This window comes from Plecotus auritus (assembly GCF_963455305.1).
Source record: "Plecotus auritus genome assembly, chromosome: 3".
NCBI classification, from domain to species: domain Eukaryota; kingdom Metazoa; phylum Chordata; class Mammalia; order Chiroptera; family Vespertilionidae; genus Plecotus; species Plecotus auritus.
Window position 1 is genome coordinate 171,493,323 of NC_137772.1, and position 72,089 is coordinate 171,565,411.

Genomic DNA, 72,089 nt, shown 5'->3' on the forward strand with positions numbered 1-72,089 from the left:
TTGAATTCTATATCCAGTCGTTTGTTTTCCTCCATTTCTTTCGTTTGTGATCTGATTCTTTGACCCCGCATTTTCACTGATTCCCTGAGTTGGTAAGGTAGATATTTGTGCTAGGTTTCCAATATGGCCCAGTGGGTCTGCTTCCCCAGTTAACCTGAGGTGGACACTCTTGGTGCACCCCTTTGTGGACTGTGTGTATAGCCTTGTTGTAATTAAGTCTTTATTGTTGTTGGTATCACTGGGAAGAATTGACCTCCGGGCCAGTTGGCTGTAAGGATCAGCTGTGTCTATGCTGGGAGAAGTTCGGTGCTGGAGACAGCCTTATAGGATTAGACTTGCCAAATTGCAATAGCCTCTGTGCTCAGCTTGGATGGGGTGGAGTCTCAGTCTTGGCTTCCTGTCAGCCTTGCCCTTGCGCGCATGTGCGCTTTCAGTCCTCCGCCTTCCCCAGCTCGAGTCTCCGCCTGAGAGTCCAGACTCCCCCCACAAGAGTGTGGGTCCCCAGGGGCTCACCTGGAACCGGGGTTCACTGCAGTCAGAACTGGGGCTCAGTGCAGTCAGGATCCTCTGACTCCCTTCCACTAGGGAAAGCCTGTGGCAACCTCCGCAGCCTTTGTGCGCACTGGCCCGCGTGCGCCTTCAGACTTCTGCCTTTCCCAGCTCGAGTCTCCGCCCGAGAGTCCAGACTCCCCCCGTAAGAGCGTGGGTCCCCAGGGGTTCGCCCAGAACTGGGGTTCAGTTCAGTCAGAACTGGGGTTCAGTGCGGTCGGAGGCTTCCTTCCCCCTTCCGCCAGAGAAAGTCAGCCAGGCTCTCAGCCGCCCTTCCTCTCTGCGTGCACAAAGCCCCTTTGCCGTACCTCCAATTCTCTGTGAGCTTTTCTTTCCTTCTAGTTGTAGAATTTTCACTCAGCCAGCTTTCCTGTGGTTCTGGATGGTGTCCATTCTGTCTTTTAGTTGTAGTTTTGAAATTGTTGTGCGAGGCAGCAGTTTAGGTGTTTACCTATGCCGCCATCTTGGTTTCTCCTCAGTGTATTGGGTTTCTTAGGATATATTCCTAGAAGTGGGATCACTGACTCAAATGGCAATTGCATTTTTAAGTTTTTGAGGAAACTCCATACCATTGTCCATAATGGCTGCACCAGTCTGCATTCCCACCAGTAGTGAACTAGGGTTTACTTTTCCCCATAACCTGCAGCATTTTGTTGACTTGTTGATGGTAGCCATTCTGACAAGTGTGAGGTGATACCTCATTGTTGTTTTAATTTGCATCTATCTGATGATTAGTGATTTGAGCTTTTTTTCATGTTTCCTTGCCATCTGTATGTCTACATTGGGGAAGTGTCTATTTATATCCTTTGCTCATTTTTAAATTGGAATGTTTGTCTTCCTGATGTTAAGTTGTATGAGTTCCTTATACATTTTGGAAATTAACCCCTTACCAGATATATCATTGGCAAATATGTTCTCCCATGCAGTGGGCTCCCTTTTCATTTTGTTGTGGTTTCTATTGCTGTGTGGGAGCTTTTTGTTTGGATGTAGTCCTGTTTATTTTTTCCTCTGTTTCTCTTGCCTTGGACATATATCTGGAAACCTATTGCTAGGAGAGATTTCTGAGATTTTGCTGCCTATGGTTTCTTCCAGGATTTTTATGGTTTCATGTATTTCATTTAAGTCTTTTATCCATTTTGAGTTCATTCTTGTTTATGGTGGAAGTCGCATGTACCTGTCCAATTTTTCCAACACCATTTATTGAAGAGATTGTCTTTATTGTATATTCTTGCCTCCTTTGTCAAATATTAATTGAGCATAGTGGCTTGTGTGGACTTCTGGGTTCTCTGCTCTGTTCCATTGATCTATATGCCAGTTCTTGTGCCAGTACCAGGCTATTTTGAATATCACATCTTCGTGGTATAACATGATATTTGGTATTGTGATCCCCCTAACTTTGTTCTTCTCTCTTAAGCAGGCTGCAGCTATTTGGGGTCTTTTTTGGCTCCATATACATTTTTGGAGTATTTGTTCCAGATCTGTGAAATATGCCATTGATATTTTAATGGGGATTGTACTGAATGTATAGATTGATTTGGATATTATGGTCCTTTAATTAATTAATTTGTTTAAAATATTACATATGTCTTCTTTTTTTTAAAATCTGTAAATTTTTATTTTATTTTATTGATTAAGGTATTACATATGTGTCCTTATCTCCCTATTGCCCCCAATCCACCCACTCATGCCCTCACCTCCCGGTTGTCTGTTTCCATTGGTTAGGCTTATATGCATGCATACAAGTCCTTTGGTTGGTCTCTCCCTCTTACTGCCACCCTCCCTTAACTTCCCTCTGAGGTTTGATGGTCTGAAAGTTGCTTTTCTGTTTCTGGATCTGTTTGTGTTCATCAGTTTATATTGTTCATTATATTCCACAAATGAGTGAGATCATGTGATATTTATCTTTCTCTGACTGGCTTATTTCACTTAGCACAATGCTCCCCAGTTCCATCAATGCTGTTGCAAATGGTAAGAAGTCCTTCTTTTTTACAGCAGCATAGTATTCCATTGTGTAGATGTACCACAGTTTTTTAGTTCACTCATCTGCTGATGGGCACTTAGGCTGTTTCCAAACCTTAGCTATTGTAAATTGTGCTGCTATGAACATAGGGGTGCATATATCTTTTCTGATTGGTGTTTCTGATTTCTTGGGATATATTCCTAGAAGTGGGAGCACTGGATCAAATGGGAGTTCCATTTTTAGTTTTTTGAGGAAACTCCATAATGTTCTCCATAGTGGCTGCACCAGTCTGCATTCCCACCAGCAGTGCAAAAGAGTTCCTTTTTCTCCGCATCTTCGCCAACGCTTGTCATTTGTTCATTTGTTGATTATAGCCATTCTGACAGGTGTGAGATGGTACCTCATTGTTGTTTTGATATGCATCTCTCAGATGATCAGTGACTTTGAGCATATTTTCATATGTCTCTTGGCCTTCTTTATGTCCTCCTAATCTCTTTGAAAAGCAATGGGAATTAACAACAGAGGGGAATTAACAACAATAATAACAACAATTATTTGTCTTAATTTATTAAGGAATTTTAAACGAAATATCACCTCACCTTAGATTTCAGAAGCAAAACATCATTGTATAATTTATGTAGATAATAAACAACAAAGAAAATACTTACTTTTCTGACAATCATAGTCTCAGATAGTCACTTAATCCCAAAATCCCTCAGGGTGACAAAAACTGAGCTGAATGTGTCAGCGGAGTTAGGTAGGTGCATGGCCAGTCACATATTTTTTTGAAGCCTCACTCAACCTCACAGGCAGGATTTCTCTATCTCTAAAATATTTTAGAGACTCTCTCAACAAAATCTTGATCTCACTTTAAATCTAAGCAATATTTTCTTGTACTCCTTTAAGTAAAATGCTAAACAAAAAAGCAAACAAATAGTCTAATTATAAAATGGGCAGAGGTCCTGACAGACACGTCTCCTAAGAAGACATACAAATGGCCAACAGATATATGAAAAGATGCTCAACTTCACTAGTTATCAGGGAAATGCAAATCAAAACTACAATGAGATACCATCTCAAATAACAGCCATCTGTTAGAAAGGTTATTATCAACAAGGCAAGTAATAACAATGTTGGTGAGGTTGTGGAGAAAAAGGAACCTTTGCTCATTGCTAAATGTAAACTGGAATAGCCACAATGGAAAAACAGTGCATTTTCTCAAAAAATTAAGGGTAGAGTTACCATATGATCCAGAATTTCTTCTTCTGGATATCTACCCCAAAAACTTGAAAGCATTTGTTTGCAAAGACATATGCACCCCCATGTTCATTGCAGCATTATTCACGATGGCCAAGACATGGAAACAACCAAAGTATTTTTTGACAGATGATTGGATAAAGATGATGTGGTACATATACACAATGGATTACTACTCAGGCATAGGGAAAGATAAAATACTGCCATTTATGACAGACAACATGAATGGATCTTAAGAATATCTTGCTAAGCAAAATAAGTCAGATAGAGTCAAGTACCAAAATATTTCACTCATATGTGGGATATAAAACTGAAAGCAACAAATGAACAAACCAGAGAAACAAACAAAAACTCATAGACACAGACAACAGTATGGTGGTTGCCAGAGGGAAAGGAGTGCGGGTGGGGTAATACAGGGACAAATATATGGTGATGGAAGATGATTTGGTTTTGGGTGGTGGGCACACAATGCAACATACAGATCACATTTTATAGAAATGTGCACTTGAAACCTATACAATCTTATTAATCACTGTCACCCCAATAAATTTAAATAAAAAATGAAAAGAAAAAAGGGGTAAAAAAGCTAGTGTGTGTAGGACCTCTTTTTGGTTTTTAAGAGAATTTGAAGATATGGTGCCTTTGGCACACTAGAACATTTAAAAAAGATGTACGCAGTCTGTAAATAAGTAAATAAATACTCATATGCTTGCTGACTCTGATTCAAAAGTCACCAATACATCAAATTTCTAAATAACTGTGGGCGTAAGAAATGTCCTAAAGGCAGCAGTGGGGACTGTATTCTTGGGGACAGATGTAGACTTGAGCATCAGAAACAGAAGATATGCAATCAATATCACCATAGGTCTTTTAAAATTAATAGTGAGTGATTTTCCTTATGTATCAATTTTTATAAATACATATTTTTAATTGTTAAAAATAAATCTGATAATAAAAAATAAAATACATGTAAAATCATACATAGTATAGAGCAGTGGTCGGCGATCCACATGCTGCTCTTTGGCCCCTTGAGTGTGACTCTTCCACAAAATATCACGTGCGGGTGCGCACGTACAGTGCGATTGAAACTTTGTGGCCCATGAGCAGAAGTCGGTTTTCAGCTCTCAAAAGAAATTTCAATCGTTTTACTGTTGATATTTGGCTCTGTTGAATAATGAGTTTGCCAACCACTGGTATAGTGATAGCTCTTGCTAGTATTTTTTAAAAATAAATCTTTATTGTTCAGATTATTACAGTTATTCCTCTTCCCCCCCCCCCCATAGATCCCCTCCACCCGGTTCCCACCCCACCCTCTGTCCTACCCCTCCCCCACTGTCCTCATCCATAGGTGTATGATTTTTGTCCAGTCTCTACCTGCACCCCCCACATCCCTTTCTCCCGAGAATTGTCAGTCCACTTCCTTTCTATGCTCCTGATTCTATTATATTCACCAGTTTATTCTGCCCATCATATTTTTTATTCACTCGATTTTTAGATTCACTTATTGATAGATACGTATTTGTTGTCACTTTGTTGTTCATAATTTTTATCTTTACCTTTTTCTTCTTCTTCCTCTTCTTAAAGAATACCCTTCAGCATTTCGTTTAATACTGGTTTGGCGTGATGAACTCCTTTAACTTTTTCTTATCTGTGAAGCTCTTTATCTGACCTTCAATTCTAAATGATAGCTTTTCTGGGTAGAGTAATCTTGGTTGTAGGTTCTTGCTATTCATCACTTTGAATATTTCTTGCCACTCCCATCTGGCCTGCATAGTTTCTGTTGAGAAATCAGCTGACAGTCATATGGGTACTCCCTTATAGGCAACTAACTGTTTTTCTCTTGCTGCTTTTAATATTCTCTCTTTGTCTTTTGCCCTTGGCATTTTAATTATGATGTGTCTTGGTGTGGACCTCTTTGGATTCCTTTTGTTTTGGGTTCTCTGTGCTTCCTGGACTTGTAAGTCTGTTTCTTTCACCAGGTAGGGGAAGTTTTCTGTCATTATTTCTTCAAATAGGTTTTCAGTATCTTGCTCTCTCTCTTCTTCTGGCACCCCCATAATCCAGATGTTGGTACACTTGAGGTTTGCTCAGTGGCTCCTTACGCTATCTTCATATTTTTGGATTCTTTTTTCTTTTTGCTTTTCTGCTTGGGTGTTTTTTGCTTCTTCATATTTCAAATCTTTGACTTGATTCTTGTGATCCTCTAGTCTGCTGTTGGATCTCTGTATATTATTCTTTATTTCAGTCAGTGTATGCTTAATTTCTAGTTGGTCCTTTTTCATATCCTCGAGTGTCTCACTAAATTTATCAGCTGTTTCTAGAATATTCTTGAAAAACCTTATAGCCGTGGTTTTGAACTCTATATCCAGTCATTTGCTTTCCTCCATTTCTGTCATTTGTGACCTGTTTCTTTGTCTCCACATTTTGGCTGCTTCCCTGTGTTGATAGAGTGGCTTTGTGTGCTAGGTGTCCTATAGGGCACATTGGCTCAGCCTTCCCAATTACCTGAGGTGGACACTCTTGGTGCACCCCTTTGTGGGCTGTGTGCACAGTCTTGTTGTAGTTAAGCCTTGATTGCTATTGGTATCACTGGGAGGAATTGACCTCCAGGCCAATTGGCTTGTGAGGATCTGTTGTTTGTGCTGGGAGAACTTCTGTGGTGGAGACACCTTTATGGGGCAAACTTGCTTCAGTGGGGCTTTGGTGCTCACTGAATATGCCCCTTGACTGTGTCCCCATGGATCTGAGGAGTTGTAATCTGGATGGTCCTACTTTGACCCCTGGGTACACTGGCTCTTGGATCTCCAAGGAGGTGCAAATTTAGCCTCTGCCTGAGGCCACCCAGCAGGAGCTACATTGAGATCGGCAGATTCTTCTTCTTTGTTTGGGGTTTGAGATGCCCAGATGAGGCCCAGCTGTGAAGCAGTGCAAGCTGCTGTGGGGCCTTGGGCCTTCTTTTGGAAGTTCTGGCGCTCTCTGACCCAGCTGCAATTTGTTAGGTAATTTTAGATTGCAAAGGCTAGGCCAGTGGTCAGAAAATCGTGACTCGTGAGCCACATGCGGCTCTTTGGCCCCTTGAGTGTTCTAACATCACTTCTCCAAAATAGACTCGCCCGGGCCGAATACCTACTTCTTCGCATGGGCCAGGAAGTTTCAATCGCACTGTACATGCAGGCCCGCATGTGGTATTTTGTGGAAGAGCCACACTCAAGGGGCCAAAGAACCGCATGTGGCTTGAGAGCTGCAGTTTGCTGACCACTGGGCTAGGCCATTCATATGCAAAAGCCTCTGTGCACAGCTTGGGTGGGGCGGGGTCTCAGTGCAGAGCAAACAGCTATGGCTGATCCTCAGCACTGCCCTAAGAGGCCCCCGGGTCTCAATGTCCCTCAGTAATCGCTGCAAGCACCTCTGAGAGAACGCCACCCTCAAGTTTTGCCCGAAGCCAGACAGTCCAGTTTCTCCCCGTATGAGTCTGGGTCCCCAGAGTCTCGCCCGGAACTGTAGTTCAGAGCAGTCGGGAGCTTGTGTCTCCCTCCCGATTGAAAAATACAACCGTGTACTCAGTTGCCAGCCCTTTCTGGTGCGCCCGCCTCTTTACCTCTGCACTCTACTTCTGCACCTCCTCTGAGTCTCAGTGTGCTTTTCTCTTTCCTTCTAATTGTAGACTTTCCACTCAGCCAGCCTTCCTGTGATTCTGGATGATGTCCGTTTTGGCTTTTAGTTGTAGTTTTGAAGTGGTTGTGCAAGGGAGCAAGTTTAGGTGTTTACCTATGCTGCCATCTTGGTTTCTCTCTTCTCTTGCTAGTATTTTGAATATGTACATCCACACATTTTGTATATCCATGAGCATATTCATTAAGCATATTTAATATCTAGGATCAATTTAAAAAAGTAAAACATAAAATTCTATATTTTAGCTTTATAAACACAAGGAACTAAACATAAGCTTTAGCATAAAATTCCTGGGTATAGTTCTTAATTTATGAATGCTTCATTACTTTTTAAAATAATTTATGTTTTTGCACATTTTAAAAACTCTTCATTAAAATTGCTGCAAAGTATTTATTTGAAGTTTTGTATTTGAAGGACTTCCACAGAAACACACTTGTTAAGAATAATATGAAAATAGATTATTTATTAGGATGTCACCAAAGATTTAATAGTGAAATATCAATTTTTGGGTGTGAGAAAGCTACTTTTGCTCCACATACACATTTTCAGATTTATTCCATTTATCCCAGTCTATAAGCATTCAGATGTATTGGTTATTGTGCTATAAAATAGGAAATATTTGTACATGGGAGCTAAATTTACTCCCTGAGTTAAGCTCATGGAATCTGAAAGAGATTGACAGCGGGAACAATATTTTATGAACAAACCTTTGTGGGGTATCTTCAATATACTTCTTCTGATAAAGTCACATCCTTTACTTCTACCAATGTACATAAAAGGTCAAGAAAAACAAAATATTACATAGCCATTCCCCCCACCCCCATAATGTTCTCAAAGTGATAAACTCATCAGAAAGTGAAAAGGGTAATGTAAACACTGGTTATTTTAAACAGTGCTTGAAAAATATTAAATAGCTAGCCCTAGCTGGTTTGGCTCAGTGGATAGAACATTGGCTTGCTGACTGAAGGATCCCAGTTTCAATTCTGCTCAAGGGTACTTGCCCGGTTTGGACTCGATCCCCAGTAGTGGGAGTGTAGGAGGCAGCCTATCAATGATGCTTTCTCATCATTGATGTTTCTATCTCTCTTTCCCTCTACCTTCCTCTCTGAAATCAGTAAAAATATATTTAAGAAATATTAAATAGCTAAAATATTATTGAGCTAAATTCTACATCACAATGAATATGAGAGGAAGTAACAGGGGAACTTCACTGGAAAGGTTTATAAGACAGGAGATTTGAAGAAGGGTGGGTGGTATTCCAAACTTGTGTATATTATTTTTAATACAATTTTTCCTTATATGATTGTCCTGGGCCATGTTTGAATTTATGTCTGTCTGAGTAGGAGTATGCCAATAGTCAAGATGTAATGTCTATACCATAAAATTTAACAGTATGGCTTGGGCAGTGTGGCTAAGTGGTTGAGCATTGACCCCTGAGCCAGGAGGTCACAGTTTCATTCCTGGTCAGGTCACATGCCAGGGTTATGGGATCCATCCTTGGGCGGGGGCGCGCAAGAGGCACCTGGTCAATGATTCTCTCTCATCATTGACATTTCTCTCTCTGCGTCTCCTTTCAGATCTCTGAAATCAATAATATTAAAAAATAAAAATAAAAGCATATTAAAGATGTTAACAGAATGTATTTCTAACAATACTTGAGGATGGGTCATAATTGTACTAGAACTAATTCTGAGTATTGCTCCTTAGTAAGTGGCAAGGATAGCCCTGTGATACTTTATCTATCAATTCAGATGACAACTGACTGGAGTTGAAGTAAAGGAGAAGCTTTATCAAACTTGCTGTGATAGGCTGTCCTTTGAGTGAAGACTATACCAGAGATAGAAGATCAAGCTCATTCATTATCAACATGAAGCTTACAATGTCCAGTAGGTGGGGAAAAGGGATGGTGGATCAACTATAGAATATTTGCATAGTGCAGGTCTAGAAACTGTGCACATCGCTTCCACACCCAACCTGTTAGCTATAATATAGGCTACATAGTCACATCTTACAATGTACAAATATGGCAGAAAAATGTGTTCTACTGTGTATCCAGGGATAGCAACCAAAATGTTTGGCAAAACAGAAATTTCTGCCCGATAGTAAGCATAAATACCTTAGAATTTAGTTTTAATGGGGAGTAAAATATTGAATAGTCAGGATTGACACTAAACAAGTCTAACAACAAAGTGAGAATGCCCATATGACTGGAGAATAAGTCATGTAGAGACAAATAATATTAGAAGCTTGGGGTTTTCTGCCTATTTATCTCTCCTTTTAATTGGATTCACTGACTCCTTTTTTCCACTGCATCTTTAAGAAGAATGCCATCTTTTTAATTGAGTCATGGAAAGCTTGTTTTACTTGCTTGTTTCTCAGTGTGTAAATAAAGGGGTTCAACATGGGTGAAATGGAAGTAATAAGGAGTGAAACACCTTTATTTATAGCTACCTCGTCCTTGGCTGAAGGTTTGACATAAATGAAGATGCAGCTTCCATAAGTAATGGAAACCACAATCATGTGGGAAGAACAAGTGGAAAAGGCCTTTTTCCTTTGCTGGGCAGAGGGAAACCTTAGAATAGTCCTGATGATATAAATGTAGGAAAGAACCACACATATGAGGGTCATGATGAATGTCAACACAGCACACACGATAACCATCTGTTCTATCAACCAAGTGTCTGAGCAAGAGATCTTCAGGAGAGGAGATGCATCACAGAGAAAATGATCAATGATGTTTGAATCACAGAATTCCAGGCCCAAACCCAGACTGATTGGTGGGAGAATGATCATCAGTGCTGCTACCCAACAGGAGAAAATGATGTTCTTGCAGACTCTGCTGTTCATGATGGTGGTGTAATGCAGGGGTTTGCAGATGGCCACGTAGCGATCATAGGACATGGCAGCCAGAAGAAAAAATTCCGTTACTGCAAAGAGGTCTGTAAACAAGAGTTGACTGGCACAAGCATTATAGGTAATGGACTTGTCCCCAGATAATAGGCTATATAGGAATCTGGGAACGCAGGCAGTTGTGAAAGAAATTTCTAAGAAGGAGAAATTTTGAAGGAACAGATACATAGGTGTTTTTAGGTGGGAGTCAATCAGAGTGAGGGTGATGATGGTTAGGTTTCCAGATATACTCAACATGTAGGAAAGAAATAGAAAGATAGAAAGCAATATTTTCAGTGGAGTGTCATCGTTCAGTCCCAGCAAGATGAAGGTTGTTAGTGTAGTTTTGTTTTTCATCCTTGATTATCTTGCTCATTCTGCTTCAAATAATAAGACTTTATATGAGGAACTCCAGAGTCCTGGTCATCTTCTAACCTCAAGAGAAGTAAATCAGTGAGTGATTCCAAATCAGTGGGGATGTAAGCATATCATCCATTCCAATGTTTGATTATCTCTCTTTGTCACATAAACTGACTGTTCATAATTAAATCACATATTTGCACTGCTGCTTGTAATTACAATTTAACTGTAATTGGTGTTGCTTTGACATATCCTATCAAATCTATCTATATATATAAAAGCCTAAACAACCGTTACGACTGGATGACCGAAACAACTGGCACAACCAGTCAACCAATGTCTATGACGTGCACTGAACATCAGGGGGCACATGCTCAATGTAGGAGCTGTCTTCTGATGGTCAGTGCACTCCCTCTGTTCCTCCCCCTGCTTGGCCCCGATAGGGGCAGCCAGCTAGCCAGCCTCCCATGGCCCCCTCCAGCTGGCCTGGCTCCTCCAGCCACCCTTCCCCCCAGCTGGCTCCTTCTCCCACAGCCCCTTCCCCAACTGGCCGGACACCGCATCCTCCATGGCCCCTTCTTGTGGCATGCCAATCTCCCAGGGTTCCTCCCTCCTGCTGGCCCCCCTCACACTCCCACATAGGCCTTGATCGCTAGCCAGGCCAATGGATCCCACTTGTGCACTAATTCATGCACTGGACCTTTAGTATCTAATAAAGATGGAATATGCAAATTGACCATCATACCGATGGAGGTGCCCATAGCCACAAGATGGCAGCTCCCAGTCCCCTCAGCTCCACCGGAGTTCCATAGTCCTTGCAGCCCAGCCTGGGGGGTTGCAGGTACACGGTGTGGCCAGACCTGCCCTAGGCCCCTCAGCCGCATAGGGTTGGCAGGAGGTGCAGGCTAGCCTCAGATGGCGGCTTCCCAGTCACCTAGGGCCGGCCCGAATGCCAGCAAGCCTCAGATGTTGGCTGTTAAGCTGCCCAGGGCTGGTCTGAGGTGCAGGTAAGTGTTGAATGGTGGCTGCCCAGGTGCCCAGGGCCGCCTGAGGCTCAGGTAACCAGGGCCGGCCGAGGCTTTGTGCAGCCTGCAGTGGCAGAAGCAGTAGTCTGATGGGGCATCGCCTTCCCCTGGCCGCCAGGTCACCTCCGGCCCCTGAGGGCTCCCGGATTGTGAGAAGGGGCAAGCTGGGTTGAGGGAACCCCCTGCCAGTGCATGAATTTTCATGTACCAGGCCTCTAGTCCTATCTAATAAAAGAGTAAAATGCAAACTGACCATACCTCCGCTACACCCACAAGCCAAACCCACAAGCCACGCCCACCAGCCAATCAGGAGCGAATATACAAATAAACCCAACCAAGATGCCTACAGCCACAGAGAGCATGAGGGAGGCTTGTGTTTCCCTGGTAATGGAGGAAGCCAAGCTTTCCACCTGCCCTTGCAGGCCTAGGCCTCCACTCAAGGCTACAAAGTTTTACTGATAGAAGATACATGAACCCAAACAGAAATGGCAGCAGCCACGGAGCTGGAAAGAGCAGGAGGCTAGGGTTGCCCACGGTGATGGAGGAAGCCAAGCTTCTGCAGCCATGGCTGGCCCAGGCCTCTGCTTAAGGCTACAAAGTTTCAATTATAGAAGATACATAAATCCCAACAGAAATGGCTGCCACCTCGGAGCAAGCAGAAGGCTTGGCTCTACTCCACGCTACAAAGTTTCAATTGTAGAGGATAAATAAACCCAGAGACCAGGGCCTCCGCTTGGGTCGCCAGGGGGCATGGCCGGCCTGCAAACCACCACAGACCCCTTGCCCAGGCTGCCCCACGCCCCAAGGGAACCCCCACCCTGATCTGGGACACCCTTCAGGACAAACAAGCTGGCCCCCACCTGTGCATCAGGCCTCTATCCTATCTAATAAAAGAGTAATATGCAGATTGACCATCACTCCAACACACAAGAGACCTGTCCCTATGTGGACACAAGATGGCCAGCAAAGAAGGGCAGTTGGGAGGGACCAGGCCTGCAAGGGAGGGCAGTTGGGGGTGACCAGGCCTGCAGGGGAGAGCAGTTGGGGGGGGGGGGACTAGGCCTGCAGGGGAGGGCAGTTAGGGGCAAACAGGCTGGCAGGGGAGCAGTTAGGCATCAATCAGGATGGCAGGGGAGTGGTTAGGGGTGATCAGGCTGGCAGGCAGAAAGGTTTAGGGGCAATCAGGAAGGCAGGCAGGTGAGCAGTTGGGAGCCAGCAATCCTGGATTGTGATAGGGATGTCCAACTGCCCGTTTAGGCCTAAACGGGCAGTTGGACGTGCCTTGAGGGGTCCCAGATTGGAGAGGGTCCAGGCTGGGCTGAGGGACACCCCCTCGGACATCCCTCGGTGGGATTGAGCCTAAACGGGCAGTTGGACATCCCTTGAGGGGTCCCAGATTGGAGAGGGTCAAGGCTGGGCTGAGGGACACCCCCCATACCCCTGTGCATGAATTTTGTGCACCGGGCCTTTAGTTATATTATAAACATCAATGAAAGCAAGTCCTGAAAATGGCTTTTATATCTACTATTCTTACTTCCCTCTACTTCCTAGAAGTTGCTTTGGATCTACTATTCTGACTTTCCTCTACTTCTGAACTCCAGAAATGCTTCTAGCAGAAAAGTTCCTAAAAAAACTAACAATTTTCTTTTGCTAAGAAAATCCTTGCACTAAAATTTACATGTGTGTTAGCAATTAAACTAAGAATGAATGCATATCACATACTTTATTCTGTTTCAAGTTATCCAGTGGAGTTTCTCTGAGGTGTGTTTAAAATATTTTTATTGGATACATGCTCTCACAGATTCATTAAATATATTATAATCCAAATTTTTTTGGTTTTCCTCACCGGAAATTTATTTCAAATTTATATATTTTATATCATTAATATTACCCATGGCTATATTTTACTTCTACTGTTAGAATACCTGTGTTATACATTTTTATGCTTTTTAGGATATCCTAGTGCTACAAAGAAATTTCCCCCAGCTTACAAGCAGAAATCTGGAACTGTATACTCTGGTTACTTAATTTCCTTTTAAATTCCTTTGACAGTGAAAACCCCAATGCCCTTTAACTATCTGCTTTCTTTCCTCAAAAAATTAAATATGGAACTCCCATTTGACTCAGTAATCTCACTTCTAGGAATATATCCCAAGAAATCAGAAGCACCAATAAGAAAGAATATATGCACCCCCATGTTCATAGCAGCACGACTTACAATAGCTAAGATTTGGAAATAGCCTAAGTGCCCATCAGCAGATGAGAGGGTTAAAAAACTGTGGTACATCTATAGTTTCATTATTCTCTAGATTTTGAGAGCCCTTTTCCCATCAAAGCATTAGAGTTAAGACCAGAGCTTTGATATTGATTTTTTTCTTATTTATGTTTTTCCATTATTTCTTTCTAAACACATTTGACAATGACATATTTTCACTTCTCATTGTATATATTTACTGCAAAATTTGTGACAGACAAATAAGGGAACATTTGAAGAATATTTATAGAGCTGAAGAGCACTATCTTGATTTTTTAATGTTTTGGGTCAGCCTATTTCAGCTGGAAATACACACTACCACCCATTTTAAATATCATTTAGCAATATCAGGTTTAACAAGGTTTAGCAATTTCTCAAACATACTTCAACTTTCTCTCTTAAATTTTACCTACTCGATAATTGTTTTCTCTGTCTTATTAACCACTTATACATCAAGTCATGAGGTCTTTGCATCATTTAAACTACTCTAGCCAACATCACCACTAGCCTCCCTCTTGTTTCAATCATTAAGCAAACTTAGACTTGATTTAACTCAGGTTCTCTTCTGCATAAAAACCGTGAACTTATGAAAGTCTTTACAGCTTAATTTCTACCATCTCACATGATCCTGAATTTCTTCCTATCATTTTGTCTTTTTTTTTCCATTCTCCTTCATAGCTCCTTTTCCTTTTCTAATTTGTTGGTGCACCTGAACTATTTTTTCTAGGCAATATCTCTTTTACTCTGCCCTCTCTCTAGGAAGTTCTAGTAAGTGAGGTGATTTCAAGTAGGCTGGTGATCCCTGCATTCATATCTGCAGGAAAATGTTATTCTGACTTCAACTTATTCTTAGACATCTAGATCACTCAGTTGTTTCAACCTTTCTAATGCTGCGACCCTTTAATACCCGTAATGTAAATATCTGTGTTTTCCGATGATCTTAGGCTCTACAGCAGCGGTTCTCAACCTGTGGGTCGCCTAAGACCATTGGAAAACACAGATATTTATATTACAATTCATAACAGTAGCAAAATTACAGTTATGAAGTAGCAACAGAAATAATTTTATGGTTGGGGGTCACCACACCATGAGGAACTGTATCAAAGGATCACTACATTAGAAAGGTTGAGAACCACTGACTTAGATGGTTTGATCTTACACTTTTCCTTTTTTCTATCCGATCGTCCTTGAGCAATTTGATTAATTTCTTTATCTTGTGTCTTTTATTTGTGTGTGTATGTGTGCAAACTTCAGATAAAATAATATGTACATCTTAGGATTATAATGAAAAATTTAGATTACATAGATAAAATGTGTACAACTGCATCTGAAATTAGGCGACCATTCATTACTATTCAGCATTGGGCGTTCTTATTTTATCTTATGATTTCCTATAGGGAGTCCTCTAGATGTGCATATTTCAAGATTTTTCATGTGGCACTCATGACTGTGTTCCCTTCCTTGCCAACAATAAATCTCATTTAAATACATTGTTTATTGTTCTATTTTCTTGACTCCCATTTTCAGTTGTCGGCATGTCTTGCCATTTCTGTTTGCTTTTTAATTTGTTCCCTTTATTCTCTCACTCACAACACTACTTTTACTCTCAGTGTCTTTATCTCATAGCTGAAATATTGCAGAGACATGCTAACATATGGTTAACATATATCTTTGCTTTTCCCATTCAGTATTTTAAAATCAATGCAATCAGAATCATTTTTCTAAAGCCCAGATGTGATTAACTCTCCCCTATGTGTTGTGGACAATATTTTTGGACTGACATTTACCCTATACTATGTATTTCTCTGAAACTCTAGATCTATCTCTCAGTTAAATGGAAGTTAATTTATTTGGCTTTAGGTAAGAGTTGAGAAGCAGAGAAAGAGGAATGCATTAATGGGTTTGAATTTCAAATGCATCAACCATTTGTTAATGAACTATTCCAGGCAATAAATATTTTATTCGGAGTAATGAGTAAGAACAAAATTTCTCATCCTTAGAGAATTTATAAAAATTCTGTATCAGGGGATAAGAGAGTTGAGGAATAGGTTAGAGGATTTAGTGGTTCTGAATAGGATCTCTATGTTTGGGGACCTTTACTGTCTTCCACTAACATGGAGCGGGAATAGCAGAAAGAGAAAAATGAGATAGATTTCTGCAATTTCTTCTCCTTGTAGAGATCTAAGGGGAACGATAATTAAGTTGCTCCTTGAACACCGACAAAAAAGCCTTAGAAAGTCACATAGTCTTCCCATTCTAAAGATTGGTATAGAATTAGCAAAAGGGTGTTCTCCTGTCTAGTGTGACGTGAAACTAAAGGCAAACCCTAGATACTTGACAAATTTTCCTGCACTGCAATTTGCCACAGTAATACTATTGGTGTCTTATAACTTATATACAGAGACCTACTAGGTCTTAAGAGTAATATGGGCAAGGGAAACAAAAGATCCAAGGCTGTGATGCACATGAATAGATGTTTGAGTACCAGAACAGAGGATGGATACTGACGCCTTTACTTCTTATCACATTGAAATGATGTAATTGCTCCAGAACCAAGCTGAACCTGGGTTTAGGGAGGCATCATAAATACATGAAGATGATTCATTAGAGTGAGGTGGTGGATTTTGGTAGGAGGGAAAGACTGATAGCTATATATAGAAAAGCCTAAGTGACCATCACAACCGAAGGGACGACTGAACAGGTTGCAAGGGGTGACTAGGCCAGCAGGGTTGTCAGTGAGGGGCGACCAAATGACTGAGCAGCAGGCTGCGTGGGATGACCAGGCTGGCAGGGGATTTAGTGAGTGGTGACCAAATGACTGAGCAGCAGGCTGCTGGGGCAACCAGGCCAGCAGGTTGGGAGCAGTTTGGGGCAACCAGGCTTGCAGGTGGGGGCAGTTGGGGGGGACCAGGATGGCAGGGGGGGTGAATAAGGGGTGACCAGGCCGGTGGGGGGGTGCAGTTGGGGAGACTAGGCTGGCAGGGGGAGAAGTTGTGTGTGACAAGTCCAGCAGGGGGGGCAGTTAGGGGCGATCAGGCAGGCAGGCAGGTAAGCAGTTAGGAGCCAGTGGTCTCGAATTGTGAGAGGGATGTCCGACTGCTGGTAAAGGCCCAATCCCGAGGATTGGGCCAATACCGGCAGTCAGACACCCACTGAAGGGTCCTGGATTGGAGAGGGTGCAGGCTAGGCTGAGGGGCCCCCCACCCCCGTGCACGAATTTCGTACACCAGGCCTCTAGTTATGTTAATAAAAATATTTATTTTTTTAGAGTGAAATGGAGTTTTGTAACTGAAACATTAATTTTGATTCTTTCAATCACTCTTTTTGCCCTCATTATAAAAATTAAGCTTCTTAGTTAGCATATGGAGAGCTTTCTAATATTTCTGCTATCAGTCCACAAAATTTCCCTCATTTCTTGTTTTTTTTTCCTACTAGGGTACTTGCATTGGCTCATACCATATACCAGCAAGAGACACTATATCATAGTGATTAAGAGTATGACATATAGAGTCGGGCTGCTGGTGTCATCTCTCCTGATTCAATTTGCTTCCCTAGACTTATCTACTAGCAGTTTCCATTAAAGGTGATGCTTAAAATTGCCTGTGGAGATTCTCAGATGTTGGTCCCTGTGTTTTTAAAGATCTCTACACTTGTAGTCTCTAAGTGCTTGTCCCTATTTTAAGTTTTAGGTTAGGCATTAATTCCACCAGGAATCTGTAACTTTTTAAGAAAGATGTATCTTTTCTTCTTACACTTCCCATTGTAGCCTATGATTATTATTTATTATTCTCTGATGACTAAATTGTCAAACTGTATAAACAAATCTTATTTTGACATTGTTTTGTCCCAAGCAGCCAGCCTATCTCCAGGGGCAAAGTAAGAGTTCCTTAAAAGTTTGTGGAAATAAAGTAAGAATGACTATTATATTTGCTTTATTTTCTTTAAAATGTGTTTTAGAGGTATTTTAGTCTCTGGAATTAGACTGTGGAGTTCTCATTTCCCTTTTCCTCTTCGGGTTCAGTTTCCTCCATAATATTTAGTTCATGGAATCCTTGTGATTGTTGATTGCTATAGTCCAGGCAAAGTCCCTGGCAGATAGGAAGTTAAAGCTCTCACTCCTTTGACTTCCTCCTCCGCCCCTTACCCCCCCCCGCCCACTATAACCTGCTGTAATAATTACTGAATGTGTGAGGGCACTAATCAGTGACCAGTACACTATTGTTTTTTCTGCATCCTTTGGTTTGTTTGTTAACCCTCACCATAGAATATTTTCCCATTGATTTGTTGAGAGAGTGGAAGTGAGGGAGGGGTGGGAAGTGAGTGAGAGACACATGCATTGGTTGCCTCTGGCATGTGCTCTGTCTCAGGCCTGGGATGAACCTGCAGCCCAGATACCACCCTTCACCAGGAATCAAACCCCAGACCCTTCACTCTAACCGCTGAGCGACAATGACTAGGAGAGTTCCTGCATTCTTTATAAAGCTTGTGAATTTTGGTGCCTCTTATAACCTGTTCAATGTCCTGTGAAGAAATACTAAGGGCAGAGTTTAGAGACTGCAATTTTGAACATGAGCCAATAGGCACTTCACATTTCTTTCTCAACCCCCATTAACACTTAATCACATGGGCAGATATTTCCATTTGTAAATAGCTGTAAAGAGTCTATGTCTTTGGTTTTCTCTGCATTTCAAAGAGGAAAGAATTTTCCATGAGAAATTTAATTAGTTTGGTATATTAATGGCTTCACTTATTTCTAGTAATCTCTACCCCACATGAAAGCACAGGTGTGTTTTCCTAAGGTCAGGTAAATTGAGGCAAATTGTTTCAATCAAGGCAGTAACAAATAACAGCATTAGAGTGCTGGAGACAGAGAATTACCTAGGACAGTGGTCGGCAAACTGCAGTTCGCCAGCCACATTCGGCTCTTTGGCCCCTTGAGTGTGGCTCTTCCACAAAATACCATGCTCTGGGCGAGTCTATTTTGAAGAAGTGGCATTAGAAGAAATTTATGTTTAAAAAATTTGGCTCTCAAAAGAAATTTCAATCGCTGTACTGTTGATATTTGGCTCTGTTGACTACTGAGTTTGCCGACCACTGACCTAGGGTTTACAGGCATCTTTGCAGAAAAGGAGCACTAATCTAGGCTGAGGGGGAGATACAATTAGCTGTTAATCAGGTACCTTTTTAGATAGGGTTATAGAGGAACTGAACTTTTGAACCAAACTGAGAAAATTCTTAAGTTCTCAATACTTCACTGTGGCATTTTAACTCAGAGCATTGTCCACATTCCTAAACTCTTCTCCCTTTCCAATCACCAATATGTACCTCATATGTACCTATATTTAAGTGAATGTTCTGGTAGACTACTTTCATTCAGGTGAATTTTGTCTTTATTATATTTAAAGGAATATTTTCAAATATGATGAAATCATTGATCTCTAATAACATTTCTGATAATGTGTAATAATGTTGCTATGAATACTTATGCATTCATTCAGAAGGTACTTATTGAGAATCTATGATATGACAGGTAGTGCTACAGATATCAAACACAAAGGGCGAGCAGGTACTGACCACTCTCTAGTGATGCATGTAATAAATATTCAAATAAGTATAATCCCTTCAGATTTCTTTTTTATAATACAAATTAACATTAGAAATATCTATTTTTTTTCAAGAGGTACCCAATATTGCCATCTCTGATTTTTAAGCAGATTAATCATATTTTCTAGGACTAAGGAACTAGAACTTTGAATGATGAAAGAAACTGAAATTGCCAAACAAGAACATACTTACTCTTATGGAAGGTAATCATGGCTTCAGTTGACTGTGTAATCCTGGTAGTCCCGAAGGTGAAACTGAAAGTATAAGTGGGGTCAGTTAACGTGCCCAAATGCTCCTCTTATGAAGACATACGCATTCAGGGATAATTGTTTTCTAGTAGAAAGTGCCAAAAGATTCTCACTAAAGATTCTATTTCATTTTAAACCTAGAGAACTATTTCTTATATTGGAAAGATGAAACAAAAAGTCATGTATTTTAAATGTCTGAGAAATATAAGGTATTTTTTTTTTGAAAGAGATGATTTCTGATTTCTCTGGGAAAGATTTTTACACAGTGAAGGAAGATTGAGATGACTTTTATAATCTCAGTCTCTTACGGATGTACAGGGGCCCTCTCGTGGCTAAATAAAGGGCCCTTTGTGACCAAGTTTAAACATGACTAATGATTTTAATATGCACTGAATTTTGGCAAAATACCTAGAGGAAGCAGTGGGAATAATGTCCTTGGAGACAATAAGATGCAACAATTTCAAGAGACACATTGCAAGTGCAGAACAATAGTTGTATGATGGAAAGATTTCTGGCTACTCTTCAACCCATAGATAACAAAGTGTTAACAAAAGACAAAAAAATTGCTTTGTCTGCTTTTTCTATAAAAAAAAATCTCAAAAGTAATATAGACACAATTTCTAATCCGACAACTGTACATACTTTCCCAGGGTAAAAATATGTTTGTATCATAATTTTTCTGTATTGTACTCTGTTTATGTGTAAGCCATTATCTAATAAAGCTTCCCAAATTTCATTATTAAAATTTATATATTAAAAATCTCATTTTTAATAAACATCATTTTTTCTGTTAAATGATTACAAGAGGCATTTCTGATGTAAAACCCACTTACATATTAGAATTTTGAAGTGTATTGCCACTTTTTCTTCCAATGTATATTTCTGCATGATATACACACCATGTTTGGGTCTCTCTGTTTCACTATTGGCATTATGGGATCTGAAGGAAAACCACCCTCATTCCTTGCTTGAGTTTTGAGTCAACAAAGGAGCAAAAAGTAGGCAAGTAAATGGAGATTAAAATACCAATTTTATTATAGATAGAAATATTTAAAACGTGGCTTTGGACATCCTGATAAGAACCTCCTGAATTAGCCATATCTGTCAGATAGACAGTTGTAGAAACCCAACTCTACCCCACCACTTGGGGCAGACCCTTTTTGTTTCATGAATTTGAACTGTCTGATATCTATTTGTAGAAAAAACAATATAAAACAGGAGAGGGAATATTACCTCTCAGGTAAGTCAGTGTTCAACCCCAGGGGAGGGATAATAGGAGAGTGGCCAGGGATAATAGGAGAGTGGAGGATTATTGATAAAAATCCTGCAAATTTTAGAAATAAATCAGAAGAATGAATGTCTCTACCATGCCATGATTTAACAGGGCCATTCAATAATTATTTAATTATGCAGGAAAATGCACAGGCATTTGACTTGGCTATGTACTTTTGCCGAAACTCCAGACACTGTAAAGTGAAACTGTAGCTGTAGGTTTGTGTTCTGTAGAAAACATAGTCTAAAGATCATAGTTTTAGGGCACTATTGGATATTAGCCAATTCAATATCTATCAGATACTGAACAGCAGTCTTCTTTTGTAAAAAATTAATCTTTATTATTGAAAGTATTATCGATGTCCGCGTTTTTTCCCCAGGTGACCCCCTCTGCCCCAGCCTGCCCACACTCCAGGCCTTCATCACACTATTATCTGTGTTCATGGGTTATGCATATATTCATATAAGTTCTTTGGTTTATCACTCCTACCCTCCCCCCAACATCTCTACCTTCTCTCTGAGAATCATCACTCTGTTCCATGCTTCTATGTCTCTGGATCTATATGGTTCATCAATTTATTGTGTTCATTATATTCCACATATGAGTGAGATCATATAACACTTGTCTTTCTCTGACTGGCTTATTTCACTTAGCGTAAGTCTTCTGCTCCCTTCATGCTGTCTCAAAGTGTATGAGATTCTTTTTTTTTTTTTTTTTTTTTTTTACAGCTGCATAATATTCCATGCTGTAAATGTACACCATTTTTAATCCACTTATCTACTGATGGGCACATGGGCTGTTTCTAGATTTTAGCTATTGTAAAATGCACTGCTATGAACATAGGGGTGCATATATTCTTTCTGATTGTTGTTTTGGGTTTCTTAGGATATATTCCTAGAAGTGGGATCACTGGCTCAAATGGCAATTGCATTTTTAAGTTTTTGAGGAAACTCCATACTGTTTTCCATAATGGCTGCACCAGTCTGCATTCCCACCAGCAGTGTACTAGGGTTTGCTTTTACCCATAACCTTGCCAAGATATGGGTAAAAGCAAACCCTTTTGTTGTCTTGTTGATGGTAACCATTCTGACAAGTGTGAGGTGATACCTCATTGTTGTTTTAATTTGCATCTATCTGATGATTAATGACTTTGAGCATTTTTTCATATGTTTCCTTGCCATCTGTATGTCTACTTTGGGGAAGTGTCTATTTATGTCCTTTGCCCATTTTTAAATTGGAATGTTTGTCTTCCTGATGTTAAGTTGTATGAGTTCCTTATATATGTTGGAAATTAACCCCTTATCAGATATATCATTGGCAAATATGTTCTCCCATGAAGTGGGCTCCTTTTTCATTTTGTTGTGGTTTCTATTGCTGTGTGGGAGCTTTTTGTTTGGATGTAGTCCTGTTTATTTTTTCCTCTGTTTCTCTTGCCTTGGACATATATCTGGAAACCTATTGCTAGGAGAGATTTCTGAGATTTTGCTGCCTATGGTTTCTTCCAGGATTTTTATGGTTTCATGTATTTCATTTAAGTCTTTTATCCATTTTGAGTTCATTCTTGTTTATGGTGTAAGTTACAAGTACCTGTCCAATTTTTCCAACACCATTTATTGAAGAGGTTGTCTTTATTGTATGCTCTTGCCTCCTTTGTCAAATATTAATTGAGCATAGTGGCTTGTGTGGACTTCTGGGTTCTCTGCTCTGTTCCACTGATTACATGCCAGTTCTTGTGCCAGTACCAGGCTATTTTGAGTATCATATCTTCGTGGTATAACTTGATATTTGGTATTGTGATCCCCCTAACTTTGTTCTTCTCTCATAAGCAGGCTGCAGCTATTTGGGGTCTTTTTTGGTTCCATATACATTTTTGGATTATTTGTTCCAGATCTGTGAAATATAGCATTGGTATTATAATGGGGATTGCACTGAATGTATAGATTGATTTGGGCTTATGGCCCTTTTATTTATTTATTTAATTGTTTAAAATATATGTCTTCTTTTTAAAAAAATCTAAAAATTTTTATTTTATTTTTTTTTATTGATTAGGGTATTATGTATGTCTCCTTATCACCCTATTGCCCCCAACCCACCCACTCATGCCCTCACCCCCCAGTTCTCTGTGTCCATTGGTTAGGCTTATATGCATGCATACAAGTCCTTTGGTTGATTTCTCCCCCTTACCCCCACTGTCCCCTGCCTTCCCTCTGAGGTTTGATGGTCTGAAAGATGCTTTTCTGTTTCTGGATCTGTTTTTGTTCATCAGTTTATATTGTTCATTATATTCCACAAATAAGTGAGATCATGTGATATTTATCTTTCTCTGACTGGCTAATTTCACTTAGCATAATGCTCCCCAGTTCCATCAATGCTATTGCAAATGGCAAGAATTCCTTCTTTTTTATAGCAGCGTAGTATTCTATTGTGTAGATGTACCACAGTTTTTTAGTTCACTCATCTGCTGATGGGCACTTAGGCTGTTTCCAAATCTTAGCTATGGTAAATTGTGCTGCTATGAACATAGGGGTGCCTATATCCTTTCTGATTGGTGTTTCTAGTTTCTTGGGATATATTTCCAGAAGTGGGATCAGTGGGTCTAATGGGACTTCCATTTTTAATTTTTTGAGTAAAAGCCATACTGTTCTCCACAGTGGCTGCACCAGTCTGCATTCCCACTAGCAGTGCACGAGGGTTTCTTTCCTCCTCCATCCAGTCCAGCACTTGTTCTTTGTTGATTTGTTGATGATGGCCATTCTGACAGGTGTGAGATGGTACCGCATTGTTGTTTTGATTTGCATCTCTCAGATGATTAGTGTCTTTGAGCATATTTTCATAGGTCTCTTGGTCTTCTGTATGTCCACGTTCAAAAAGTGTCTATTTAAGTTCTTTGCCTATTTTTTGATTGGATTGTTTATCTTCCTTTTGTTAAGTTGTATGAGTTCTTCGTAAATTTTGGAGTCTAAACCCTTCTTAGAGATAACATGGGTAAATATGTTTTCCCATGCAGGGGACTTTTTTGTTGTTTTGTTGATGGTTTCTTTTGCTGTGCAGAAGCTTTTTATTTTGATGTAGTTCCATTTGTTTATTTTCTCTTTAGTTTCCATTGCCTTAGGAGCTGTATTGGTAAATATTTTGCTACAACATATGACTGCTATTTTTGCCTATGGATTCGTCTACAATTTTTATGGTTTCCTGTCTTATGTTTAAGTCTTTTATACATTTTGAGTTCATTTTTTTGTATGGTGTAAGTTGGTGATCTAGTTTCATTTTTGTTTGTTTGTATTTGACCAATTTTCCCAACACCATTTATTGAAGAGACTGTCTTGACTCCATTGTATGCTTTTGCCTCCTTTGTCAAAAATTAATTGAGCATAATGGCTTGGGTCAATTTCTGAGTTCTCTGTTTTGTTCCATTCGTCTATATGTCTGTTTTTGTGCCAGTATCAGGCAGTTTTGAGAACAGTGGCTTTGTAATATAGCTTGATATCTGGTATTGCGATCCCTCCAACTTTGTTCTTCTTTCTCAGGATTGCTGTGGCTATTTGGGGTCTTTTTTTATTCCACAAGAATTTTTGGAGATTTTGTTCTAGGTCTTTGAAATATGCCATTGGTATTTTAATGGGGATTGCATTGAATCTATAGATTGCTTTGGGTAGTATGGACATTTTAATGATGGTGATTCTACTAATCCATGAACACAGTATATTTTTACATTTGTTTATGTTTTCCTCTATTTCTATTTTCAACATCCTGTAGTTTTCTGAGTACTGATTGTTTATTCCTAGGAATATTATTTTTTTTTTGCAACAGTAAATGGCATTTTTTTTAAGTTTCTCTTCTGAGAGATCATAATTGATGTATTAAAATGCCACCAATTTCTAGGTGTTACATTTTTATCCTGCTACTTTGCAAAATTCCCTTTTTAAATTTAGTAGTGTTTGATGGAGTCTTTAGGGTTTTCTGTGTACAATAGCATGTCATCTGCAATCAAGACAGTTTTTCTTCCTTCTTTACAAGTTGCATGCCTTTTATGTGTTTTTCTTATCTAATCTCTATAGCTAGGACTTCCAGTACTATGTTGAATAATAGTGGTGAAAGTGGACATCCCTATCTTGTTTCTGTTTTTAGGGGGAATGCTTTTAGTTTTTCCTCATTGAGCATGCTGCTGGCTGTAAGTTTGCCATATATAGCCTTTATCATGTTGAGATATGATCTCTCTATTCCCATTTTGCTGAGAATTTTTTTAATCTGTAAAGGGTATTGGATTTTGTTGAATAATTTTTCTGCATCTATTGGTATGATAATGCAACTTGTTTATGTTATGTATCATGTTTATTGATTTGTGAATATTGTACTGACCTGCATCCCTGGAACAAGTTTCATATATGATCTTTTAAGTATATTGGGTGGATCTGATTGGCTAATATTTTGTTGAGGATTTTAGCATCTATGTTCATCAGGGATACTGGCCTATAATTCTCTTCCTTTCTTTCTTTTCAAAATCCTCACCTGAGTATATTTTTCCATTGATTTTTAGAGAGAGTGGAATAGAAAGGGAAAGACAGAGAGAAATATCGATGTGAGAGAAGCACATAAAATGATTCCCCCCTGCAAGGGCTCTGAGCAGGGCCTGAGGCTGGGGAGGAGCCTGCCACTGAGGTACTTACCCTTGACTGAGATCGAACCAGGGATCCTTCTGTCCTCAGGCTGAAGCTCTATCCACTGAGCCAAATCTGCTAATGCATGATTCTCTTTCTTTGTAGTGTCCTTATTTGCTTTTGGAATTAGCATAATGCTGGCCTTATAAAAAGAGCTTGGAAGTGGTCCTTCCTCTTGGATATTTTGGAGTAATTTGAGGAGTATAGGTCTTAGTTCTTTGAATGTTTGGCTAAAGCCCCCTGTGAAGCCATCCAAACCAGAGGTTTTGTTTGCTGGGTGTGTTTTGATTACTGATTCAATTTCATCAGTTGTTATTGGCCTATTTAGGTTTTCTGATTCTTTCTGTTTCATTTTGGGAAGATTGTCTTTTCCTAGGGATTTGTCCATTTTGTCCAGGTTGTCCAGTTTGGCATATAGTTGTTCATAGTATTTTCTTATGATCCCTTGTATTTTTGTGGTGTCAGTTGTTACTTCACCTCTTTCTTTCCTTATCTTATTATTTGGGTCCTCTCTCTCTGTTTCTTGATTAGTATAGCTAATGGTTCATCAATCTTGTTCTTCTTTTTAAGGAACCAGCTCTTGGCTTCATTGATCTTTTGTATTTTTTAAAGTTATTTTTTTAGTCGTTATGAGATTTATTTCCACTCTGATCTTTACTAGTTCCTTCCTTCTACTTACTCTGGGCTTTTCTTGTTGTTCTCTTTCTATTTCTTTTCATTGTAGTGTTAGATAGTTTATTAGAGCTTTTTCTTGTTTCTTGAGGTAGGCCTGCAATGCTATGAACTTCCCTTTTGGAACTGATTTTGCTGTGTCCCATAGATTTTGGGTTGTTTTGTGTTCATTTGTTTTCAGAAAGTTTTTGATTCTTTTTTATTTCATTGGTAACCCATTCATTGTTTAGTAACATACTATTTAGCCTCCATGTGTTTGAATGTTTTTATTCTGGTTGATTTCTAGTTTCATGCCATTGTCATCTGAGAAGATGCTTGATATTATTTCAATACTCTTGAACTTGTAGAGACTTACTTTGTGCCCTAACACATGGTCTATTTTTGGGAATGTCCCGTGTGCACTTAAGAAGAATGTATATTCTTCAGCTTTGGAGTGGAATGTTTTGTAACTGCCATTTAAATCCAGCTTATCTAGTGTACCATTTAAGGTCTATATTTCCTTGTTGAGTTTTTGTCTGAAAATTTATCCAGTGGTGTCAGTGGAGGGGCTAAAGTCCCCCACTAGGACTGTATTGCTTTTTATCTCTACCTTAATGTTTTCCAAGAGCTTTTTTATACATTTAGGTGCTCCTATATTGGTTGCATAAGTGTTTACCAGGGTTATATCTTCTTATTGGATTGATCCCTTTAGTATTATGTAATGGCCTTTTTTTGGTCTCTTATTATGGCCTTTGCTTTGAAGTCTATTTTGTCATATATAAGTATTGCTACTCCTGCTTTTTTTTTTTGTTTTGTTTCCATTGCATGGAGAAATTTTTTTTCATACCTTCCCTCTCATATTTTGTCAATTTTTTGTTGTGAGGTGGGTCTCTTGTAGACTGCATATATGTGGGTCATGCTTTATTATCTATTCAGCTACCCTATGTCTTTTGATTGGAACATTTAATCCATTTACATTTAAGGTTATTTTTGCCAGATATTTATTCATTGTCATTTTCATTTGTTCCTCCTATGTTTCTCTTTCTTTCTCTATACATTTCTTATTCTTATTATAGCAGTCACTCTAACATTTCTTACAGTGCTGGGTTGGTGGTAATAATCTCCTTTAACCTTTTATTTTGTCTGGGAAACTTTTAATTCCCCACCTATTTTGAATGGTAGCCTAGCTGGATAGAGTAGTCTTGGTTTCAGATCCTTGCTTTTTATTACTTTGAATGCTTCATTCCCTTCCCTTCTGGCGTGTAGTGTTTCTGTTGAGAAATCATCTGATAGCCTTATGGGAGCTCCCTTGTAGATCACTGACCATATATCTCTTGTGGTCCTTAAGATTTTCTCTTTGTTCTTAACATTTGCCATTTTAATTATGTGCCTTGGAGTGGATCTCTTTGGGTTCCTCTTGATTGGTACCCTCTAGCTTCCTGATATTGTGTGGCTCTTTTCTTTACCAGCTTAAGGAAGTTTTTGTCATTATTTCTTCCAACAGGTTCTCTATACTTTGTTCACTTTTTTTCTCTCTCTGTCACCCTTATGAGGTGAATGTTGTTTCATTTCATGTAGTTCCAAAATTCCCTTAAACTGTTCTCATGCTTTTTTGTTTGTTTTTGTGTTTTTTGACTTTATAATAAATCTTTATTGTTCAGATTATTGCACTTGTTCCTCTTTTTCCCCCCCATAGCTCCCCTCCACCCAGTTTCCATCCAACCCTCTGCCCTTACTCCCCTTCCCCCACACTGTCCTCATCCATAGATGTACGATTTTTGTGCAGTCTCTTCCCGCACCCCAGACACCCCTTCCCCCCCGAGAATTGTCAGTCCACTCCCTTTCTATGCCCCTGATCCTATTATATTCACCAGTTTATTCTGTTTATCAGATTTTTAATTCACTTGATTTTTAGATTCACTTGTTGATAGATATGTATTTATTGTTCATAATTTTTATCTTGACCTTTTTCTTCTCCTTCCTCTTCTTAAAGAATACCCTTCAGCATTTTGTATAATACTGGTTTGGCGTGATGAACTCCTTTAGCTTTTTCTTATCTGTGAAACTCTTTATCTGACCTTCAATTCTGAATGATAACTTTGCTGGGTAGAGTAATCTTGGTTGTAGGTTCTTGCTATTCATCACTTTGAATATTTCTTGCCACTCCCATCTGGCCTGCATAGTTTCTGTTGAGAAATCAGCTGGAAATCATATGGGTGCTCCCTTGTAGGTAATTAACTGTTTTTCTCTTGATGCTTTTAATATTCTCTCTTTGTCTTTTGCTCTTGGCATTTTAATTATGTTGTGTCTTGGTGTGGTCCTCTTTGGATTCCTCTTGTTTGCGGTTCTGTGCACTTCCTGGACTTGTAAGTCTATTTCTTTCACCAGGTGGGGTAAGTTTTCTGTCATTATTTCTTCAAAAAGCTTTCAGTACCTTGCTCTCTCTCTTCTTTCGGCAACCCCATAATTCAGATGTTGGTACACTTGAAGTTGTCCCAAAGGCTTCTTACACTATCTTCATATTTTTGGATTCTTTTTTCTTTTCCGGTTGAGTGTTTTTTGCTTCTTTGTATTTCAACTCTTTGACTTGATTCTTGCGATCCTCTAGTCTGCTGTTGGATCTCTGTATATTATTCTTTATTTCAGTCAGTGTATGCTTAATTTCTGATTTGTCCTTTTTCATATCCTTGAGGGTCTCACTAAATTTATTGGCCTTTTCTGGGAAATTCTTGAAAAACCTTGTAACCGTGGTTTTGAACTCTATATCCAGTCATTTGTTTTCCTCCATTTCTTTCATTTGTGACCTGTTTCTTTGTCTCCACATTTTGGCTGCTTCCCTGAATTGATAGAGTGGCTTTGTGTGCTAGGTGTCCTATAGGGCCCAGTGGGTTGGCCTCCCCAGTTACCTGAGGTGGACACTCTTGGTGCACCATTTTGTGGGCTGTGTGCACAGTCTTGTTGTAGTTAAGCCTTGATTGTTGTTGGTATCACAGGGAGGAATTGACCTCCAGGCCAATTGGCTGTGAGGATCAGCTGTGTCTACGCTGGGAGACACCCTTATGAGACAAGACTTGCAAAAGCCTCTGCACTCAGCTTGGATGGGGTGGAGTCTCAGGTTGGAGCAAACATTGATGGCTTCCGTCAGCACTGCCCTAAGAGGCCCCTGGTCTCAGTGTTCGCAGTAATCACTGCCAGCACCTTTGAGAGAAAGCTGCCCTCGAGTTCTGCGCTCTGCCAGACAGTCCATTTTCTCCCCGAATGAGTCTGAGTCCCCAGAGTCTCGCCCGGAACTGGAGTTCAGAGCAGTTGGGAGCTTTTGTCTCCCTCCCGGTTGAGAAAGCCAGCCGCATACTCAGTTGCCAGCCCTCTCCACGCACGCTCCTCCATACCTTTGCCTTCCGCAGCTCCTGTGAGTCTCAGTGTGCTTTTCTCTTTCCTTCTAGTTGTAGAATTTCCACTTACCCAGCCTTCCTGTGGTTCTGGATGATGTCCATTTTGTCTTTTAGTTGTAGTTTTGAAATTCTTGTGCGAGGCAGTAGTTTAGGTGTTTACCTATGCCACCATCTTGGTTTCTCCTGTCCTCATGCTTTTTAAATATTTTCTTTTTTCTGCTCTGATTGTTTTTTTCTTACCTTAACTTCTTATTGACTTATTCAATCCTCCACTTCACCGAGCCTGCTTTTAATTCCTTCCAGCATATTCCTGATGTCAGATATAGCATTCTTCATTTCTGACTGGTTCTTATTCATAATATCTATATCTTCTTTCATGCTGATGTAGCTTTCACTAAGTTCCTTTAATTATCACTAAGTTCCTGGAGGTTCCAATTAAGTTGGAACTTTATAACCATTACTCTGAAATCTATGTCTGATAACTTGCTTCCCCTCCACATCTCCTAGGTCTTTGGTGATTCCTCCTTTGTCTCACCATTTTAGTTGTTTCTTTGTGTTTGTTTCTGTGTAGTAGATATATTTGCTATGAATCCCAGTCTTGTGGGGTGGTCTTTTGTAGTGAATGTCCTGTGGGACCTGTGTATTTTTCTTGTGTTTTTGAACTGTATGCTCTAGTTATGTCCCTTTTGTGGGTTATTTAGACACTTCTGTCCAGATTTTTGTTGTCCCAATCATGGGATGACTCTCCTTTTAGGTTTGCTAACTGTGAGGCTTGGCTGCTACCATGTTGTGTGAGCTGTTGTATAGGTGCTGACAGGGTAAAACAAAACAAAACGTAACTGACTGGAAACAAACTGGAACATACAAAATATACTGAAGACCACAATGCAAACAACCCAAGAAAAAAGAGAATTATGAAAGAGAAGAGAGAACACAAATACTAAGGCAAAAATTTAAGAGAGAAAAGAATGTTATTGCTAATAGTAAAATAATAATAATAATAATAAAGAAGCTACTGGGAGGTAAAAGGGGCAGGCAAAAGATTCTGAAAAGAAAGCTGAAATAGCAAAAATTAAGAGGAGAAGGTAGGAATAGGAAAATGTTCAAAAAAGACAAGAAGTCCGAGAATGAAAGAAAAAATTACGCAATGGTATAAAGAAGAGGGAGAAAGGTAAAGCAAAAGAAAGCATGAGAAAGAAAAACGGGACTGAAAGAGACAAAACGTCAAGAAGGAGGCCAATAAGAGATATAGAAGAAATTAGAGAGAAAAGTAATAAAGCAGAGAATATGAAGAAAATGCTGAAAAAACAACAAAAAACAAGCAAAGCAAAACAAAACAAAAAAAGAAAAAATTAAAAAGTCATAAAACAAAACATCAACAACAATATAGACAAAAACAAACAAACAAAAAAAGGATCCAACCAAGTGAAGTTCACCTGGGCAGTTTAGGATGTCTGAGGCTCACTGTTTTGTATGCTAATTTCAGGCCTCCTGGGAGGTACTTTTTGTCAGCCAATCTCAGGAGCTCTCAGTGTCTTTTTATAGCTGGCCTGTCTGAGATTCTCTGTGGACTGCCTCCTCTTGTCAGTTATTCCACCTTCCCTCTGTGGTTACGGATGTCTTCTGAGGAGAGTCTTTAGGGCAGATGCTGGGTAGTGTAGTTTAGAGATTTCGCCACCAGGTACTCAATGAGGGGAAATTAATCTCTGGTTCAAAGCTGACTCCTCAGTCTCTACCATATCTTTCAACTCCACTTCCCTCTAAAATGGCCTGATGAAGATTCAGATTGGATACAGCCTATTGACTTTTCTGTGTGAGCAATTTCAGCTGGCTTGGGCTCAAAACAGATTCCCGTGAGCACGTTGCCTGCCACTTGGTCCCAAACAATAGTCCTTGAGATTATTACTATTGGACTGTCCTTCTCTAAGTTGTTCCCCCTTTCCCACTGAACTGTGCCCATCGGTACATGTGGACACATAAAGTTAATCATCTCAGGCCCCAAGACTCCTGTGATGTACACAATTTCTGACAGTTATTCAATCATACAAGAATATAGGTGTTATTGTAAAGGGATTTTGCATACATAATAAGGTCCAAAATAGCTGACTTTAAGATAAGGAAATTATCCTTGGTGGGCCTTATCAAATTAAATGAGCCCTTCAAAAGAATGGAAGCTCTTGAAAGAGATTTGAAGCCTGTGAGATTTAACAAGAAGACAGCTTTCTATTTCTGATTTTGAAGTTGGAGGGATTTATGTGGCAACTACTAGAAGTAGAAAGCAGAGTCCCAAGCGAGATGAACCTAAAGAGGCCCACACCAAAACACATCATAATTAAAATGCCAAAGGTTAATGTCAAAGAGAGAATCTTAAAAGCAGGGGTCCTCAAACTTTTTAAACAGGGGGCCAGTTCACTGTCCCTCAGACCGTTGGAGGGCTGGACTATAGTTCAAAAAAAAAACTATGAACAAATTCCTGTGCGCACTGCAGGCCCGGGACGAGTTGGCTGCTAAGCGGGACAGGCAGCGGCACCCGGCAGGCTGGATAAATGTCCTCGGTGGGCCGCATGTGGCCCGTGGGCCGTAGTTTGAGGATGCCTGCTTAGAAGCAATAACAAAAAGCAGTTAGTTGCTTATTTCTTAATTGGACTGTTTTCCTTTTGTTGAGTTGTGAGAATTCTTTATCTATCTGGGTATAAGTCTTTTATTAGAGATAATTTTGACTGTTTTTTCCTATTGTGTGGGTTTCACAGTTTCTGAATGGTGTATTTTGAACTAAATTTTTTTAGATGAAGTCAAATTGACTTTTGCTTATCTTTTACCACTTGTGCTTTCAGTGTCATATCTAAGAAACCATTGTCTAACCCCAGGTCACAAAGATTTACTCTTATGTTTTCTTTTAACAGTTTATTGTTGAGTTTTAGCTTTTATCCTTAGTTCTATGATTTATTTTGAGTTTATTTTTGTATGGCATGATGAAGATGACTAAATTCTTTTGCATATGATTATCCAGTTTTCTCACACCATTTGTTGAAAAGACTATTCTTTTCCTAGTGAATTGTCTTGGCACCTTTGTTATATACCAGTTGACCATTTTAGTGGTTGGAATAGTGTTCCTCAAAAAGATATGTCCAAGTTTTAACCTGCAGAACTTGCAATTGTGACCTTTTTGGAAAAAGGTCTTTGCAGATGTAATTAAGCTCAGAAATTTAGGAGGCCCTAACTCCAATGACTGGTGACCTTGTAAGAAGGGAAGAGTGTACAAAAAGACATAGGAAAGAAAGCCACGGAAGATGGCGGCTAAAATCAGAATCATGCAGCTGCAAGTCAAAGAGTTCTAGGGGCCACCAGATTCTGAAAGAGGTATGGAAGAATTCGCCCCTTTTTTCTTTTAGGGCAGACAGTTTTTTATGTGGAAATACTTTTTGTTATTAAACAGTGTTTTGGAAAAATAAAGATAAATTATGGACAGAGCAACTAATGAGCAGGGTCACTGAAAGGTTTAGTACAAGAGTACACAGGAAAGATCCCATGGTGAGGACTCCTGCAGGATATGCCTGGGGGACATTTAAGATATTTATGGTCACTATTTTACTTATGCTGCCTAGAAGACAATCATTTCTTGCTTGTTCCTAAATCCTTGGCTTTGTATCAACTTTATATAATTTTACATTATTGTAGGAAAAGTGAAAACAAACAAGGGTCAGGATTCCCAGTAGGGGAGAACAGACCATAGAATGTTCTTTACTAAAAAATTAAGGGTTAGACAGAAAGAAAAACATTTGCCAAACACCTGATCTTTAAGAGTCACTTTTCTTTGCCCTTTCAGAGCTTAAAATGATCTAAGAAAATCACTTTAAATGTTAATGGCCTAATACATAAATTAAAAGACAGAGATTGTCACAGTGAATTAAAAAACAAAAGCCCTGGGAGAAATGTTAAAGATTTCTTCTGTTCCTTTCTTTCTTTTTTTCTCTCTTCTCTTTTTATTCCTGTACTAGGGGCCCAGTGCACAAAGATTCGTGCATGGGGGGTGGGTCCCTCAGCCTGACCTGCATCCTCTCCGATCTGGGAGCCGTCAGGGGAGCCCTCTCCAATCTGGGAGTTTCTGTCTTTGCAATCATATGAGTGAATTGTCTGAGACCCCAACCCAGTTTGGTTTGGTGCTCACAGAACAATAAAGGTTTTTTTTTCTTTGCTCATTGGTGGAGATTTCCTAGAAGTTGCAGGATATCTTCCCTTTAATTTTTCCTTGACACTCTGACTTATGTCTCTCACCTTTGCTTTCCCTCCATCTCCCACCCGCAACAGTAACTTGCTCCAGGCTCACTTTGCTCTAGTGTCTAGGAGATCCCACAAGGCGTCTGCTACCAGAACTATGATTCCCAGCATTCCTGGTTCTCCCTGCACTCTTGGTTTCCGCTTCCAGTCCAGGGACTGCACAAACCAAAAGGACTGTGAACTCCAGTCGCCCCCAGGCCGGGCTCACAGGACTGGACACTCCAGTGACATCCCCGGGTCCAAGGCTGTTTGGTGCCGGCGCGCGTATGCGCTGCCACAGGCTAGAAGCGAGTGAGGTCCCGGGGATGCCTGCTGCGTCGCCCTGGCAACATGGAGGGAGGGTGGGCGTCCTGCCCCACCTCCAGCCACTCAGCGCCTGTGCGAGTGCATGCTGCCCACAGGCCCGCCATCTTTGTCGGGTTAATTTGCATACTCACTCCTGATTGGCTGTGGGCATTGTGGAGGTATGGTCAATTTATATATTTGTCTATTATTAGTATAGATGTTGTCTATAAGAAATCAACTTTATAAATTGACTTGGGTAGATAAAAGTAAAGGGACGAAGAAAGATATATCATCCTATCTAAGAAAAGAGTAATATGCAAATTGACTGTCACTCAAACACACAAGATGGCTGCCCCCATGTTGTCAAAAATGTCCACCCCCATGTGGACACAAGATGGCCACCACAAGATGGCCAGCAGGGGAGGGTAGTTGGGAGGAACCAGGCCTGCAAGGGAGGGCAGTTGTGGGCAATTAGGCCTGCAGGGAAGGGCAGTTAGGGGTGACCGGGCTGGCAGAGGTGGGCAGTTGGGGGTGACCAGGCCTGCAAGGGAGGGCATTTGGGAGGGACAAGGCCTTCAGGGGAGGGCAGTGGGGGAGACCAGGCCTGCAGGGGAGGACCAGGCCTGCATGGAGGACAGTTAGGGGCAACCAGGCTGGCAGGAGAGGGAAGTTGGGAGCAACCAGGCCTTCAGGGGAGGGCAGTTAGGGGTGACCAGGACAGCAGGGGAGGGAAGTTAGGGGTCAATCAGGCTGGCAGGGGAGTGGTTAGGGGGTGATCAGGCTGGCAGGCAGAAGCTGTTAGGGGCAATCAGGCAGGCAGGCAGGCAAGCAGTTGGGAGCCAGCAGTCCTGGATTGTGAGAGGGATGTCCCAGATTGGACAGGGTGCAGTCTGGGCTGAGGGACACAGCCCCGTGCACGAATTTTGTGCACTGGGCCTCTAGTATTAACAATAATAAAAAAGTTGGAGTGGCTATATTAATTTCTGCCCTATTGTTATTTTCTTCCATTTACTTGCTTTGGCTTTGGCTTACTTTCTTTTGCAGGTTTCTTAATCTGGAAGGTTAGGTTCATGATTTGGGATTTTATTTTTTAATATAGGTGTTTAGTGCTACAAATTGCTCTTTAAGCACTGCTTGAGCTGCATTGTGTAAGTTTTGATATGTTGTGTTTCTGCTTTCACTCATCTCAAAGTATTTTCTCATTTCTCATGTGATTTATTCTTGAATCCATTGGCAATCTAGAAGTGCATTGTTTACTTTTCATATAACTGTAAATTTCCCAAATTTTATTTATTTATATTTTTCTTACATTGTGTTTGGAGGGCATAATTTGTGTGATTTAAATAACTTTTAAGATAGTGATTGTTATATGGCCTAGTATATGATCTGTCCTAGAAACTTTACATGTGTCTTTGAGAAGAATGTGTATCTTGATCTTGTTTGGTGGAATGTTAAATAGATGTCTGTTAGCTCTAGTTGGTTTATAGTATTGCTCAGATCTTTTATTTACCTGGTAATCTTCTGCATCATTGTTCATTATTGAAAGTGAAGTATTGAAATTTCCCACTATTATTTTTGAATTGTCTATTTCATACTTCACTTTTCTCAGATTTTTATTTATGGATTTTGGGGCTCTATTCCCAGTTGAATATCCTATATAATAAAAGCCTAATATGCAAATCAAACAACAGCTGAAATGACCGGTCACTATGTCATGCACTGACCACCAGGGGCATACACTCAATGCATAAGCTGCCCCTAGATCCCAAGACCCATGCCAGCCAAGGCAGGTGCCAGTGGGGGGCCCCCAATCATCCTGGTCAACCCCCAGAGGGAGGTGACCATTGGCAGGGGTAGAGGGGTGTGTGGGGTTGCCGGTAAGCAGGTACAATGGCAGAGGGTGGGTCCAGCTGGTCCCCCCCCCAGCCCCGATCACCTTGCTGGTCACCCCACAGATGGGCCCTAATCGCTGGCCAAGTCTAGGGACCCTACCCATGCACGAATTTCGTGCATCAGGCCTCTAGTATGTTTACAATTAGTATGTCTTTTTGATACTTTTTAAAATTATTATAAAAGATCTCTCTTTGCTTCTAGTAACACTTTTTTTGTCATATAATCCTTTTGGTTTGATATTAAGATAGCCACTTCAGGTCTCTTTAGGGTGGTATTTTTTTTTTTTTTATCCTCTTATTTAAAACCTACTTGGGTTTTGAATCTAAAGTTGGTAAAGAGCAGACAGTGTAGAATAGAGCACTTAAAAATGCATTCTGTTGCTCTGGCCAGTGTGCTGAGTGGTTAGAGTGTTGTGCTCCCGCACTGAAGGGTTGCAGGTTTGATTCCTGGTCAAGGGCATGTGCCTGGGTTGTAGGTGTGAGTGTGGGAGACAACCAATCCATGAGTCTCTTTCACATTGAGGTTTCTCTTTCTCTTTCTTTCTATCTCCCTCTCCCCCTCCATCCTTTCTACTCTTTCTAGAAATCAATAGAAAAAAATATCCTCAGGTGAGGATTAACCAAAAAAAAAAAAATGCCTTCTTTCAATCTTTGCTTTTTTACTGGAGATTTTATTCCATTCATATTTAATATAATTACTGATAAGGTAGGTTGTAAGTCTAACATTTTGCTATTATGTTTCTGTGTGTCTGCCATCTTTTTTGTTCCTTTATTCTTTCATTACTTCTTTCTTTTTGCATTAAATCAAATATTTTTCTAGTATTCCATTTTAATTCTTTTGTTTCTTAAACTGTATATTTTTGAATTATTTTCTTAGTTGTTTTCCTGGGTATTACAAAGAACATCTTAACTTTTAACAATCTAGTTCTGAATAAACAAAATTAATTTTAATAGTGTGCAAAATTGATCAAATACTGCTCTGCTGCCTCCTCCTACCTTGGTACTATTATTGTTATACAAATTATGTCTTTATGCATTATAAGCTCAGCAAGACAGTTTTATTATTACTTTATTTAGTATAGTTGATAATCTTATATTAGTTATATTAGTTTCAGGTGTATAATATAGTGATTCAACATTTTTATACTTAAATCTGTGACTGGAAACTTATTTCTAATTTTTTTAAATTTTACAAATGATAGATTTTAAAAACTTTCTTTGTGTGAGTCTCCAATCAGGGTTTTAAGTTACATTAGGGAACCTTTTCTGCTCTTTTCATTTTTTAAGCTGATAGCCAAAAATGTTTAAACTTAGCTGTGAATATGTAGGTAGGCAGATGGTTTTTAAAAATTTCCCTTTCATTAGATGTACATCAAGATGGTAATTTTAGTTTCATGTTGTTGTGCTAGTTATAAAATTTTTTGATCATGTGGCTGTTGAAATTTCATATTCCATCTTTATGTTCATCCATATTTAAATTCATTCAGCTTGATATATTCTGACATATCTTTATTGAGTTTTCTGTAATCTATGCTAGTTTATATATGACAGTTTATATATGGGCTTTGGCTGTCTGTTTTCAGTATCCTCTTTATATCTGCCACCTATTTCCTATAAGATAAAGTAATATTGAAAATAATAGTTATTAAATTGTATTGACAATTTTCCAGGTGTTTGCATTGGTAGTACTTTTCCATTTTTTAGCCTACCATATTTTTCTCATTCTGGTATTATATTTGCATAAAAGCTTGTGCTTTTTATTTCTGCATTACACATTACTTATAACTTTTAACCCAAATTTTATTAAAGAATTATATCCATGTGAATGAAATTGTTAAATAGACTTGAAATAGAGGAATTAATTTGTAAGACTACCCCATCAGTATAGTAAGAGAAATTGTAAAATGTTAATAAAACTGAAAGAGAAGTTATTAAGACAAAATATGATTAGAATTTTAGCCCAAAAGTTGAGGGACTATTCATCCTTTATTTTAATTAATCAACTACTTTTTCCTTTTCTTTAAGAAGAATGCAATCCTTTTGATTAAGTCATTCAAGGCTTTCTTCACCTGCTTGTTTCTTAGGGTATAAATGAATGGGTTCAACACAGGTGAAATAGAAGTAATGAGCAGGGAAACTCCTTTGTTAAGAGCCACCTCTTCCTTTGCTGAAGGTTTGATATAAATGAAGATGCAGCTGCCATAGGTGATAGAAACCACAATCATGTGGGAAGAAAAGGTAGAAAGGGCCTTTGTCTTTTGTTGAGCAGAAGAGAGTCTTAGAATTGTCATGACGATATAAATGTAGGACAGAACAATATATACAAGGGTCATGATAAAAGTCAACACAGCGCACACTAAAATCATTCGCTCTATGAACCAGGTGTCTGAGCATGAAATCTTTAGCAGAGGAGTAGCATCACAAAAAAAGTGATCAATGACATTAGAGTCACAGAATTCCAGATCGAGGCCCAGGCTAAGTGGTGGGATTATGATTAACAAACCAACCATCCAACAGCTGATGATAAGTCTGTTGCAGACTCTGTTATTCATGATGGTCATATAATGCAAGGGTTTGCAGATGGCCACATAGCGGTCAAAGGACATACTGGCTAGAAGAAAAAATTCTGTTATACCAAAAAGATAAGTAAAGAATATTTGAACAGCACAAGCAACATAGGTAATGTTTTTGTCACCAGTTGATAAGTTGTATAAAAATCTGTGAATACAAGCAGTTGTGAATGAGATTTCTAGAAAAGAGAAATTTTGGAGAAAAAAGTACATGGCTGTTCTAAGATGGCAATCTATGATGGTGAGGAAGATAATGGTCAGGTTCCCAGCTACACTCAACATGTAGGTAAAAAAAAAGAAAGATAAAAATCAGAACTTTCAGTTGTGGGTCATCAGTCAGTCCCAGCAGGATGAATGTTGTTACTGTGTGGTTTCTCATCATGGATTCCTGCTTTCTGCCCAGTCTGCATGAAAAATTCAGAGACACTTAAATAGAGTGTAGTGAAACCAAAATGAGCTTTCAATACTGGCTATAAATGCCAAGCAAATTAACTTGACTATGTTGAAGTGATCATCTTGTCTATGCGTAATATTTTTATTGTGGATATGAGCAGTAACTGTATTTTCATCCTCACCTTATCTTCCATCTTATAGTTTCATCTTGTTACCAATAGTTTTAGCTTAGCATACTACCCACAAGTAATGGAAGTTAGTGCTCAAATACTTTGTAATATTGAGAAATTTTCCAAAGTCATTTTTTAAAAATCTTTCATCAATTAATTACAAAGAAATTTAATTGTTTTCAATCTGTAGTCAGTGTCTCCAGGGCTTGGAACCCCTATGTCAATGAACAATTAAGACCTTCCACTGCAGACCTGAATTATTTTATGTGATTTACTTTTACAGTCTTTATTTAAAATATACTCTTCCTACTAATGTGGGACCAGGATCAACTTTCCCAAAAAATTTATAGTGTCCTCAGTTAAACCTTAAGGTTTATAGACACTGTCAGGGAGAAGGAAATTGTTTTGGTTTTAATCTTTGCTTGAGGGCTGAAAGCTTCCCCTAAATTAAGGGCTACTCCCAGTACAACCACAGTGGATGAATTTGGTAGGCTGCTAAGAACACTTCTACAGCCACTTGACTTCCTCTTCTCCTAAAGTCATGGGCATATAGGCACAGTATCACTGTGATTCTGAACTCAGGCTTTCACATTCCAGTCAGGTTTCAGTGTGCTAAAACAAACATGGTTTCTTTTTCAATCAATGCAGTTTATCCATGAAACTCAGTTTATCCTAGAAGCTACAAATCAGGAATTGAGAAAGTAATTGGCCCTCGAATGTGATTGATCCACTTCTGTTTATTTAACATACTAATAAATCAGCATTTGTAATGAAGGGAGAGGTGTCAAATGAGAAGATAAATCATGACTATTATCAGTATATTTTACATGGGAGTATGATCATATTATCTGCGAGTGAGTGAATGTGTATGTGCATGTTCTTTGTTGTTGTTATGATTGAGCAGAAAGGAGGAGTTTATTGTCTTGATATGTCTCAAACTATCCTAAATTAACTATTGCATAAATATCAATCTGCCATGATTTTTATCTATTCCAGTAAAATAAAATTTAAAGATGACATAATAAATAATATTTGGTCCCATTACAAAATATCAAAATTACTAACAGCTTTTGTTTGATAAAGACAGATACAATGCATTTTTTTACACAGAAATTTATGACATTTTACAAAGGGAGCACTAAAGAAAAATTTCATTGTACTTACTTTTTTTGGTCAGTCAATCATAACTTCAGGTTGTTGTTTAGCAACATTAGTTCATAAGACTAAAATATATTTTTGCATATCTGTTCTCTATTGTTCATTATTTCACTGCATGTTTATGTGCGGTTTGGAAATGCATAGATCTTTCTGATACCAACAAAAATTATGAAAATTTTATCACAAAGGATTCTATTCACTATAAACCCAAGGAGTATTTCCTCATGCTGCCTATACCTAGAAATATAAAGCTGTTCTAAGAGTTGAGAATTATCAATAACTCTCTCTGGTTTTAAAGATCATGATATTCTGACTTCCCTGAGCTAAGGTTTGCGCATTAATAAGGTTGGTGTTTATTTAGCATTAAATCCTTTGTGTTTATTTAGCATTAAATCCTTTGTGTCATAATCTTGGCAAAAAGCCAAATGCATGAAACTCTGAGGAGAAGGATATTCTCAGAGGAAAGAAGATGAAACAGCTTAGAGATTGGAAAATAGGCAACAAAAATGAGATAATGCACTATTCTACATAATTTTGATTTAAATTTATATCATCCAAATCACGTTGAAGATCAAGAAGCCCTGATTTTTTCTTGTATTTACCTATTACTTTATTAATAAATAAAATTATTTTAAAAATTAATCAGATAAAATATATATGATATAAAGCAGTAATAATGTTACCCCTTTGGTAAATATCTCTTCAAGTTATAAATCAACAAACTTGTTTAAATGTTATATGCATCAATAATAGGTGAATAATAATAACTGGTATAATTGGTTGAATAATTTGTAAAGATGACTATAAATCAAAAACGTATTGGAATAAAGATCATTTGTGGGTCCCAACAGGATGAATGTTGTTATTGTGTGGTTTCTCATTATGTATCCCTATTTCCTTCCCCATTTGCATGAAAAATTCAGACACTTGATTGAGCTTTCTACACTGGCTACAAATGCCAAGCAAATTGACATAACTATCTTGAAGTGATCATGTTGCCAATGTGACATAGAGAATAAAAAAACAAGACAAAAGATCAATGAAACCAAGAGCTGGTCCTTTGAAGAGATAAACAAGATTGATGAACCTTTAGCCAGACTCATTAAGAAACAAAGAGAGAGGACCCAAATAAATAAAATATGAAATGAAAGAGGTAAAGAAACAACTGACTTCACAGAAATACAAAGGCTTGTAAGAAAATACTATAAAAATATATGCCAACAAATTGGGAAACCTGGGTGAAATGGATAAATTCCTCGAAACATATAATCTTCCAAAATTCAATTCAGAAAATCTGAATAGAGCACTAACAGCTACTAAAGTTGAAGCAGTAATAAAAAAAAAAAAAAAAGTCCCAGCAAGCAAAAGCCTGGACTGCCAGGCTTCTCAGGCAAGTTTTACCAAACATTCAAAGAAGAATTGAAATCTATCCACCTTAGACTATTCCAAAAAATTCAAGAGGAAGGAACACTCTCAAGGTCATCATTATCCTAATTCCAAAACTAGATAAAGACACTACACAGAAAGAAAATTATAGGCGAATATCCTTGATGAAAATAGATGCTAAAATCTTCAACACAATATTGGAAACTGAATCCAGCAATATGTTAAAAATCATATGTATACTAATTAAAGTCTGATGCACTGAAACAGAGAAGGTAAAATACTGAAAATATAAATAGATTTAAAGCTTGTAGGCCAATGTTAACTGATCTAATGCATGTGTAATTGGATTTGAGAACAAAGAAAGACTGCAGGGCCTGGGGTGGGGGTCATAAAAATATTCAAAGGAATAAAAAATACATGAAATGATACAAATTTGATGATAATAAAAGTTTGGCAATCATCAAGAAGGAGAAACACAAAAGAAATCACACCAAGGAACATAACAATAAAATACCCAAGAACAAATGATAAAGAAAAACTCAAAAAGCAACTACTGGGACAAACATAAGACTGATCACAGATTCATCATCAGAATAAATGCAAGCCAGAAGACAGGGAAAAAAAATCATTTTTAAAGATGAGGTTCCCTGAAAGGGAAACATGCTCTAAGATAATCCAGTTCTGAGTTAGATGGGAGAATACTCTGGCACAGGATTATCCAATTTAGGGAATCCTATATAATGAAGAGGTAATATGCAAATTGGCCATCACTCCAACACACAAGATGGCCACCCCATGTGGTCAAAGATGGCTGCCCCCATGTGGACACAAGATGGCCAGCAGGGGAGGGCAGTTGGGGGGACCAGGCCTGCAGGGGAGGACAGTTAGGGGCAATTAGGTACTCCCTTTTAAAATATCTTTAACAAAAGTTTTTCATGTCCTTGACTGAACATGGCAGCTATTGATACAGTTTTGCTTTGGTGGAGGAGTTATCACTGAACCTTGAGCAATTATATTGACGCTGAGAGCTCCTTCTAATGAACAAAGGGATAGCTCCCTTTCTCTTTCTAATTTTTTAGTTTTCTCTTTTTTAAGATGCCACATATCTTCTCAAAACACCTCATTGAGATATTAAAGCAGAAGCCAAGGATTTGCAATCCTGTTTTCATTACTAACTGTTTCCTATCTGATCCTAACATATAACTAATCACTCACCCTTGAATACTCAAATGTTTTATCTCTGCAGTTGGTATCTCAAAGGTTGTAATTTTCCTAAATTGCTTATGAAAAAGCATTCAGTGGAGGCTCTATAAATAGTTTCACTTAGTTTCTTTTATCCTACTAAAGTAAAGATCCCAGTCAGCACCCCCTTGGTGCTCAGCTTCCACTGTCCAACCTCTACTGTTTAAAACACCATGTTAAGGAAACAGAACTAAGTTAATTCCTGAGAGATAGTATTTTAAAACCACAGGGAAACCAACCACAGCAGCTCATACTGAGTTATAGAAATGAAATGTATCTGAAGCCTGGTAACCTCTTCTCAGTTCATCTCTTCTTAACTCACACTTACCTTTCATGTATGGGCACACTATTTGCAGAACAGTGTTCCTTGTTGCAAAAATATTTTGTGTTCGAGTCATTTTTATTCTACATATGTGTGCACATTATTTTGCCTCGATATAGAGAGCACAATTTTGACAAATTAATTGATAGTAAAGAGTAAGGGTTTAATGTCTATCTTGCAGAAATGACTCCTGTTAAATTTACAAGTGAGTAGGGGAAGAAACTGTTGGAACACTAATAAATATGTCATTTTATTGAGGAAAGTATATGTCTATGTTTGTGTACACACACATACATATGCACACACATCTATAATATAGGTGTTTCTCTCTTTAGATATATATTTTCAGGTATGAATAACATGATGACAAAACTGTTTCTGGTTACATTGAGATATCTTTAACAAATGCATAATCAGTCATCTATTAATTTTAATATATATTTCATTACCTAAAAATTACTTGCCTTGCCCTGGCCAGCATGGCTCAGTAGTTAGAGGGTCTATATGGGCACTGTAAGGTGGCGGGTTTGATTCCTGGTCAAGGGCACATAATTGGTTTAAGGGCTCATTCCCTGACCCCGGTTGGGGCACATGTGGAAGGAAACCAGTTGATCTGTCCCTCTCACATTGATGTCTCTCTCTCTCTCCCTGCCCCTCTCTCCCTCCCTTCCACTTTCTGAAAAACAGTGGAAAAAAACAACAGTAAAAGCCCTCAGGTGAGGATTAAAAAAAAAAAAGAAGAAGAAGAAAAATAATAAAAAATTACTTGCCTTAATTTACTAAGAAATTTTTAAACAAAATATCACATCATCTTAGTTTTCAAAAGCAAACATCATTGTATGTAGATGATAAATGACAAAGATAAAATACTCTTCTGACAATCATAACCTCAGATGGTCACTTAATCCCCAAATTCCTCAGAGTGACAAAAGCTGACCAGACATGTGTCAGCAGAGATAGGTAGTTGCACTGCCAATCACTCATTTTTTTTCTGAACCCTTACTAACACTCAAAGGCAGGATTTCTCTAAGTGTTCCATCTTTAAAATACTTTGGAGATTTTTATCAACATGATTTTGATCTCACTTTAAATCAAAGCAATATTTTCTTGTACTCCCTTTAAGTAAAATGCTAAACAAATAAGCAAGCCAATTATAAAATGGGCAGAGGACCTGACAGACACTTCTCCTAAGAAGACATACAAATGGCCAACAGATAAATGAAAAGATGCTCAATTTCACTAGCTATCAGGGAAATGCAAATCAAAACTACAATGAGAAACCTCACATAATAGCCATCTGTTAAAATGGCTATTATCAGCAAGGCAAGTAATAACATTTGTTGGAGAAGTTGTGGAGAAAAAGGAACCTCTATTCACTGCTCTTGGTAATGTCGACTGCCGGAAGCCAATTCCAGCATGTCAGCAGGGCTGAATCATCTAGAGGTGGCTGAGGGCATTTCCCCAAACCTTAAAGCGATGTATGAATGATTGCTTACTGCCAGACAGCTGAGGGCATCTTAATCTATATGTTATTATTGCCTCCTCCTGGCCAAACACCTCAACAGCTGGAGGTAATTCTTCCAATCTGACAATGGATTCTGTGTACTAAACACTGGCCTTTGAAGTGTATATCTACCTTGCCTTAGGACAATTTGTGTTAAGAAAAAGCAAGGGGTCCTGAGACAAGGGAGAACTTAGTTTCTTTAGCTAAGTCTTCTCTGACTCCCCAGAATGCCTTTAAAAATTATGTTTCATCTCTGGACTCTTTAATCAATTTACACACAGCACCTTCTCCAGATTCCTGAACCCTTCTAGATGTTGGATTAAGACCACCGGCATTAGTCGACTGGTACAGCCACTATGAAAAAATAGTATGGCATCTTCTCAAAAAAATTAAGAATGGAGTTTATATATGATCCAGAATTTCCTCTTCTGGGTATCTACCCCCAAAACTTGAAAGCACTTATTTGCAAAGATGTATGCACCCCTGTGTTCATTGAAGCATTATTTATGGTGGCCAAGACATGGAAACAACCAAAGTATCTCTCAATGAATGATTGGATAAAGATGATGTGGTACGTATACAAAATGGATTACTACTCAGGCATAGGGAAAGATGAAATATTGACATTTGTGACAACATGGACCTTGAGAATATCATGCTAAGCAAAATGAGTCAGACAGAGTTAAGTACCATAAGATTTCACTCATATGTGGGATATAAAGCCAACTTGTTTAAATTGGTTATTTTAAACAAGTGTTTGAAAACTGAGAGCAACAAGTGAACAAACCAGACAAACAAACAAAAACTCATAGTCACAGACAACAGTATGGTGGTTACCAGGGGAATGGAAGTGGTGGGGGTAGTAAAGGGACAATATCTGGTGACAAAAGATGATTTGGCTTTGGGTGGTGGGCACACAATGCAATATACAGATCAGGTTTTATAGAAAAGTACACGTGAAGCCTATACAATGTTATTAATCACTGTAACCCCAATAAATTTAATTAAAAAATGAAAAGAAAAAGGAAAAAAAAGCTACAGTGTGTAGGACCTCTTTTGGTTTTTAGAGAACTTGAAGATAGGATGCCTTTGGCATACTAGCACATTTTAAAAAATGAACTCTGTAAGTAAATAAATAAACACTCATGTCCTTGGTGACTCTGATTCAAAAGTGACTAACAATTCTAGTGTGTAAATAACTTTTGGCATAAGAAACGCTCCTAAAGGCAGCAGTGGGGACTGTGTTCTTGGGGACAGAAGTAGAAATGAGCATCAGAAATAGGGAATGTGCAAAATACATCACCATAGGTCTCTAAAAATCAATAGGAAACAATTTTCCTTACTTACTAATTTTTATGAATACTTAATTTTAATTATAAAAATAAATCTGATAAAAAAGAAAGTACATGTAAAATCACACATGGCAGAGAGATAGATACTTTGAATATGTACATTCATACATTTTCATATCCATGTGGATATTTATTAAGTATATTTAAAATATAGGAGCAATTTATAAAAGTAAAACATGAAGTTCTATATTTTAGATTTATAAACATAGGGAACTAAATGTCACTTTAATAAGCCACAAGAGCTTTAGCATAAAAATTCCTGTATATAGTTCTTAATTTATGAATGTTCTATGACTTTTTAAAACAATCTATGTTTTTGCATATTTTAAAAACTCTTTATTAAAATGGCTGCAAGGTAGTTATTTGAAGTTATGTATCTGACCTCTAGAAACACATACATTTTCAGAATAATATGAAAACAGATTATTTATTAATATGTCACCAAAGAATTAATAGTGAAATATCAATTGTTGGGTATGAGAAAACTACCTTAGCTCCACATACACATTTCAGATTTATTCCATTTATCCTAGCCTGTAAGAATTCAGATGTATTGGGTATTGCAATATAAAATAGCAAATTTTTGTACATGGAGCTAAATGTACTCCCTCATTTAAGCTTATGGAATCTGAAGGAGATTGACTGAGGGCTCAACATTTTCTGCACAAACCTTTGTGGGACATCTTAAATATACTCCTGATAAAATTACATACTTTACTGCTACCCATGTACATAGCGTCAAGAAAAACTAAATATTACAGAGCCATGTTTTTTCCACAATGTTCTCAATGCGATAGACTCATTAAAGAGTGAAAAGGGTAATGTAAACATTGGTTATTTTAAACAAGTGTTTGAAAAATATTATATATCTAAAATTTTATTTAGTTAATTTCTACCTCACAGCGAATATAAGAGGATGTAACAGAGGAACTTCACTGGAAAGGCTTCTAAGACCAAGAGATTTGAAGAAAGGTGGGTGGTATTACAACTTTGAATATATTACTTTTAATACTATTTTTCCTCATATGATTGTCCTGGGCCAGATTTGACTTTACGGCTGGCTGAGTAGGAGTATGCCAATAGTCAAGACATAATGTCTATACCATTAAATTTAATAGGATGTATTTCTAAGTTGAGCGTGGTCATAATTGCACCCATGTAGCTAAATTAGAGCTGACTCTCAATATTGCTCCCTTAGTAAGTGGCAGGGATAGCTCTGTGATACCTTACCTCTCAAATCAGATGACAGCTGACTGGAGGTGGAGCAGAGGAGAAGCTTTATCAAACTAGCTGTGATTACCTGTCCTTTGGGTGAAGACTATACCTGAGTCGGAAGTTCAAGGTCATTCATTATCAACATGAAGCTTACAAAGTCATTGAAGCATGCATATCTGGCCAGTAGGCAGAGAAAAGGGGTGGTGGATCACCTATTGAATATTTGCTAGAGCAGGTCTGGAAATGGTGCACATCACTTCCACACTCATTCTGTTTGCTACAACATAGGCTACATAGTCACATCTAACAGGGTAGAAATATGGCAGAAATATATGGCCTACAGTGTTTCCAGGAATAGCAACCAAAATGTTTGGCAAAAACAGAAATTTCTGCCAGACAGTAAGTGTAAACATCTTAGAATTTAGTTTTAATGGGGAGTAAAAAATGAGATAGTCAAGGTTTACAGTAAGCAAGTCTAACAACAAAGTGAGGATGTCGATATGACTAGAGAATAAGTCGTGTAGAGACAAATAATATTAGAAGCTTCTGGTTTCCAGCCTATTTATCTCTCCTTTTAATTGGATTCACTGTCTCCTTTTCCCTCTGCATCTTTAAGAGGAATGCCATCTTTTTAATTGAGTCATGGAAAGCTTGTTTTACTTGCTTGTTTCTCAGTGTGTAAATAAAGGGGTTCAACATGGGTGAAATGGAAGTAATAAGGAGTGAAATCCCTTTATTTATAGCTACCTCGTCCTTAGCTGAAGGTTTGACATAAATGAAGATGCAGCTTCCATAAGTAATGGAAACCACAATCATGTGGGAAGAACATGTGGAAAAGGCCTTTTTCCTTTGCTGGGCAGAGGGAAACCTTAGAATAGTCCTGAAGATATAAATGTAGGAAAGAACCACACATATGAGGGTCATGATGAATGTCAACACAGCACACACGATAACCATCTGTTCTATCAACCAGGTGTCTGAGCAAGAGATCTTCAGGAGAGGAGATGCATCACAGTAAAAATGATCAATGACGTTTGAATCACAGAATTCCAGGCCCAAACCCAGACTGATTGGTGGGAGAATGATCATCAGTGCTGCTACCCAACAGGAGAAAATGATGTTCTTGCAGACTCTGCTGTTCATGATGGTGGTGTAATGCAGGGGTTTGCAGATGGCCACGTAGCGATCATAGGACATGGCAGCCAGAAGAAAAAATTCTGTTACTCCAAAGAGGTCTGTAAACAAGAGTTGACTGGCACAAGCATTATAGGTAATGGACTTGTCCCCAGATAATAGGCTATATAGGAATCTGGGAACACAGGCAGCTGTGAAAGAAATTTCTAAGAAGGAGAAATTTTGAAGGAACAGATACATAGGTGTTTTTAGGTGGGAGTCAATCAGAGTGAGGTTGATGATGGTTAGGTTTCCAGATATACTCAACATGTAGAAAAGAAATAGAAAGATAGAAAGCAATATTTTCAGTGGAGTGTCATCGGTCAGTCCCAGCAAGATGAAGGTTGTTAGTGTAGTTTGGTTTTTCATCCTTGATTATTGTCTTTTGCCCATTCTGCTTGAAACAATAAGGTTAACTGGTTATCTTTTAACCTCAAGAGAAGTAAATCTGACAGTGATCCCCAAACAATTCACCTAATACATGCCTCTTGTGTCAAACAAACTGTTCATATTTAAATCACTTATTCGCACTGCTGCAATTTAGCCATAATTGTTGTCAGTTCAACATACTATCTTATAAACATTATTGAAAAACAAGTCCTTAAAGTTACTTTTGAATCTACTGTTCTTTCTTCCTCCTACTTCCTAACTTCAGACATATTTCTAGCAATGTCCTCCCCCCCAAAAAAAAACACACATGAATAATGGTCTTTGTTAAGAAAATCCTCTCATTAAAGTTTACATTGTATTAGCAATTAAACTGACAAGGAATGCTTATTACATAGTTTATTCTGTTTTATCCTCTCTAATGCAGTTCCTCTGAGGTGTGTTTAAAACATTTTTACTGCATACATGTTCTTTGTTTTTTTAAAGAAGTTATTGTTTTTATTTATTTAGTTATTACTTTTAAAAATCCTCACCAGAGAATATTTTTTCCATTGATTTTAAAGAGAGTGGAAGAGAGAAGGAAAGACAGAGAAAAACATCCATGTGAGAGAAACACATGGATTGGTTGCCTCCTTCATGCATGCAACTGAGGTACCCTTGACCCGAATCAAACCCGTGACCCTTTGGTCCGCAGGCTGACGCTCTATCCACTGAGCCAAACTGGCTAGGGCTGGATACATGATCTTAACCATTCATTTAAATGTGTTATAGTCCAAACTTTTTGAGGTTTTCCTCACAGAAAATTTATTTCAATTGTATGTGTTTTAGATTATTAATGTTATTCTTGGCTATATTTTACTTCTACTGTCAGAATATCAATGTTATATACACTTTTATGCTTTTTAGAATATTCTAGTGCTACAAATAAATTTTTTTTTCCCCCAGCGTATAAGCAGAAATCTGAAACTGTATTTTCTGGTTAATTAATTTCTTTTTAAATTCCTCTGACAGTGAAAACCCAATGCCCTTTAACTCTCTGCTATAGTTTCATATTCTTTGGATCTTAAAAATGGTTTTCCTACCAAAGCCTTCAGGTTAAGACCAGATTTTTTATATTAAATGTTTTCTTATTTATGTTTTTCCATTATTTCCTTGTAACACATTTGTCAATGACATATTTTCACTCCTTGAATGTATTGCAGTAATTAAATTCAAAATTTATGACAGACAAATAAGGGGACATTTAGCGAATGTTGAAAGAGAAATATCCTGATTTTTAAATGTTTTTGGTCAACCTATTTTAGCTTGAAATACACTCCACCACCCATTATAAATGACATTTAGCAATATTAGGTTTAACAAGGCTTAGCAATTTTTCAAACATACTTCAACATTCTCTCTTACATTTCACCTACTTGATAATTGTCTTCTCTGTCTTATTAACCACTTATACATCAATTCATGTTGTCTTTGCATCATTTAAACTGCTTCAGCCAAGGTCATCACTAGCTTCCCTCTTGTTTCAATCATTAAACAAACTTCAGACTTGATTTAACTCAAGTTCTCTTATGCATATAAACTGTGAATTTATGAAAGTCTTTACAGCTTAATATCTACCATCTTACATTATCCTGAATTTCTTCCTCTCACTTTATCTATATTTTTCCATTCTCCTCCTAGCAGCTTTTTCTTTTCTAATTTCTAGGGTTGTTGGTACACCTGAAATCTTTTTTTCTAGGCAATATTCTCTTTCACTCTGCTCTCTCTCTAGGAGGTCCTAATAAATAAGGTGACTTCAAATAGGCTGATGATTCCTAAATTTATATCTGCAGGATTCTGACTTCAACACTTAACTTATTCTTGGACATCTAGATCAGACTTAGAGAGTTTGAATTAGTGTAAATGTGTATTTCCTTTTTCCTATCTGAGAGTCCATGAGCAATTTGATTAATTTCTTTATCTTGTGTTTCTTTTTTTATTTGTATGTGTATGCATGCAAACTTCAGATAAAATAATATGTACATCTTAGGGTTATAATGAAAAATTTAGATAATATAGATAAAATATGTATAGCCACATCTGAAATGAGGTGGACATTCATTACTATTCACAGTATTGGGCATGCTTATTTTGTTATCTTATGATTTCCTATCGAGAGTCCTCCAAATGTGCACATTTCATGATTTTTAATGTGGCACTCATGACTATTTTTCCTTCCCTGTCGACAATAAGTCTCAGTTAAAAACATTATTTACCATTCTTTTTTCTTTACTCCCACTTTCAGTTTATCACCATGTCTTGCCATTTCTGTTATCTTTTTAATTTGTTCCTTTTTTCTTTAACATATTTTTATTAATTTCAGAGAGTAAGGGAGAGGAAAATAGAGATAGAAACATCAATGATGAGAGAGAATCATTGATCTGCTGCTCCCTGCACATCCTCTACTGGGGACTGAGTCCATACCAAACCAAAATCGTGACCTCCTGGTTCATAGGTTGATGCTCAACCACTGAGCCACCCTGGCTGCGCTGATTTATTCCTTTTATTCTCTCACTCACAACTCTACATTTAGTCTCGGTGTCTTTACCTTACAGCTAAAATATTGTAAAAACATGTTAACATATGACTAACATATATATTTGCTTTTCCCATTCATTATTTTAAAATCAATGCAATCAGAACCATTTTTTTTTTTCTAAAGCCCAGATGTGGTTATCTCTCTCCTATGTATTGTGGAAAATATTTTTGAACTGACATTCATCCCATGCTATGTATTTTCTAGAAACTCTTGTTCAATCTCTCAGTTAAATGGAATATAATTCATTTTGACTTTAGGTAAGAATTGAGAAGAGGAGAAAAATGAATGCATTCATGAGTTTTCAGTTTCAAATGCATTAAACATTTAGATTAATGAAATACTTCAGGCAATACATATTTCATTCAGAGTAATGATTAAGGACAAAGTTTCTCATCCTTAGAGAGTTTGTAAACTTTCTTTATCAGGGGATAAGAGAGTTGGGGGATAGGCTAAAGGATTTAGTGGTTCTGAATAAGATCTCTATATTTGGGTACCTTTATTATCTTCCACTAATATGGAGCCAGAGTAGCAGAAGGAAAGAAAAATAAGAGCGATTTCTGCAGTTTCTCCTCCTTGTAGAGATCTAAGGGGAACAGCAATAATAATTAAGTTGCTCATTGAACATAGGCTAAAAAAGCCTTAGAAAGTCACATAGTTTTCCCATTCTAAACATTGGTATAGAATTAGAAGGGTGTTCTCATGTCTAGCGTGACATGAAAAAATTAGATCCTTGATAAGTTTTCCTGCACTGCAATTTGCCTCAGGAATACTAAATGGGTCTTATAACTTATACAGAGAATGACTAGAACTTAAGAGTAATATGGGCAAGGGAAAACAAATGATCCAGGACAGTGATGCACATGAATAGATGTTTGAGGACCAGAAGAGATGATGGGTACTGACATCTTTACTTCTTAACACAGTGGAACAATGTAGGTGTTCCAGAACTACCATGAACCTGTGTTGAGGGAGGCAGCACAGATATATGTAGATGATTCACTAGAGCGAGGTGGTGGAGTTAGGTAGGGAGGACTGATATTAAGTTAATAAAGAAAATTTTTTCTTTTCAGAGTGTAAATGGAGTTTTGTAACTCAAACATTAATTTTAATTCTTTCAATCATTCCTCTTTGCATTCATTATAAAACTTAAGCTTCTTAGTTAGCATATGGAAATTTTTTAAATATTTTCAGTATCAGTTCACACAATTTCCCTCATTTCTTGTTCTGTCCTACTAAGATACTTGCACTGGCTGCCAGCGAGAGATAGGGTACCATAGTGATCAAGAGCATGACCTATAGAGTCGGGCTGCTGGTGTCATCTCTCCTGATTCAATTTGCTTCCCTGCATTTATCTACTAGCGGTTTCCATTAAAGACAATGCTTAAAATTGCCTGTGGAGATTCTCAGATGCTGCTCCTTTTGTCTTTAATGATCTCTCCAATGGTAGTCTCTAACCTTCTATCCCTCTTTTAAGTTTTGGTTTAGGTACTAATTTTACCAGGAATCTATCTATAACTTTCTAAGATAGAGGTAGCTTTTCCTTTACTATTCCCATTGTAGCCTACGATTATTTTTTATTATTGCTCTTATGACTAAATTGTCAAACTGTATAAACAAATTTTATTTTGACATTATTGTGATCCAAGCAGCAAGCATAACTCCAGGGGGCATAGTAGATGTTCCTTAAAAGTTTGTGGAAATAAAGGACTATCATATTTGCCTTATTTTCTTTAAAAGTTGTTTTAAAGGTATTTTCTTTAAAATGATTTAGTAGGTCTTTAAAATAACTTTAAATATTTGTTTTAGTTTTTACTTAAGCTGATTGGTAAAAATGAACTGATTTTTAAAGACTGCCTTTAGTGTTACGTAGGTATGACTGACTACTCTTTTCATGTGGACTGGTGCGTAGTAAGAGAAAATATACTTCCTGTCTTTCTTACACAGTCCCTGGAATATGACTGGGAAGTTCTCATTTCTCTTTTTCTTTTTGGGTTCAGTGTCCTCCATAATATGTAGTTCATGAAATTATTGTGATTGTTGATTGTGATAGTCCACACAAAGTGCCTGGTAGATGATAAGTAAACGCCATTACCTCTACTTTCTCTCCTTCTTTCACCTCCTCCTCTTTTTTTCTCTATAACCTGTTCTAGTATATATGATACTGTGTGAGGGCACTAATCAATAACCACTACAGCTATTGTGGGTTTTTTTTCTGTATTCTTTTTTGTTGTTGTTAATTCTCACTAGATGATATTTTTTCCATTGATTTTTGGACAGAGTGGCAGTGAGAGAGACATTAACGAGAGAGGGACACATCAATTGTTTGCCTCTGGCATGTGCCACATCCGTGGCCCTGGATGAACCTGCAACCTAGGTATGTGCCCTTCACCAGGATTCAAATCCAAAACCCTCCAGTGTGTGGGCTGGCGCTCTAACCACTTAGCAACACTGACCAAGGCATTTCCTGCATTCTTTATAAAGCTTATGAATTTTGGTACCTCTGATTACCTGTTCATTGTTCTGTGGAGAAATTCTAAGGGCGGAGCTTAGAGAATGCAATTTTGGACATGAGGCAATAGGTACTTCACATTTCTTTCTCAACCCCCATTAACACTTAATCACATGGGCAGATATTTCCCTTTGTAAATAAAGACTCTTACGTCTTTTGTTTTCTCTGCATTCCAAGTAAGAAAAGAATTTCCCATGAAAAATTTAATTAGTTTGGTATATTAATGGCTTCACTTATTTCTAGCAATCTCTATCCCACAAGAAGCTACAGTGGTGTTTTCCTAAGGTCTGGTGAACAGAGGTCAGGTGAATAGAATGCTGTTATTTGTTACTATCAAGGCAGTAACAAATAACAGCATTAGAGTGGTGGAGACAGAGAATTACCTATGGTATGCAGGCATCTCTGCAGAAAAGGAGCACTAATCTAGGCTGAGGGGGAGAAATAATTAGCTGCTAGTCAGGTACCTTTTTAGATAGGGTCATATAGAAATTCACCTTTTAAACCAAACTGAGAAAATTCTTAAGCTCTCAATACTTCACTGTGGCATTTTAACTCAGAGCATTGTTTCACATTCCGAAACTCTCCTCCCTTTCCAATCACCAATACTTACCTCATGTGATACCAAAATTTAAGTGAATGTTCTGGTAGATGACTTTCATTCAGGTAAATTTTCTATTTAGTATATTTAAAGGAATATTTGCAATTATAACGAGCTCATTGATCACTAATAATAACATTTCTGATAATAATGGAAGATATATATATAGAGCCTCTTGCTATGAATACTCATGAATGCCTTCAGAATGTATTTATTGAAAACCTATGATATGACAGGTAGTGCTATAGATATTAAGGATAAAATGAGTGAATAGGCACTGACCCCACTCTAGTGATACATGTAATAAATATTTCAAATGAGTATAGTCCATTCAGATTTGTTTTTTATAATACAAACTAACATTAGAAATAACTATTTTATTTTTCAGAGATACCCAATATTGCCATCTCTGATTTTTAAGCAGATTAGTCATATTTTCTAGGACTAAGGAACTAGAACTTTGAATGATGAAAGAAACTGAAATTGCTAAACAAGAACATACTTACTCTTATGGAAGGTAATTATGGCTTCAGTTGAATGTGTAATCCTGGTAATTCCAGAAGGTGAAACTGAAAGTATAAGTGGGGTCAGTTAACGTGCCCAAATGCTCCTCTCATAAAGAAATACACATCCACAGATAATTGTTTTTAGTAGAAAGTGCCAAAAGACTCTCACTAAAGATTCTATTTCATTTTAAACCTAGGGAACAATTTCTTATATCTGAAAGCTGAATTAAAAAGTCATGTATTTTAAATGTCTGAAAAATATAAGGTTGATTTTGAGAAGATTTTGAAGATGATTTCTGATTATTCTGGGAAAGATTTTTACACAGTGAAGAAAGATTGAGATGACTTTTATAATCTCAGACTCTAATGGATGTACAAGGGCCCTCTGTGTGGATAAGTAAAGGGCCCTTCGTGACCAAGTTCAAACATGACTAATGATTTTAATATGCACTGAATTTTGGCAAAATACCTGGAGGGAGCAGTGGGAATAGTGTCCTTGGAGACAATAAGATGCAACAATTTTAAGTGATGCATTCCAAATGCAGAACAATAATTGTATGATGAAAAGATAACAAAGTATTAACAAAGGACAACAAAATTGCTTTGTCTGCCTTTTCTATGAAAAAGCGAACAAACAAACCTTGAAAGTAGAATAAACACTGTTTCTAATCCAACAACTATATATACTACTTTCCCATGATAAAAATATATGTTTGTATTATAATTTTCTGTATTGTACTCTTTTTATATGTAAGCCATTATCAAATAAAGCTTCCAATATTTCACTATTAAAACTTATATATATATATATATATATATATATTTTTAATATATTTTATTGATTTTTTACAGAGAGGAAGGAAGAGGGATAGATAGTCAGAAACATCGATGAGAGAGAAACATCGATCAGTTGCCTCTTGCACACCTCCTACTGGGGATGTGCCCGCAACCAAGTTACATGCCCTTGACCGGAATCGAACCTGGGACCTTTCAGTCCGCAGGCTGACGCTCTATCCACTGAGCCAAACCAGTTTTGGCAAAACTTATATATTAAAAATGTCATCCTACATAATAAAGAGGGAATATGCTAGTTTTTTATTAAACGTCATTGATTTTTTTTCTGTTTAAATGATCAGAAGAGCAATTTCTGATGCAAAGCCCACTTACATATTAGAATTTTGAAGTATATTGCCACATTTAGCTTCCAATGTGTAATACACACCATGTTTGGGTCTCTCTGTGCCACTACTGGCATTGTGGGATCTGAAGGAATTCCACCCTTATTCCTTGCTTGAGTTTTGAGTCAACAAGAGAGCAAAAAGTAGGCAAGTAAATGGAGATTAAAATCCCAGTGTTATCTGCCTGGTACTGGCACAAGAATAGACATATAGACAAATGGAACAGAACAGAGAACTCGGAGATTGACCCAAGCCATTATGCTCAATTAATATTTGACAAAGGAGGCAAGAGCATAAGATGGAGTCAAGACAGTCTCTTCAATAAATGGTGTTGGAAAAATTGGACAGATACATGCAAAAAAATGAAACTAGACCACCAACTTACACCATACACAAAAATAAACTCAAAATGTATAAAGGACTTAAACATAAGATAGGAAACCATAAAAATCCTAGAACAGGGGTGGGCAAACTTTTTGACTCAAGGGCCACAATGGGTTCTTAAACTGGACCGGAAGGCCGGAACAAAAGCATGGATGGAGTGTTTGTGTGAACTAATATAAAAAATTCAAAGTAAACATCATTACATAAAAGGGTACGGTCTTTTTTTTATTTCAATAGTTTTATTCATTTCAAACATTTTAACAAGAAGAATGTAAACACCAATTATTATAATTTGAAACTTCAAAAAATGGAGGAATCATAGCAAAATAACATACCTTATATTGAAGATGGCAAAGGCAAAATAAAATTGCCTAACAAAGAAAAGGTACAAAAGCCTTTCAAATTAAACTTAAATATAATAAAATAATTTAAAACTAAAACAAATAGAAAAGAACAAAATGTGTAAACAGTAAATTAAACATTTTCTTTAGTGCAGCTTCCAAATTATGCCCGGGACATAGATGTAGATGGCAATGTAGACTGGGTTGAAAGGTTTTTGGTCTTTAAAACATCAACTTCAGTGGGAACAGTGTTGTTGGTCTCCTTTTTTAGCTAATGCATCAAAGTCTGGAGTTAGTTTTGTTGTGGCTATTCTCAGGATAGATCTGAGGTGTTCGTCAGTTAAGCTGGATCTGTGAGGGGCTTTGTTGATGTTCATGACGCTAAATGTCTGCTCACAAACATAGGTTGACCCAAACAGCACCAGTATCTTCTGTGCCATCCTCCGGATGTTTGGAAAAGTGGCTTCATTAAGTGAAGCATAAAAGTCTCTTAGTTCAAGAGAGCTGAATTTATCCTTCAGGACAAAGTCAGACTGAAGATCGATGAGTTCCAGTTGCACCTCTTCTGGTGCTGTTTCAGGGTTTTGTGACAAAGGACAGGCCACCAGTTGAAGTGACTAAAAGCTGAAAGTCTTTGTTGTTTTATTAACAAGTCATTGTGATGTACAGAATGTGGGAACAGGAAAAAATTGTGTTTGAGTAGAGCTCTTAATCTTACCTCAGAAAGGCTCTGATATTGTGCTCTCCAGGGGCGTGTCTCCCTACATCACCACGATAACGTGTCTACGCATTCCCAGGGTGATGTCGGGGGACGCGTCCGTGGGCATTACAAGGAGCCTCTGGAAGATTGAGAGGTTGTTCCTTCTACTGAATGGGCGGATATAAATCTGCCCACTCAGAAGAAGGAGCTGCGGCCGTGTTTCCCGACGTTGCCATGTTAACACTGCTGCTGGTGAAGGAGCAGAGGGGAGAGCAAGAGAACCCTCCGCTCTTTCGGCTCCGTGGGCCGGATAGAACAGCTGAACAGGCCGGATCCGGCCCGCGGGCCGTAGTTTGCCCACGGCTGTCCTAGAAGAAGCCATAGGCAGCAAAATATCAGTCATTTGTCATTGCAATATATTTACAAATAAATCTCCTAGGGCAGTGGTCGGCAAACTCATTAGTCAACAGAGCCAAATATCAACAGTACAACGATTGAAATTTCTTTTGAGAGCCAAATTTTTTAAACTTAAACTTCTTCTAATGCCACTTCTTCAAAATAGACTCGCCCAGGCCATGGTATTTTGTGGAAGAGCCACACTCAAGGGGCCAAAGAGCTTCATGTGGCTCGCGAGCCGCAGTTTGCCGACCATGGTCCTAGGGCAATGGAAACTAAGGAGAAAATAAAGAAATGGGACTACATAAAAATAAAGAGCTTCTGCACAGTGAAAGAAACTATCAACAAATCAACAAGAAAGCCCACTGCATGGGAGAACATATTGCCAATGTTATGTCTGATAAGGTTTTAATCTCCAAAATTTATAGGGAACTCATACAATTTAACAAAAAGAAGATAAACAATCTAATAAAAAAAATGGGCAAAGGACCTAAATAGACACCTTTTGAAAGAAGACATACAGAAGGTGATGAGACATAAAAACATGCTCAAAGTCACTAATTGCTGGAAGCTACCCATTGTCTACACCAGTGGTTCTCAACCTTTCTAATGCCATGACCCTTTAATACAGTTCTTCATGTTGTGGTGACCCCCAACCATAGAATTATTTTTGTTGCTACTTCATAACTGTAATTTTGCTACTGTTAATGAATTGTAATGTAAATATCTGTGTTTTCCTATGGTCTTAGGCTCTACAGCAGGGGTTCTCAACCTGTGGGTCTTGACCCACAGGTTGAGAACCACTATCAGGGTTGCCTAAGACAATCAGAAAACACAGATATTTACGATTCATAACAGCAGCAAAATTACAGTTATGAAGTAGCAACGAAAATAATTTTATGGTTGGGTGTCACCACAACATGTGGAACTGTATTAAAGGGTTGTGGCATTAGAAAGGTTGAGAACCACTGGTCTACACTATCATGAAAGTGCAGTAGGGAACACAGAAGGCTGATGGACTTTGGGCTTTAGCAAGGGCTAAAAGCTATGCACCGATTGTTCTGTCGAGACAATGGTGGCTCAAGGCAATCCCCTAACCCAGTGGTTGGCAAACTCATTAGTCAACAGAGCCAAATATCAACAGCACAACGATTGAATTTCTTTTGAGAGCCAAATTTTTTAAACCTAAACTTCTAATGCCACTTTTTCAAAATAGACTTGCCCAGGCCGTGGTATTTTGTGGAAGAGCCACACTCAAGGGGCCAAAGAGCCACATGTGGCTTGCAAGCCACAGTTGGCTGACCCCGGCCCTAACCTGATAATCTTTTACTGTTTACCAAACCTTACCTTTGCTTTGCCAAAGGGCAAATGTATATTCTAGTTAATAAAAAGCTATGGGTCTGGAGATTTGGGAGAACTCTCCACTAGAGAGTAAGGTCTCTGCCTAGCTCCCCCATGCCTTCTAAATTTATATTTCTTGTTTAGTGTATCCATTTATGCACAGCCCCTTCTCCAGATCCTGAATCCTCACTGCAAAAGGTTGCGGCAACTAATCATCGAGAGATGCAAATCAAAATGACAATGAGGTAGCATCTCACACCTGTCAGAATGGCTATCATCAACAAATCAACAAATGACAAGTGCTGAAGAGGATGTTCATTCTTTTAAAAACAGCTTATTGAGATATAACTGATATTTTATTTATTTTTTGATAACTTCTGAATCTTTTATTTTATTATTTTTAACAAATCTTTATTGTTGAAAGTATTACACATGTCCCTTTTTCCCCCCATTGCCCTCTCCAACCCTCTTTCTCCCCCAATTGCTCACCACCCTACCATCTGTGTCCATGGGTTATGCACATATGCACATGAGTTCATTAGTTGTTCTCTCCTCCGCCCCCACTCTCCCCTGCATTCCCTTTGTGGTTTGACAGTCTGATTGATGTCTCCATGTATTTGGGTCTATTTTTGTTCATTAGTTTATGTTGTTCATTAGATTACACATATGAGTGAGATCATGTGATATTTATCTTTCTCTGACTGGATTACTTCACTTAGCATAATGCTCTCTAGTTCCATCCATGCTGTTGCAAATGGCAAGAGTTCTTTCTTTTTCACAGATGTGTAATATTCCATTATATAGATGTACCACAGCTTTTTTTAAAAAGATAAATCTTTATTGTTCAGATTATTATAATTGTTTCTCCTTTCCCCCCCCCCCAGAGTTTCCCTCCACCTGGTTCCCACCTCATCCTCTGCCCTTACCTCCCTGCCACTGTCCTCATCCATAGGTGTACAATTTTTGTCCAGTCTCTTCCTGAACCCCACACACCTCTTTCCCCCTGAGAATTGTCAGTCCACTCCCTTTCTATGCCCCTGATTCTATTATATTCACCAGTTTATTCTGTTACTCAGATTTTTAATTCACTTGATTTTTAGATTCACTTGTTGATAGATATGTATTTGTTGTTCATAATTTTTATCTTTACCTTTTTCTTCTTCTTTCTCTTCTTAAAGAATACCCTTCAGCATTTCATATAATACTGGTTTGGTGGTGATGAACTCCTTTAGCTTTTTCTTGTCTGTGAAGCTCTTTATCTGATCTTCAATTCTGAATGATAGCTTTGCTGGGTAGAGTAATCTTGGTTGTAGGTTCTAGCTATTCATCACTTTGAATATTTCTTGCCACTCCCATCTGGCCTGCATAGTTTCTGTTGAGAAATCAGCTGACAAACGTATGGTAACTAACTGTTTTTTAATTGCTGCTTTTAATATTCTCTCTTTGTCTTTTGCTCTTGGCATTTTAAGTATGATGTGTCTTGGTGTGGTCCTCTTTGGATTCCTTTTGTTTGGGGTTCTGTGTGCTTCCTGGACTTGTAAGTCTATTTCTTTCACCAGGTGGGAGAAGTTTTCAGTCATTATTTCTTCAAATAGGTTTTCAGTATCTTGCTCTCTCTCTTCTTCTGGCACCCCCATAATTCCGATTTTGATATGCTTGAAGTTGTCCAGAGGCTTCTTACACTATCTTCAAATTTTTGGATTCTTTTTTCTTTTTGCTTTTCCAGTTGAGTGTTTTTTGCTTTTTTGTATTTCAAATCTTTGACTTGATTCTTGCGGTCCTCTAGTCTGCTTTTGGATCTCTGTATATTATTCTTTATTTCAGTCAGTGTATGTTTAATTTCTAGTTGGTCCTTTTTCATATCTTCGAGGGTCTCACTAAATTTATCGGACTTTTCTAGAAAATTCTTGAAAAACCTTATAACCGTGGTTTTGAACTCTATATCCAGTTGTTTGTTTTTCTCCATTTCTTTCGTTTGTGATCTGTTTCTTTGTCTCTGCATTTTTGCTGCTTCCCTGAATTGGTAGGGTAGCTTTGTGTGCTAGGTGTCCTATATGGCCCAGTGGGTCTGCCTCCCCAGTTACCTGAGGTGGACACTCTTGGTGCACCCCTTTGTGGACTGTGTGTACAGCCTTGTTGTAGTTAAGTCTTGATTGTTGTTGGTATCACTGGGAGGAATTTACTTCCAGGCCAGTTGGCTGTGAGGATCAGCTGTATCTGCTATGGGAGAACTTCTGTGCTGGAGACAGCCTTATGAGACAAGACTTGCAAAATTGCAAAAGCCTCTGTGCTCAGCTTGGATAGGATGGAGTCTCAGGGCTGAGCAAACAGTCTTGATTTCCCATCAGCCCTGCCCTATGAGGCCCCGGGGTCTCAGTGTCCCTCGGTAATCACTGCAATCACCTCTGAGAGAAAGCCACCCTCATATTCGCCCGCTGCCAGACAGTCCAGTTTCTCCCCCAATGAATCTGGATTCCCAGATTCTCACCCAGAACTGGAGTTCAGAGCAGTTGGAAGCTTCCGGTTCCCTCCAACTAGAGAAAGCCAGCGGCATACTCAGCAGAAGGTCCTCTCTGTGAGCACTTGTGCTCGCGCCTCCAGACCTCTGCCTTTCGGAGCTCCCCTGAGTTTCTGTATGAGAGTCCAGATTCCCCCTGTAAGAGCCTGGGTCCTCAGGGGCTGGCCCAGAACTGGGGTTCAGTGCAGTCTGAACTGGGGTTCAGTGCAGTTGGGAGCTTCCTTCTCCCTCCCTCTGGAGAAAGCCAGCGGGCACTCAGCCGCCCTTTCTCTCTGCCCGCGTGTCTCTGTACCTCAGCCCTTTGCAGCTCCTCTTATTCTTCGTGAGCTTTTCTCTTTCAGTTTAGTTGTAGAATTTCCACTCAGCCAGCTTTCCTGTGGTTCTGGATGATGTCAGTTCTGTCTTTTAGTTGTAGTTTTGAAATTGTTGTTCAAGGCAGCAGTTTAGGTGCTTACCTATGCCGCCATCTTGGTTTCTCTACCACAGCTTTTTAATCCATTCATCTGCTGATCTGCACTTAGGCTGTTTCCAAATCTTAGCTATTGTAAATTGTGCTGCTAGGAACATAGGGGTGCATATATTCTTTCTGATTGGTATTTCTGATTTATTGGGGTATATTTCTAGAAGTGGAATCACTGGGTCAAATGGGAGTTCCATTTTTAATTTTTAGAGGAAACTCCAAACTGTTTTCCACAGAGGCTGCACCAGTCTGCATTCCCACCAGTAGTGTATGAGGGTTCCTTTTTCTCCACTCCCTTGCCAACATTTGTTGTTTGTTAATTTGTTGATGATAGCCATTCTGACAGGTGTGAGGTGGTATCTCATTATAATTTTGATTTACATCTCTTGGATGATTAGTGACTTTGAGCATTATTTCATATGTCTCTTGGCCTTTTGTATGTCCATTTTGGAGAATTGTCTATTTAAGTTCTTTGCCCATTTTTTAATTGGGGTGTTTGTCTTCCTTTTGTTAGTTGTATGAGTTCCCTGCAAATTTTGGAAGTTAACCCCTTATCGGATGTATCATTGGCAATATGTTCTCTCATGCAGTGGGCTTTCTTGTGATTTTGTTGATGGTTTATTTTGCTCTGCAGAAGCTTTTAGAAAATAAACAAATGGGACTACATCAAAACAAAAAGCTTCTATAACTGACATTTTAAACCCTGCACATATTTAATGTATACAATTTGATGCGTTTATACCTATACATTCATCTGTGAAAACCATCACTACAATCAAGGTAATGAACATATCCATCACCTTTATTTTTAAGTAGAAAGTACTTGATGTTTAGATAGAATTTGGATTTTTTGCAAAAGCTAAAGCCAAAATTGGCATCTTTTAAATTGGATCACTTCCTTGAAGGACTTAAAAGATGTGAGAGTCTAATTTGTCCACTTTTAAAGATTCTGAGGTAATACTGAAGCCAATGAATTTATTATACCACTCTTTTTATTCTTTTTTTTTTATATAGCATATAGGAAATTTACTAAAACCCCACTATCTTTGTAGCAGTTATCTCAGGAAAGACTAATTTTTCAGAAATATTTATTGTTTTTAAAATTATCTTTATATTTAAAACCTATAAGGTATTTTTATTATTATTTTATAGAGAAAATGTATATTTAACTTTCCAATTTATTCTGTTATTTGCTTTTCTGCAAGAATATGTCATTAAGTTTCTCTGAAGAGGACAAACAGATGGCCAATAGACATATGAAAATTCCTTCAACATCACTAATCATCAGAGTAATGCAAACTAAAACCACAATGAGATATTACCTCGCATTTGTCAGAATGACTATCATCAATAAATCAACAAAGAAGGGTTGGTAAAAATGTGAAAAGAGAACTCTAGTGCATTGTTGGTAGGTTTGCAAACTGGTGCAGCCACTTTGGAAAACAGTATGGATGTTCCTTAAAAAATTAAAAATATAACTACTTTATGACCCAGCAATGGCATTCCTGGTATTTATCCAAAACACTAATTTGGAAAGATATATGCATTTGTTATTTACAAGAGCCATTACATGAAAACAGCCTAAGTGCCCACCAAGTCAATCAGATAAAAAATGTATATGTATAATGGAATTTTACTCAGCCATAAAAAGAATGAAATTTTACCATTTGTGACAACCTGGATGGATTTATAGGCTATTATTTTAAGTAAAATAAGTCAGACAGAGAAACACAAATAGCAATACTTCACTTATATATGGAACATAAAGAACAAAATAAACAAACAGAAGCAGAATCATAAATACAGAGAACAAACTGATGGTTGTCAGAGGGAAGAGGGGTTGGGAGTTGGGTGGAAAAGGTGAAGGAAGTCAAATAAGAAGTACAATTGGTAGTTACAAAGCAGTCACAGGGATGGAAAGTACAGCACAGGGAAAATAGTCAATAATATTGTAATAACTAAATATGGTGCCAGGTGGATACTAGACTTATCGGGAGGATCTATTCATACATTATATAAATGTCTAACCACTATGCCGTACATTTGAAACTAAAATAAAATGCCAACTTTAGCTGAAAACAAAAAGACATGTCATTATTTTTCTTAGTTATAAAGAAAACTTTATTATTTCTTCTTTTGTAGGTATAGTGATGATGAATTCACTTAGATTTTGTGTTTTGGAAATTTCTGTTTCACTTTTAATAATATATTGCTATATAAAACATTTACAATAGGGCACAAATTAAATTTTACTGATCAATTAACCTTTACTAATATATACAACCATATTATCACTACACAAAACAAGGTTACCAGCAATTAAGACAACTTACCTGTCAGTCAAGATTCAACCAAAAGTAGCCACTGTTCTAACTTTTATTATTATACTAGAAGCCTGATGCACAAAGATTCATGCTAGAATGGGCCTTCTTTTCCCTGGCTGCAGGCTCGCCTTTCTGCTCAGGCCCGGAGTGGCCTCTTTCCACTCTGGCCCCGCCTTCCCACACTGCCCAGAGGCCCTGAGCGGCTGGGGCAGTGCAGAACACCTGTGTTGTTGCCATGGCGACGACACAAGCGTCCTGCCCCGCCCCCGGTTGCTAGATGCCTGAGTATGCAAATTAACCTTCTATCTTTGTTGGGTTAATTTGCATACTTACTCCTGATTGGCTGGTGGGTGTCGTGAAGGTATGGTCAATTTGCATCTTTCTCTTTTATTAGTGTAGATACAAGACTCTGGCTTGTGTCTGAACTTCATGTGAAGGAATTAATACACTATGTATTTGCATCAATCTCCTTTTGTACAATATTTTTCTTTGTAACACCCAAAACCTTATGACATATAGCAGCAGTTTTTTTATTTTCAATATTGTACAACATCTCAATTTAGAAATATGCCAATTTATTTGTATTACTCTTTTTTTAAAAATGTATTTTTATTAATTTCAGAGAGGACGGGAGAGGGAGAGAGAGATAGAAACATCAATGATGAGAGAGAATCATTGATCGGCTGCCTCCTGCATGCTCCCTACAGGGGACTGAGCCTGCAACACAGGTACGTGCCCTGGACCAGAATCAAACCCGGGACCTTTCAGTCCACAGGCCAACATTCTATCCACTGAGCCAAACTGGCTAGAGCTATTTGTGTTACTCTTAATGTACATTAAAGTTGCCAGCTCCTGCTTATTTTTAATAGTACAGATAAGACTATCTTATTCATGATTTTTGTTTACATATGCAGACATTGCTGGTGATAACATACCTAAATTAAAAAAAAAACTTTATTTATGAGAGAGAGAGAGAGAGAGAGAGAGAGAGAGAGAGAGAGAGAAAGCATCAATATTTTTTTGCACTTATTTATGCATTCATTGGTTGATTCTTGTACGTACCCTAACCTGGGATTGAACCCACAACTTTGGCATATCATAATGACACTCCAACCAACTGAGCTACCTGGCTAGGATCTATACCTAAAATTTTAATTGTTGGTGAATGTATTCCATTATGTGATGTACCTGAAGTTATTTTGCTTATTCTCTTTGCTTTTTAAATAAAAATTATTGGGATATAATTTATACATAATAAAATGCATCCATTTTAAGAGTAAAGTTTGAGAAAGTTTGGAAATATCCATCCCAGTAATCAACCCCCCCACTAGGTGTATAATATCTTTGTTATCTCAAAACATTCCCTCTCTGATCTCCTTCAATTACTGACCTGCTTTCTGTCACTATAAATTTGTTTTTCCTGTTATAGGATTATAAATGTATGGAATGCAGCATGTACTATTTTGTGTCTGAAATATTTCACTCAGCATAATGTTTTTGAAATTTTCTATTTTATTTGTTCTAACAGTTTATTCCTTTTTGTATGTAGCTAGTAGTTTTTTATTATATGAATACTAGAGGTCCGGTGCACAAATTTGTGCATGGGTGGAGTCCCTCTGGGTGGCCTGCAGGAATCAGGCCAAAACCCACAGTCCAACGTTGCCTGCAGCTGCTACCTGCTGCTCCCGCTCATCCCAGCCCTACTGTGCCTGCCACAGGCTCACGCCCAATCAGTCCCAATCGGGAGTGGCTCGTGCTGCCACAGTAGTGCTTGCCAGCCATGAGCCCTGTGTCTGGAACCCTCCCAAGAGGAGTGGCCTGCGGGATCAGGCTGAAACTGGCTCTCCAACATACCCCGAGGGGTCCTGGATTGAGAGAAGGCACAGGCCAGGCTGAGTGACCCCATTGGTGCATGATCGGGCCGGGGAGGGACCGTGAGAGGGCTACAGGGCGTGTCTGGTCCATCTCGTTCAGTCCCAATCAGATGGACCCCAGCAGCAAGCTAACCTACCAGTTGGAGAATCTGCCCCCTGGTGGTCAGTGCACATCATAGCGAGCGATTGAGCAGCCTTAGCATATCATTAGCATATTATGCTTTGATTGGTGGTTCTGCCATTCAGTCTATTTGCATATTACCCTTTTATTATAGAGGACTAGAGGCCTAGTACATGAAATTTGTGTATGGGGGGCGTGCCCGTCAGCCCGGCCTGCACCCTCTCCAATCCAGGACTCCTCAGGGAATGTCCAACTGCCAGTTTAGGGATCAGGCCTAAGATGGCAGTCAGACATCCCTCTTGCAATCCAGGACCACTGGCTCCTAACCGCTCACCTGCCGGCCTGATCGCCCCTAACCACCCTCCCCTGCCTGCCTGATAGCCCCTAACCACCTCTGCCTGCTGGCCTGATTGCCCCTAACCACTCTCCCCTGCCAGCCGGGTTGCCCCTAACTGCCCTTCCCTGCTGGCCTGAGCACCCCTAACTGCCTCTGCCTGCTGGCCTGATCATCCATAACCACTTCTGCCTCGGCCCCCACCACTATGGCTTTGTCTGGAAGGACGTCCAGATAGATGTTCAGAAGACGTCTGGTCTAATTAGCATATTACCCTTTCATTAGTATAGATACCAAAATGTATTTCCCCATTCAGTTTTTAAATTTATCTTTATTGTTGAAAGTATTACATATGTCCCCTTTTTTATACCATTGACCCTGTCCACCTGGTCCCCTTCACCCCCCATTCCTCCCCACTCTGGCCTTCACCGCACTATTGTCTCTGTCCATGGATTATGCATCTATAATAATAAAAGTGTAATATGCTAATTAGACTGGACAGCTGAATGACCTTCCAGACATCATTCTGGACATTCTTCTGGCCGAGGCAGAGGCGGTTAGGAGTGATCAGGCAGGCAGGCAAGCAGTTAGGGATGATCAGGCAGGAAATAGAGTGGTTAGGGGCAATCAGGCAGGCAGGCGAGCGGTTAAGGGTGATCAGGCAGGCAGGCAGGTGGGCAGTTAGGGGTGATCAGGCAGGCAGACTGAGGGGTTAGGGGCAATCAGGCAGGCAGGTGAGCGGTTAAGGGTGATCAGGCAGGCAGGCAGGCAAGCAGTTAGGGGTGATCAGGCAGGCAGGCAGAGTGGTTAGGGGCAATCAGGCAGGCAGGCAGAGTGGTTAGGGGCGATCAGTCAGGCAGGTAAGCAGTTGTGGGTTATCAGGCAGGCAGGCAGATGCAGTTAGGAGTGATCAGGCAGGCAGGCAAAGTGGTTAGTAGTGATTAGGCAGGCAGGCAAGCAGGGGTGATCAGGCAGGTAGGTGAGTGGTTAGGGGTGATCAGACAGGCAGGCAGAGTGGTTAGGGGTGATCAGACAGGCAGGCAGAGTGGTTAGGGGCGATCAGGCAGTCAAGCAGAGTGGTTAGGGGTGATCAGGCAGGCAAGAGAGCAGTTAGGGGCAATCAGGCAGGCAGGCAGAGTGATTGGGGGTGATCAGGCAGGCAGGCAGAGGGGGTTAGGGGCGATCAGGCAGGCAGGCAAGCAGGGGTGATCAGGCAGGCAGATGAGTGGTTGGGGAGACCAGGCAGGCAGGCAGAGGGGTTATTAGGCAGGCATGCATAGTGTTTAGGGGCAATCAGGCAGGCAGATGAGTGGTTAGGGAAGACCAGACAGGCAGGCAAGCAGTTAGGGGTGATCAGGCATTCAGGCAGAGGTGGTTAGGGGCAATCAGGCAGGCAGGCAAGTGGTTAGGGGCAATGAGCCAGGCAGGCAGAGTGGTTAGGGGTGATCAGGCAGTGAGGCAGGCGAGCGGTTAGGAGCCAGCAGTCCCAGATTGGAGAGGGATGTCTGACTGCTGATCGGGCCTAAACTGGCAGTTGGACATCCCCTGAGTGGTTCTGGATTGTGAGAGGGTGCAGGCCATGCTGAGGGACCACCCCCCTCCATGCACAAATTTTGTGCACTGGGCCTCTAGTATATGCATAAAAGTTCTTTGGTTAATCGCTCTCCCAACACCCCTACCTTCACCGTCCCTCTGAGATTCATCAGTCTGTTTCATGCTTTTATGTCTCTGGATCTATTTTGTTCATCAGTTTATTTTGTTCATTAGATTTCACATATGAGTGAGATTATGTGATACTTCTCTTTCTCTGAGTGGCTTATTTTGCTTAGCACAATACTCTCCAGGTCCCTCCATGCTGTTGCAAATGGTAAGAGTTCTTTTTTACAGGTGCATAGCATTGCATTTTGTAAATGTATTACAGCTTTTTTTTATGCACTCATCTGCTGATGGGCTGTTTCCAAATCTTAGCTATTGTAATTGTGCGCCTAGGAACATAGGGGTGCATATATTCTTTCTGACTGGTGTTTCTGAACTCCCATTTGACCCAGTGATCCCACTTCTAGGAGTAACTGATTTTTAAACAAGAATTTAAATAAGTTGAAAAACTATAAGTTTCTATAGACATTGATCTGATGTGTTTGTTGTATAAGAGCAATGTTTGGTCTGCCATTCAAATCTGTGAATTCTGATAGTTGACTTAAAGCTTTCTTAAGAAATTTTCTTAATAATGATGTAAGTTTGCACACTGACAGATGATAACTAGAATTAGTGGGGCAATCACATTGTAAAGTATAAATATATCAAATCACTATATTGTACACCTAAAACTAATATAGCTAATATAATATTGTATATTAACTATACTTAAATTTAAAAAAATTAAAAAATATTTAAAAAAAAGAAAATTTTCTTCATATTTAAATACCAATAGCAAGTCTTTTAAAACTTCCTTTTGACAACTTTTATTTGGATCATGACAAAATCATCAGGGAATCTGTTTCATAATAATTTGCATATATAATATATGTAACCAATCCACTTTACTTAACTTGAGCAGAATCTTTTATATCAATACAGTTCAATACCTTAATCAATAAAGAAATTTTTAAAAAGTTTCAGATATTTGAATTCTCCTGAATAGGTCCTCATGCCATAAAAGTAATGTGCCATCATACATTTGTTTTCCCCATATTTCTAAACAACAACTATAACAAAAACACTCCACTCTCTTACAATTAAAAGAGAAACCTCAGAAATATTTTTGTACTATACAGTTAAAACTCTTATTTAAATTGAATTTCTTTGCAACATTAAAATCTGATATGGGCCTATTATTATTATTATTACTATTATTATTTTAGTAATAGCGAAAGAAAGTTTCTTACTAAAGACCAGAAGGTTTTCCTATATTGTCTTTAGACTATGAAACAATTCATATTTTTGTTTCATATTTCCCAGATTAAAAAAAAGAAACAACTGAGTGGAATTCTTTTTTATTGGCACATAAATTGTACTTTCTGAATACGTCTTTAGGGGAATATTGTTTGCTGATTTCAGTAGGTTCCCTTGGGTCCTTATTGAGCTAAAAGATAAAATTTAGTTTGAATCATGGGATATGTTAAATTTCTGTACTTAAACATATTTCTTCTTAGATTTTAATCACCTGTGATATAACACTTCCAGTTAAAGACTAAGAAAAACTTAGTAAAAATTTAACCAAACTGGAAGGGATGGTAGAGATACATCAATGTTCTTTAGTATCTGAATAATGAGATATGTTGTGAGTGTGAACTTAAGTGAAAAATGGAAAATATTTTAAAAAAGAAATAAAAAACATTTCACTTTTTATTTGAATGCTTCCGAAGAAAACATTGATTTTTGTAAAACATCCTTTTAATAATTGAATGAAGTCCTGAAATGATTATCTGATTATCATCACTCTTAATTTAATTAGTTCATATATTCTACTATATACCATAACAAAAAAGAAAATCCCAATATGCCCTGTGCAAGGTAAGTCAAATTTTAATTTTAATATGTCTTTTTTTTAAATCAGAAATTAGGAAAATATTTTGGAAGTACAAGATAACTAAACTTGTCTTTAAATTGTCTTATTGATCCATTCTTTTTGATGGAGAAATAAAAACGTCTATAAAGTTTTGCTATGAACATATATAAATATAACATGTATTTTCATAGGTAAATGACTAATTTATTTTATCTAACCCTATGAACTTTATCTGCATTAGATAAATTAGAAGAAGCTATTTTTCACTTCTTGAGGAAATCTAACAAAACATTTACACCCAGTTCAAATTTAAAAACAATTGGTGTGTTTAACAAAACTCAGAAGATTATTAAAACTAGAAAATGATGAAATAATGTCTTTACAAGTTATAGTTAGCCTACCATGTCATAAAAATTCCACAGGTAATGAATAAGAAATATAGATTTATATTTTAATGAAAAAAGTGATTAATGGAAAAACTTGAACAATCAAATAGAAATATTTATGTGAAAATGCAAGGACTAACATTATTCATAGACAATAAACAGATTAAAACTGGTGACAAGCATTCAGATATGTTTAACATAAAGATTCTAGGGATTTAGGAACTTTAAAAAGAATACGTATGAATAAAATAATATCAGCTTATCTAGAAAAGTAGAGGAATATATTTGAATAAACTTAGTTGATAAGAAATAAAAGTACTTATGTGACATTTGATTTTTTTCTATTATAGTTTATATTTTTAAAACGGGGGGAAGAGGAAAGACTTTTGAATATCATCTGGCAATTCTGAAAATTGGCTAAGACAAAGAGTCGTGCTCTATTACAAATAATATAATTAACAGCAAACAAATTGTAATTAGTAACTATGGAATATTGTTATAACACTAGTCAGTGAGAAGAACTGTGACTGTGCTTAAGATCATTTTATATGCAAACAGAAAGCTACAGCTTCTTAATGTAATCTGCACAACCATAAAGAAGGTTATATAAAACTACTATAATTGAATAAAGTAAAAATAGGTTAAAATATAGGGAGACTTATTTCAGTTTTTCTGTTTGTTTATTTCCTAAGTCATCCAGATTTGAATAATGTTACTGATTTACTGGGAATTTTCTAAGTGTTGAATCTAAAGGCCACTGGTAAAATGTATGAATAGGCAAGCAGATGGAGTTGAAAAAAGGTAAAAGAAATGCTACAAAAAATAAAAAATAAAAGAAAGGACATATAAAATGGAACTTAGTAATGACTAAAAGGAATAAAATTACTCAAAATATTTGCTAATTTCAGAAAATG

The 72,089-nt window shown here is 38.3% G+C and overlaps 2 protein-coding genes across 2 annotated transcripts; both read right to left on the bottom strand.

Moving 5' to 3' along the window:
- Positions 1 to 9,715: 9,715 nt before the first annotated feature.
- LOC308244241 (olfactory receptor 6C2-like) lies at positions 9,716 to 39,196 on the bottom strand (the record flags this gene model as incomplete). Its single annotated transcript, XM_080660213.1, is given in 3 exon segments — positions 9,716 to 10,377; positions 38,883 to 39,111; positions 39,113 to 39,196. Coding segments are annotated over 3 exon segments (975 nt in total).
- Positions 39,197 to 48,117: 8,921 nt separating this feature from the next.
- Positions 48,118 to 49,101, bottom strand: LOC308244242 (olfactory receptor 6C2-like; the record flags this gene model as incomplete). Its single annotated transcript, XM_080660214.1, has 1 exon — positions 48,118 to 49,101. The coding sequence occupies one exon, from the start codon at positions 49,099 to 49,101 to the stop codon at positions 48,118 to 48,120; it is 984 nt and encodes a 327-aa protein (XP_080516340.1).
- Positions 49,102 to 72,089: the final 22,988 nt, after the last annotated feature.